The sequence below is a fragment of the Hippopotamus amphibius genome, chromosome X, assembly GCF_030028045.1.
Source record: "Hippopotamus amphibius kiboko isolate mHipAmp2 chromosome X, mHipAmp2.hap2, whole genome shotgun sequence".
NCBI classification, from domain to species: Eukaryota; Metazoa; Chordata; class Mammalia; order Artiodactyla; family Hippopotamidae; genus Hippopotamus; species Hippopotamus amphibius.
Genome location: NC_080203.1, coordinates 52,437,305 through 52,509,393, shown reverse-complemented (window position 1 = coordinate 52,509,393; position 72,089 = coordinate 52,437,305).

Below are 72,089 nucleotides of genomic sequence, written 5' to 3'. Positions count from 1 at the left end.
AGGATTTGTTTTAAGTTTTTTCTAACTCCAGAATGTATGCCCTCAAGTCTGATAATTCTGAAACCTTAGCACAAAAGAGAATCAATCACATGGTTACTTTTTAAATGTGGCATTCATTATCCCCAGAGATTCTGATCCAGTAGGTATCTGGTTAGTATTCCTAAATTTACTCATGGTCAAAATATTTTCCTAATAAATGAAGAAAAAAAAAAACTAGAGAGTATCATGTTTTTCATTTGTAATCACTGATGGCTCTTCACCTTTCTCTATTATTTGAGAATATATAATCAATTTCCAGATTCATTATCAGCATGGCCTCTTTTATGTGTGGTGTGGTTAAGTCCAAAATTTTCTTTGACCTCATGCTGGATGGCATTAATTTTAGCTGTATTTAACTAGCTGTTGTTTTTCACAGTGGTCTGCCTCTGAACTGTGACAAGTTGTTCATGTAACCTAGATACAGATCAGGCTATTTGATGATATATTTTTTGCCAATACATTTCTTGCTCACATGTCTTAGTGGATAGTTTCATGGCAGCAAATAATGAAATTTGTGTTCATTTCTATTTAACCACTTAATACCTTTTCTGAACAATTCATTTTATCAGTTAGTTAGTTTGAATCTGCCCAATATATTTGAGCTACTGTATCACAACTTTGATTTTTCCTCAAATTTCTTATGTCATAAATTTGCTCTATTTCCTAAAGCCAAAACTATCTGAGAACAACCACTACACCCAATATTTTTTTCTTCATTTATTAATGTCTTAACCTCACCTTCTATTGCCTGTTACACTAAGAGAATGGTTTGAATTTTGAGGTTAGAATTGCTTTAGATAGTCTTAAATAATTATCCAGTTTAATTATCAGGGCACAGAAATTGTGACTAAATGGGCTGTGACTAATGTGACTAATTCTAGGACAGTGACAGAGGTATCTGAGCTCCTGTACTCTCATTGTGCCCCCTGCCATAATCTATCATGAACAGGGTCACATCCACCATGGGTGATGTTCATTTGGCAAAACTGTTTTCCATAGAAGCACTGCCTACCATCTTGAATTTGTCCTTTATGACAGTTTATATTACAGAGGTTGGAATAGTTTCAGATAACTTTAACACAAACAAAAAGGTCTATATATGAAAGAGGTCTACGTACGAAAAAAATAAAGTTCATTCAGTCCCATTCATTCTAAACTACACTGACACAAACAAAATTCAAAGATCTTAAAATAATTTAGAAAAATTCCTAACAGGTTTTGATCCATGGCAGAATTCAATTTTAGTATCATATAATAAAAACTTTCTAAATGTAAGAAAATGTAAATCTCAAACTATATTTTTGTGGTAAAGTGTACACAATGTAATATTTTTAATTTAAATAATTTTAAGTGTACATTTCAGTAATATTAAGTATATTCATATTGCTGTGAAATCATCACACTATCCATCTCTGGAAAACTTTTTCATCATGCCAAATTGAAAGTCTATACCCATTAAACAGTAACTCCCCATCCCCTGTTCCCCTAGCCCATGGCAATCACTATTCTACTTTGTCTCTATGATTTGATTATTCTAGGTACTTCACAGAAGCAGAATCATACAATAATGGTCCTTTTATGTCCGGCTTATTTCACATAGCATAATGTATGCAAGATTCATCCATGTTGTAGCATGTGTCAGAATCTCATTCCTTTGTAAGGATGACTAATATTGGATTGTAGTTACATACCCATTTTATGTATCCATCCATCAAGAGGCATTTGGGTTGTTTCCACCTCAACTACTGTGAAAAATACTGCTATGAACATGGGTGTGCAAATATCTGTTTTAGTCCCTGCTTTCAATTCTTTGGGTTATACGCCCAGAAGTAGAATTGCTGAATCACATGATAATTTTATATTTCATTTTTTGAGGAATTGCTATACTGTGTTGACAGCGATTATATCATTTAAATTCCCACTCATAATGCACAAGGGTACTGTATTATTCGGGGTTCTCCAGAGAAAAAGAACCAACAGGATATCATATGTATCATATATACATTATAAACACACACACATACACATATACATATACATGAGAGAAAAAAAAAGACAGACAGAGACAAAGCAGGTGGAAAGGGGTAAAGAGAGAGAGAGAGATCAATTTTAAGGAAGTGGCTCATGTAATTGTAGAGTTACAAATATAAAGTCTGCAGAGTAGGCTGGCAGGCTGGAGACCCAAAGAAGAGTTGCAGTCCAAGTCCAAAGCAGACTGATGGTAAAATTCCTCTTTCCTGGAGGGAGATCAGTCTTTGTTTTATTAAGGCCTTCAACTAATTGGATAAAGCCCACCCACACTATAGATAGTAATCTCCTTTACTAAAAGTCCACTGATCTAAATGTTAATCTCACTCAAAAAACACCTTCACAGAAACATGAAATAAAGTTTGACCAAATAGGTGGGCACCACAGCCCAGCCAAATTGACACATAAAATTAACCATCAAAAGCCCACCCCTTGTCAACTTGGCACCCATATGCATCTCTTTAAGTAATATTTAATCTCCAAATAAAGACAATAACAAGGTCATATTTCCATCTAGCATGACACAACTATTCTGCGTACAACTAAAAATGTACCCTTTCTCCAGAAGAGGATGTAAAATCCTTGGGTGATGCTTAATCTTCTTCTCAATATCCCCTAATTAAATACTATGATATAAAGTTATCCATACTTAAATATGATATAAAGTCAATACATCTTATGTTTCATGATAGGGGCATAAGAGAAGAAAGAAAATGAAGATACTTGATACACAGACATTCATAACCAAATAAGGAAGAAATACTGATAATAATTACAGTCTTAGTTGCTTTAACTGGTCATGTGGTCATAACTGGTAATTATAATTACCTTCTTCTGCTACCCATTCTGTATGTCCTTTGCTCTCAGCAAGTACCTCAGCTAGTCATGGTTCTTTACCTGGTGGGGTGACCCAAACTTTAATTGCTGAAGGGTCTGGGCCATTAGTAATCCTGCCAAAATTGGGTTGTTGTAGTTTTCCATTGACCTTAATCACAGGGCACAAGAGGTAATACTAAGAGACGCCCTAAGGGATCTCTTGTATTCCATGTAGACATACTATTTCTTATCTCCATTGTGGAAGAGCAGTACAATTTCTCCTTGATGGTCAGGATCAATCAAAACCTGAATTAGTTTACTAGGGCTATGTGATAGTTAATTTTATGTGTCAACCTGACTGGGCCATGGGATGCCCAGATGTATGGTCAAACATAATTCTGGCTGTGTCAGTGATGGTGTTTTTGAATATGATTAACATTTGCATCTGCAGACTGAATAAAGCGACTGCCCTCCCCAATATGGGTGGGCCTCATCCTATCACTTGAAATACTAAATAGAAAAAAAAGGCTGATACTGCTCGGAGTAAAAGTAAATTCTTCCTGCCTGACTGTCTTCAAACTGGAACACTGGGTTTTTGCCAGCCTTTGGAATCAAATATTGACTCTTGCTGGGTCTCCAGCCTGGGGGACCTAGGACCAGAACTCCACTTTTAGCTTTCCTGGTTCTCAGGCTTTCATACTCCAACCAGAACTGAATCATCAGATCTCCTGGCTCCCCAGTCTATTCTCTCAGCAGATATTGGGACTTATTCCTTATAATAAATCATAGTTGTTATGATAAAAATATATTATATATATAACATTTTTTATTTATAAATATATATATTTATTATGACTATGATATGTTACTATGATTACTTTATTTATTTATTATAAGGATATGATTTATTATTAGTGTTCTCCAGAGAAACAGAACAAATAGGACACATATATTTATTGATTCTGTTTCTCTGGAGAACCCTAATACAATGGCACTATGTGTTCAACAAACATTTATGCTATAAACAACTGGCAAGGATATACCTAGGACTGAATTACTATCCTCAGGGAACTAACAAATAACTCTGATCCTGATATGCATGATGACCCTCCTCCCCTGCCTTGGCCCTTCCACCAACGTACAGCTTTAGAAGGATATAAGACGTACAAAGGAGTGCCCTGACTAAAGGTAAAGTATGAAAATGAAGCAGAAATGTACTTTTTTCATGACCTGAAATACTGATTGAAACTGAGCTATACAGGCTTAGGGAGAGAAGAAAGGAAAGAAAGAAAATGAAGAGAAGAAAATGGGATTTTAAACATCTGCAACTCAAGGCACTATACCTGGCGAATAAAAAAACAGAAAATAAAAATAAAACAGACAAAAAACAATGTACATGATACTTATTATTAAAGGGCATGATAAAAAGGAGTCTTCATGGGCAGAGCAATCAGACGTTTTCTGTAACCAGGACAGCCTTGGACAAAGCTTTGGAAGAAGGTGAATTTAATGGTATCTCAAAACTTGAGCAATTTCATGTAGTCCTTGTGCCTAATTATATAAACACTAAAATTAATAATTAGCATGTAACATATTCCCTCCTCTGTCAGTTTTCCAAAAACCAGAAAATACTTCACCCTTATATGAAAATCAAGATAAAAAATGAAAAACAAGTAGGAGCAAGAAAAAGTAAATAAAACAGCATATGGGTAAGGTATTATACACTGTTGCAAGACAGACTGTTTCTGCACCCTAGACATTTCCTGTTCATGTCAAGAAGATGGGCTACATCTGCTTTTTTACATTCCATAGCTGTTTTAACGGATTAGCCAAATTCCTTTTTTTAGTGTCTTTATTCAAAACCCCAGGCTGGAGAGAGATGGGATTTGGTCACACCCAGTGAGAAGTCAACAGGAATTTGATGTTTATTTTGTTTCAGCTTGGGTGATGTCTGGCAATTAAGTAATCAAGCAGCAATGCATGGGTTATATCATCATTTTTTTTTCCCCTAAAGATAGGGAATATTATAATTCCCCATGTTTTTCTTCATTAGTGTGTGTTTGTCAAAAGTAATTTAATAAAATTTATTTTAGGGGGAAATGGTAAATCTATAATTCAGTATGTCAGGATCTAGCAAATCACCCCATGAATGAAGATAAAAAGGAAAGACAGCCCCAAATTGGATCTTCTCGAATCAGTAAATCTCACTCTACATTTTCATTTACTAAGGTGTTAATTTTTAATTTCTACTGCATTTTAGCTATAATGGTTGCCCTTAAATATTATTTTTGGTCCCAATTTCCAGTGCTTCTTCCTGTTAAATGGTGGCAAGATATATGCAAATACTCCTTGAAATATAATGGAAATAAATATATAAGCTGCAATACAGATCATTACCAATAGGCATTCCATAGATTTTTGTTTTTATTTCCTCTGCAGTTTTATCTAACATACTCCTTTTTACTGAACCAGCTGGTAACCATAACAAAAATGGGTACTTCTTTAAAAAATCTAGTTCTCTGAGGCATTCAAAAGAAATAAAAGAAGAACTAGAAAAATTGGCACTTGCTTTTTTCCAGGCAAGTGAAACACACAAACATTCTGAGGTCTTAAAGTCTGTCACTATATGTAACTAAATCAGGCAGGCATAGCCCTAAGACCTCTGGGCTCTTGACTGACTAGTTTAGGGTAATTATCTTCACGGCATTATCAGGTATCTTGGTCTATATAAGCAAAAGTTTCCATTTCATTGATATCTCTAGAGATAACCAATGAACTTTGAATTTTAAGGTTGCAGAGGACAGGGACTTTATTTTTTTTTAATTAATTAATTTATTTATTTTATTGGCTGTGTTGGGTTTTCGTTGCTGCACACGGACCTTCTCTAGTTGTGGCGAGCAGGAGCTACTCTTCATTGTGGTGCGCAGGCTTCTCATTGTGGTGGCCTCTCTTGTCACAGAGCATGGGCTCTAGGTGGGTGGGCTTCAGTAGTTGCGGCACATGGGCTCAGTAGTTGTGGCTCACGGGCTTAGTTGCTCCGCAGCATGTGGTGTCTTCCTGGGGCAGGGATCAAACCTGTGTCCCCTACATTGGCAGGCAGATTCTTACCCACTGTGCCACCTAGGAAGTCCAGGGACCTTATTTTAACTTCTGTAATTTTCAAATGCTTCCCCACTTCAGCATGGAATACACTCAATATTGCTTTTTATTGGACAAATTGACTATTAAAATATTACTTTATAGTAAATACATATGCCATTAAAGAGATGCAGTAATTAAGGATAATTGAAAGTAAGAATGAAGAAATTTTCTTTTTAAACCCAGAACTACACTGACACTTTTCTGTTGCTACAACAGCTGGGTTAAAAACCTTTCTCTTTGTCAGAATCATAAACCCTTGTTTTCCACTTCCATGGCTCTGGTGTTGTAACAGTTTCTGCACTCAATAACAGCCTATAACAGCCATTTTTTTTTTGCTCCTTGAGACAGAGTAGTACCTTTACTTCCAGTTTCTCCTTTTTCATTTCAGGTTTTCCTCTCTGGAACAACTACACTCTTTATCCAACACTGTCCTTCTCTAATGCCAGCAAAGCCAAAGGCCAGAAATGAGCTTTCCTTCTTTCAAATCAGAAACTTAAAAAATAAGGACATAAAATGGATCCAAATTGGAAAAGAATAAGTAAAACTGTCACTGTTTGCAGATGACATGATACTATACATAGAAAATCCTAAAGATGCCACCAGAAAACTATTAGATCTCATTAATGACTTTGGTAAAGTTGCAGGATACAAAATTAATACATAGAAATCTGTTGCATTTCTATATCCTAACAACAAAATATCAGAAAGAGACTTAAGGAAACAATCCCATTTACCATGGCATCAAAAAGAATAAAATGCCTAGGAATAAACCTACCTAAGGAGGCAAAAGACCTATACTTTGAAAACTATAAGATATTGATGAAAGAAATTGAAGATGACACAAACAGATGGAAAGATGTACCATGTTTTTGGATTGGAGAAATCAATACTGTTAAAATGACCATACTACCCAAGGTAATCTACAGATTCAATGCAATACCTATCAAATTATCAAGGGCATTTTCCACAGTGCTAGAGTAACTTTAAAATTTGTATGGGAACACAAAAGACCTCGAATAGCCAAAACAGTCTTGAGAAGGAAGAACGGAGCCAGAGGAATCATGCTCCCTGACTTCAGACTATACCACAAGACTACAGTTATCAAAACAGTATGGTACTGGCACAAAAACAGACACATAGATCAATGAAACAGGATAGAAAGCCCAGAAATAAACCCACAGACTTATGGTCAATTAATCTATGACAAAGGAGGCAAGAATATACAATGGAGAAAAGACAGTCTTTTCAATAAGTACTGCTGGGAAAACAGAAGAGCTATAAGTAAAAAAAGAAAATGAAATTAGAACATTCTGTAACATCACATATAAAAATAAACTCAAAATGGATTAAATACCTAAATGTAAGACCAGATACTATAAAACTCCTAGACAAAAACATAGGCAGAACACTCCTTGACATAAATCACAGCAATATTTTGGATTCCATGTCCTAGAGTAATGGAAATAAAAGCAAAAAGAAACAAATGGAACCTAATTAAATTTAAAAGCATTTGCACAGCAAAGGAAACCATAAACAAAAAACCAACTTACGTAATAGGAGAAAATATTTGCAAATGATGCAACAAACAAGGGATTAATTTCCAAAATATACAAACAGCTCATATAGCTCAATATCAACACAAAAAAACAAAAAGAAAAAGTGAAAAACAAAAATAACAACCCAATCAAAAAATGGGCAGAAGACCTAAATAGACATTTCTCCAAAAAAGACATACAGATGGCCAAGAGGCACATGAAAAGATGCTCAACATCACTAATTATTAGAGAAATGCAAATCAAAACTACAATGAGGTACCACTTCACACCAGTCAGAATGGCCTTCATCAAAAAGTCTACAAATAATAAATGCTGTAGAGAGTGTAGAGAAAAGGGAACCCTCCTGCACTGTTGATGGGAATGTAAATTGGTATAGCCACTATGGAGAACAGTATGGAGGTTCCTTAAAAAACTAAAAATAGAATTACCATATGATCCAGCAATCCCACTCCTGAGCATATATCCAGAAAAGATGAAAACACTAATCTGAAAAGATATATGCACCCCAATGTTCATAGTGGCACTATTTACAGTAGCTAAGACATGGAAGCAACCTAAATATCCACTGATAGATGAATGAATAAAGAAGATGTGGTGTATATACACAATGGAATATTACTCAGCCATTAAAAAAGAATGAAATAATGTCACTTGCAGCAACATGGATGGACCTAGAGATCATCATACTAAGTGATGTAAGTCAGAGAAAGACAAATATTGTATGATATCACATATATGGAATCTTAAAAATATGATACTAATGAACTCATTTACAAAACAGAAACAGACTCATGGGCATAGGAAACAAAGTTATGATTACCAAAGAGGAAAGGGGGTTGGGGGAGGCATAAATTAGGAGTTTGTGATTAAGAGATGCACACTACTATATATAAAATAGATAAACAACAAGGACCTACCATATAGTACTGGGAAATATATTCAATATCTTGTTATAACTTATAATGGAAAATAATGTATACACACACACACACACACACACACACACACACACACGTATAGTTGAATCACTTTGCTGTATACCTGAAACTACACTGTAAATCAACTATACTTCAATTAATAAGGACAATACATATTCACAATTAAATAGCACTTCACAGTTTAGAAAATATAATGCAATGACTCTTTCAAGACAGTCTGATAAGAACCATCCAACTCCTCTGGTATGTCCCTCCCAATATGGCAAAGATTACCTAGGTGATCATGTCATTATCTTAGCCAGTTTTATTCTTTATTTTACACTGCTCCCTCTACAGTTTTTCACTGCCCCACACTTTTTGCATGAACAATTTATATGGATTTGAATTTCAACACTAGAACTGGTGACACTTTTGACACATTTTTAGTGTCAAAATGTGTCAACTCCCTACTAAGTAGGCTCGGTCTTTTATTTCTCTACATTAGAGACCACTAAATATTTTTGAACTAACTTAAAACAACTGTGGTAAAGAGTAGAATGGAGAATTCAGGTAATACATCCTCCTCCTCCTCATCATTACCATTCCTTGCCCAGACTACAAAAGGAGCCTCCTAAATGAACCATCTCCCTCTTCCTACTTGTGCCCTTCCTTAGACTATCCTTCACACAGCAACCAAAGTAAATGTTTTTTAAAAAAGCATTACTCAGATTACGTGATTGCCCTGCTCAAAATGGTGCAATGGCTGTGCCCTACCTTTGTTTCCAACATCATCTCCTACCACTCTCCCACTTGCTCACTTTACTCTAGTTACACTGGCCTTGACTAGGTCAAGCTCATTCTCACCTCTGGGATCACGGTACTTGTACTGTCCTCTGCCTAAAGGCATTTTTTGCTGATCTTTGCATGACTTGCTCTTTGACACAAATCCTGTCTGAAATAATGTATGAATCCATGCTTATATCTATTAAAATATCCACTTACTCTACATTTTTTTCTTCACAGCATTAGCATTACCTCACATCATATATTTATTATCTACCTATCCAACTAAAATATAAGCTCTTTGCAGCACTGGACTTTGCCTTTTCTTCACTGTATTTCTACCACCTGGTAAAGTGCCTAATGTATTAAAAAGTATTCAGTGAGAATTTACTGACTAAGGCAGTGAATGAATTAATGATCAAAAGAACATGGGTACTAGCTTTGACTCATAATTCTCAGTGATTTCAATATACACATTAATGATACTTCTAATATCATGGCTTCTCTATTTCTTAACAGCATTTCCTCCAATAATGTTGTCCTCCAACCTACCTCAGCTGCCTAGTCCCATGGATATAACCCTAGATCTTGTCATTACCACTAACCACAATGCCTCCATAATCTCAGATTCACATATCCACATCTCTAACCACAATCTTCTATATTTCCAGCTTATTCCTGCTAGTACCTCAACCATAACAAGCATTTTATCTTACTGGGGCCCAAAATGTATCTATCTTACCATCTTTTCACAGTCTCTTACCATCAAATCCTCATTCTCTCCTTATCCCATTTAAATACCATAGTCTATTGCTTTCCGACTCCATTGCACACACTCTCAAATCCCTTGTTTCTTTCTCCCTCTACCATTACGATGGAAAAAAAAAAAAACATAATTCTGTACCTACTCTGTGCTATACCAACAGTTGGACATGGCTGGAGAAAAAGAGAACCATGACAGCTCATCTTATTTTCAATGCATGATATAAAGCCTCAAATGGGCCATTAGAGCTGCTTTGCAATCTTGCTACATTTTGCTCACCAAGTTACTCTTCCACTCTCCATGAAGATTAAATCACACCTTCTGCTTTCTCTTTTAAACCTCGAATATCTCTTTTCCCATCCTTACTCTCAGCTGATGACCTTGTCTCTTATTTCCCTCTTTGGATCATTCCCATCAGCATACAAATATTCTGCAATATCTTGCTTTCTAACACATATTGCAGTATGGCCTTCAAGAAGTTATTTCACTGCTCTGTGCCTCTGTTTCCTCATTAATATCTACATCTGTGTGTGCGTGTGTGTGTGTGTGTATGAATTAAATGAGTTTGATAGGTAAAGCACTTAGAACTATACCTAGGGATTGGTAAGTGTTGTATCAGTATTATTGTTCTCTCAGTATTATTACTATCATTATTTTTAGAAGCCCCCCTAGATCTCACATTCCCCTTTAATAATTGCCCCCTTTTACTGCTCCTCCTCACAGCAAATTCTCAATTTGTCAATACTTGCTATCTTTACTTCCTCCCGTCCCATTGTAACTTTTTATGCTGATATAGTTTTTTAAGTTTTTATTGAAATATACTTGATTGACAAGGTTCTGTTAGTTCCAAGTATACAGCAAAGTGATTCAGTTATATATATGTTTACCTATATCTATTCTTTTCATAGATTATTTTCCATTATAGGTTGTTACAAGATATTGAGTAGAGTTCCCTGTGCTATACAGTAGGTCCTTGTTATTTATCTATTTTATATATAGCAGTGTGTATATTTTAAGCCCAAACTCCTAATTTATCCCTAAGTACCACTCTTGGCTAAGGTGCTATCTGACACATTTCTGATACATACCATTCCTTTTCCCTCCATAATCTGCTATTTGTAGTATTCTTTGTCTTCTCATTGAGATGAAAATGAGTTATGTGTGGCTTAATTTGTTCTTCTGTTTATCTGTAGAGTTATTTTGAGGATGTGTGGATACGTTTGAATTTATGCAGCCAACTATGAAGTCTCATTTTCTCTCAATTCTATTTCAATCAGGCTTTCACCACCCTATTCACCCTATTTTAGGGTCACCAATGAGCTGTATCTTGACAAATACAATGATTATTTCCTAGTTCTTCTATTTCTTGAACTATCAGCCTGGCAGTATAGTTTGACACCCCTTCCTTCTTTAGCAGTTTTTCACTTGGCTTCTGAGGCTCCCCTCTTAATTCTCCTTCTACTTTATCATATTTTCCTTCTTTGTTTTCCTGATGTCCAGACTTATATAGCCAAATGCCTATGAGATATTTTCACTTGGATGTCTTATATGCATCTCAATATAACACCTCATTACATGACTGTCTCTCCCTCTTCCCTATGATAGTAAATTGTATTTCATTTGTCCAACTGCTGAGATCTAAAAAAAACAACAACAACAAACTTGTAGTCATCCCTGACTCCTCTCTTTCCCTTACACCTCATAGTTAATCTATTACCAAATCCCACTGGTTCTATCTTCAAAATATATAGAGACCCTGACCACTTGTCATTGCTTTTAATACCAACACCATGGGCCAAACAATTAAGACCTAATAGCTGAATTTCTTCAACACTTCCTAAAAGGTTTTCTGCTTTCATTCTTGCTCCCCATGTAATCTTTCCTGCACAGAGTACTCAGAGTACTTATTTTAAATATCATAAATCATATCATGTCCCTTCACTTTTAACCCCCCCCTCAATGATTTCTTACCTCTGTAAAAACTAAAATCTTTAATATGGCTTTCCATGCTTTATGAGTGAACCGTAATGTCTACACCCCAAGAACTACCTCTGTGTGCTAATTTCTTCCCACAGTGCTTTAAGCTTACTATACACCATCCACAGTAGCCTCTTTGGTTTTGCTAGAACACACAAGCACTCTCTTGCTTCAGGGTGCTTACACTTAGTGCTACCCCACATATCTGAGAAGAAAAATAAAGAGTTTGGCAGAAACCAAGGGACAGCAAAATGTTGGAGGTCTTCGGCAGTAATGAGGAGAACTGAATAAGCTATCATTCAAGACAATGTCTATTCTACATAGAAAATAAATTTTGTGATATCAAATAAGAGGGCCTTTTAAGCACTCAACATGTATTAACCAATTTAATTTTCACAACAAGCCTATGAACAACTGGCACAATGTTAGCACTGAGTCAACGCCCAAAGGTCAAGGGTCATCCGTAGGAAGGATGGACTTCCACTTTGGCAAGAATGCTGCCTCCCTCCCACCACAGAGAAGCAGCACTTAACAAACATTTGGGTGCTGGAGAAACCATCATTACCCCATTGTAGAAAACTACACCAAGGCACAACATATCAAACTACTCAAAAGCAGTGACAAAAAGAAATTTAATTAGCCAACGAAAGAAAACAAACATCTTTCAACCTAGAAGCCTATACCTAGGAAAAATAACATTAAAAATGTTGCTGGATTTATAAATTAGTCTAGTTTGTATTCCTGTTTACCTATTCCTTACCTTAGAATAATGTGGTAAACCACGCATGGAATAAATGTGGTTTCTTTTGCCAGAAGCCTTGTTCAAGAGAATTGAGAGTACATAAGTGGGTAAAACTGAATTTTAATATATAGATAGAAAAGATAGAAAACAGGAGTTACAAGAGTCACAAAAATAAAAAATCGTCATGAAAATATTGAACAACATTCGAAGGGGGCCACTTTTTTCCCATAACTATATGTGACCTATTTCAATAATAATAACAAGATCCTTGAATCAAGTCAGCTATAAACAATGCTGCCATAGTACTCCACATATAGAAACTGAACACTACAACATGAGGCCATTATTGATCGAGTGTGGGGTAAAGAAAGAGTCCCAACAAACTCTCAAACACAACTGCAAAAACATGATCATCCAGTGCAGCAGGCCATCTTTGCTGACTTCAATCACAAGGGAAATTGCTATTTCCGAGCTTATAATGCACAGAAACAGCTTCAGTCAGTGACAGGTTCTATTGATGGTAATGAAAGCCATAGAGACAGTCATTGTCAGTGTACAGCATAGACAGCACTGCCTGTTCATGGAGGTGTCTTTATTCCTTTCAGCATCTGTTATGCTATTGTTGTAATCATTGTAGGAAAAAAATGATAAAATTGAGATAAGCCAATGGAGAAAGTAATTATGTGTAATCTCATAATTTAAGTTAATCACTGTAGGCATTTGGTATATTCCTTTGAGAATCTTTTCTATTATAGAGCACTTGTTAAATTCCAGGTGCTAATTAGATAATTTAATCTTCAAAATAATACTATGAGATAAGTACAATTATTAACCCATTTTCAAATAATGAGAAAGAGGAAAAGAGAGGTTAAATACCTGGCGAAAGTCAGGTAGATGGCAAATACATACTGTTTTACATCCTGCTTTGTGTCAATGTATCATGAAAAACTTGCAATGATATTTAATATTCTTTGTAAGCTTTGAAAACATTTCTCTATTAGAAAAGTCTCAGAATGGACCAATCTGTAAAGCAGATAAAAACAGGAGTGGTGTATTTGGACCGTTGCATAGGGATCTAAAGGACCTGACAACCTGTCTTCACCCCCTTTATTGGAGACCTTTTAAATCATACTGAGGGATTTCTAAGTCTTCACAGAGCAGACTGAAAACTCTTTTCTGCCACATCATATGTTAGGGCCACATAGTTTCTATTAAATAGACAGCCATTATTTATTGATATTTACTTTTAAACACCATATTATTGGACATTCAGATTGCTTTGAGCACAACAGCTTGAAATAGAGTCTTAATTTCTGAGATGATTTTGTCCTTTTTTATTTCTTCCATGAGTTCAATCAACCATCATTTCATTTCTTCCTGTTGCTTATCCATTTCTATTTGTAGCTTTTGGATTTCAGCTTCTAGGTGCATTTTCATTTCTCCAAGTGATTGAGGGTATTTAATTCAGCTTGAAGAATTTTTATATAATTTTCTTTTACTTTATGGTTGTTTACTTGGAGGAGGCAGGGTCAGCACCTGAAATGTTTTGACTCAGTTTCTGGTTTATTATTACAGTAAGTTTTTATAGATACAAACTGACTTCATATATTCATTTGATAGGAAGGGATGGATGTTTTGGGTGGTTTATAAGATTTCTAATTGAAAAGTATCCCTTTCTTTAAGTACAGCAAATACAAAATCTTTAGTGAGTTGTTTTGATTTTTTTTGTTGTTGGTGGTAGTGATAGTGATAAGGGAATAAGTTGTGTTCTCTAATTATTTGGTTGTTTTGTTTTTAGGAATCCAATGTTTCCCTTCTACTATTTTCTCCCTTTTAACTTTCTGTCTTTTAAAAGCACCTTCCCTTTCCCTTTAACCTCTTCATGCCCAGAGGTAAGGCCTGCTGAGATACGAGTCTTAAACAACTCCAAGGTCAGTTCTCTTGCTTACCTAATATCTTTTCAGTGTTTCCACACTTCTGGTGGACTTCCTTATTTTGGGAGTGAGTTTAGCTTTACTTTTCTCTTTTCTACATAATTTCTCCAAACTCTTCTCACTCTCTGAAAAGACTTTCAGTGGAAGCCTGAGAGATGTTTGCTGATTGAATGGTTATTTTTCTATTTTCAGGTAATTTGAAGTGCAAAGTATTCTCTGTCTTCTAGCTATTATAAAGGTCTAGCTTACATGTGATTTTATTTGCTCTTTTGGTTGACCTGTATATTTTATTGGAGGATGTATAGAATAACACAAACTTAGGTGGCAGCCATTTTCTTAGGATTACCCAGGATTCAGAGTATTTAAAAAAATCAATAATATACAATCATGTCAGAATGTAAAAGATACCAAATGGGAGCTGTTGGTCAGTCATTTTAGCAATTATATGATATATGATATGATAATTATATTTATTACAATTATATAAACAAAAATATCACCTGCAAAGTCAATGTCTTTACAACTTTGTTTTTATATACCACCTGCCCTACCACTCTCTAATCCTAAATTAACACTAAAATTTGCTTTTCTCCCTTGCTACAGAATTGTTAGAGTTACTAAGGAAAATTGCATAACTGCTCTCCACTGCTTGTGACCTAGTGTCTATTTTGCAGAAGAAAAATGAGACTGTAAGTGATCAACTTTCTCAACATGCTGCTTTTCTACTTCTAAATGCATGTGCTTATGCACCTGTATTTAACTCCTGCTTGCTTGCTGGAGAAAGAGGTCCCCTCCCTTGAAAAATCTGTCACTTTTATTGGTGCTCTTTATCTATATCTTCCTACTGTTTCTGGATTCTTCCTTTCTTACATCATTCATACGTCCCCCTTGTCGGTTCCTTTCGCTTATTGTAAGACCCAAATCTCCATCATTACCTAAGTGCTACATTCTCTTCAAATTACCGACCTCTTCTCATGGTTTTCTCAAAATTCTTAAAAAGAATTATATATACGTCCCTAACCTCCACCCTTTCCCCAGTCTACTGTAATCAGTGCTATTTAAACTGCTATTGCGAAGCTCACCGATGATATCATAATTGACAGACGCAGTGACCTCTTTTCCTCTTTCTAAAATTACCAGACTATTGAAAACGCCCTGCTAGATAATTCTATCCATTTATCACTCATTCATCCATTAAACTATTTACTTAATGAATATGTGCTAAAAGTCTACGACAAGATAGACACTGTGCTAGGCATGGGAGCACCAACTGTGAGCAAAAACAGGCACGGTCCTCAGCCTTAGAGGGCTTACCACCTAGTGAAAAAGAGACGTGCTAACTGCAAGATCACTTAAAGAAATGTGAATTCATACCTGTGAAAGTGCCATGAGAACAGAGAGCAGTAAGTTCTGACATAGCCACTAAGTGAGCCATGATCATCTGACCGCAGGAAAGAAGGCCAGCGTGCCTGGAGTGTGGGAAGTAAAGGAGGGAGTTGTGTGAGATGGGGCTGGCGAGGCAGGCAAGGTCAAGCTCAGGTAAACAGGGTCAAACTGCGGATTCTGACAGAAATTGTTCAAGGTTTTTGTCTTCATCTTAAGAATAATGGGAAATTATTGCAACTTTTTCAGTAAGGTGGAGGGATATGAACTGGTCTAGTTTCTTAGGGTTGCAGTAACAAAGTACCACAAATTGGGGGGCTTAAAACAGAAATTGTTTCCTCTCACAGTTCTGGAAATTTGAAATGCACAATCAAGGTGTTGGCAGGACCATCTTCTCTCTAGGGGAGGATCCTTCCTTGCCTCTTTCTAGCTTCTGGGGGTTGCCACTAATCCTTGGCAAACCTTGGCATTCCTGGTTTATGGAAGCATAACGCCAATCTCTGCCTTTGTCTTCCAATGGCAAATTCCCCTCTTCTTTTAAGTACACAAGTCATTGTTTAAGGCCCACCCTAGTCCAATATGACCTCATGTTAACTATACCTGCAAAAATTCTCTTTCTAAGTAAAATCACATTCACAGGTACTTGGGATTAGGACTTGAACATTTCTTTTGAGAGACACAATTCCAGCCACAACAGTCTGCGCTTTGGTCCCCCTAAATTCATATCCTTCCTATGTGCTAATTGCATGCACCTCAATGTTCACAGCACCACTGTTTACAATAGCCAAGATATGGAAGCAATCTAAGTGCTTATCAATAGATGAATGGATAAAGAAGATGTGGTATATGTACACAATGGAATATTACTCAGCCATAAAAAGGAATGAATTCTGCCATTTGCAACAATACAGATGGCCCTAGAGGGTATTATGCCTAGTGATAAGCCAGAGAGAGACAAATACTCTGTGTTATCACTTATATGCAGAACCTAAAAAAATAACATAAACAAACATATATAACAAAACAGAAACAGACTTGCAGATATAGAAAACAAACTAGTAGTTACCAGTGGGGAGAGGGAAAGAGAGAGGGTATGGGATTACAGAGATACAAACTACTACGTATAAAATAAATAAGCAACAAGGATATATTGTACAGCACAGGGAATTATAGCCATTATTTTGTAATAACTTTAAACGGAGTATAATCCATAAGATATTGAATCTCTATGCTGTATACCTGAATCTAATATAATTTTTGTAAATCAACTACACTTCAATAAAAAAAGATGGGACTTATAAAAAAATAAAATAGAGATAGTAATAGTACTTCACAAAGAAGGTGGTTGTGATTGGAATATGATATTTGGGATTTCCTGAGCTGATTATATTTAGATGAAATTTTTGGACTTAGAGTGGATGCTAGAGTGTGTTAAGACACTGGGAATGTTAAGATGAAGTAATCTGTATTAGAAAGCTCCCAGAAGATTTTTTCTTATAATCAGCAATGTTCGGGGTCCACTGATTATGAAAACTTTTCAATAGTTGCAACCAGAGATTTCCAACACTTCAGTCACATCTTTTTCATCCTTCATTCTTTATCTCATTTTTTTTTCAGGCTGCTGTGATTTTTTTTTTTAAGGTGATATTATCTTGCTTGGCCACTCCCTTCCCCTTTTCTCTCCAGGAAGAATTTCTCATTCATTATTTAAGCTCCAACTCAAATACCTTTTTTGTGAAACTTTTCCTAATTCTTCCAGAGAAAATAAGTTATTTCCTCTGTGTATCAGAAAAACTTGGTACAACATTCCATTGTAGCACCTACTCCACTTACAAACCTTCTCCTCCACTGTGGCCTACGAGCTCCAACTTTTAGGCATTGGAGCTTTTATCATCTTCATATCTCCCCTGGACCAGGACCTTGGACACAACAGATTCTCAGTAAATAACTGATAATGATATTTATTGAATAGATGAGAATGGACACTCTATCATATCATAATGTTACTAAGCAAAAACAGGATTAGTCTTAATACCAAAATTTCCAGTACTTAAAACAGAGCTATTTAATAGCATGAAAAAATATAATGCCATATATAAATTTCATTTTTGAGCAATAAAATGTTAGAACTCCCAGGCCAATTTCTTCTATTAACCTTTTCTTACAATTAAATGATCTGGTGTTTATATAAAAGCATATGCATTTGTCTTCCTTACCCCTGTCAAGTTTGATACACAGAGTATCCCGTGTGCTTACCAGGGGAGGCATTTAGCCAGAGGGACCTTCTCATTCCACTGTGTGGTATTTGGTATCCTCCATTGAAAACCACAGTGCAGAACTGTAGAAGTCACCCCAAACTTTCTGAAGCCGTTTGTCTCATATTGCCATTACAGGGAATTTTTAAGAACTGTCTTAAAACTGTCAAATGAACAGCTACCTCCTTCAATAGGATAGAATATTTAGGGGTGGGGTTATAAATGTGTAATGTGAAGCGTTGTCCCAGAGATACCTATCATTTACAAGATTTTAAATGGCCCTGTAAAACACTTACTTCAGCCTTTACCATTCTATTTCCCTAAACTCTTTGAGCGGCCAATTAATACTGCTTCTAAGTATTCCATCGAAAACAGTATGATAAGGTGACAGGCAAATTAAATGCAGGTTTTTTTTTTAAGCACATTTTTAAGCACTGAATTGTGTAAGCTAATTTGGTCACCACCCCTTTTTCTAGTAGTTTTAAAGTTCAGTTTGGTTCACTGGGGCATCAGAGTCCTTTTCATTACTTGACTCCCTCTTACTTGTTTCCAGGCAACTATCATGATATTGTCTCATATGCGTATTAATGATGAACTGTTCCTGTGCTTTTTAAACGAAGCTCTTGTCCTAGCCGTCTTCCTTCACAGCCCTCTACCTCACCTACACACACGTGCACGCGCGCGCGCACGCGCACACACACACACACACACACACACACACACACACACACTAGTTGCTTCCTAATTTTCCTTGAAATTTTTCTGGGAGACACATATTTCATATTAGCACTCCAACTTCTGGCATTTTCCAAGAGGTTTTACTTTTTAAAAAAATGAGAAAGGACAGGTTTGCTATACTAGACATCTGCAATCAGATCCTGTACCTAAGCTGTGCCAAAACGCATTCAAATTATAATTAGTCAATAAGGAAATCAAGGCAACACTTTCAAGGTGGTTTTGATAAACAATTTAGGATCATCAAAAATGAGTTCCTCACTCTCCCAAAAAAGAATAACATGTCTGCTTATTACAAATATGAATTATTCATTTGGCAGTTAGGGAAATATGAAGTTCTCTGAGACAGAGAAGTGTTAAGGTTGGGAGATTCTATGGCATGAAAGCATCACATTCTCTTTTAAAATTCAACAGAAAAAAATGCTATTTCTCTATTATTTTTTATTTAACAAAAAATCACGGATAAAAGTGGGAATTTCATTAATTATTAATCAGAGGCTTTGTCATGGATGGAACATCATACATGTAAATAATATTTCAGGGGAAAATAGATGTAATTTTAAGAACTGATATAAAATCAGAACACAGAGAAATGTTTAATTTTTGAGGAAAACAAAAAGTGGAGTTCTTTTTATTATGCTCACATTTGTGTTCAGAGATCAAGATACAGTCACTTAAAGCATTTTTATTTATGAAAACTTGTGTTTGTTTTACTAGAATTCTTCAAAGCTTTTTCTATGTTTTAGAGGATTCCAAGAAGTATAAGGTAGAATCCTTTCCTTCGGGGAGCTTACCATTTACTTCAGGAGATAAGGTACAAACAATCCAAGACATATGGGACTTGGTCCCGAATCAGTGGTACAAATGGGAAATGCTCAATTAGTCCAGAAGAGGTACTGATGTTATTGTAAAAGTCTTCTCAGCTATAGTGCTTGTTCTGAGTGTTGAAGAATGGGTCAATTTTAGATAGGGAAAGAGGTTAAGGGAAAGGAGGAAATGAGTAGGAAGAGAATGCTTAGATCACTCTGACAGGAGCAAAGGGATCCTATCAGGGGACAGCAGAATACAGGACTGAAAAAGTATACATGGGCTAAGAAATGGAAGTCCTTAAACGCCATCTGAAAGAACTTGGATGCTGTATCCATGAAGGTGCTTGAACAACAGACTGTTGAAAATGATGGGGGGGGGGGGGGTGTTTCATGAAGATGAAGCTGACCATAATATGAAGAATGACTTTGAATGGGGAGATGAGAGTTCTGTTCAAGAATTGTGGAAAGAATGCAAGAAAATTAATGAAGCAGGACTCAGTGATAGATTTAACATGGGGGCAAGGGAGACATAAATGTCATAGGTGATTTCAAGTTTTTAAGGCTGAATCCCTAGCAGAATGATGGTTTCATTGACTAAAAATAGAAATTGTGTTCCCTAATATTCCCCTGTCAATTTTACCAATTAGAAAGAATATACTTGGTGAATGTCACTGCAACTGGAATATTTCTAAATGACTTCCAAGTTGAAGAGCTGCAGAAGATTCACATAAATCCAAAGTCTACTAATCCGTCATCCACACTAGTTGCCTAATACCATGAAAATCATAGTTCCAAAAGGTGTAACTGATATTTTCCCATGTGCTTTCCAGTGCCCCTCTTCCCTTCTGGCCACTCAATCCAGGACAATTGTACAGACCTAAATCAGGCCCGATACTGCTGATCTGATTGTAGAGATCCTGATCTCTCTCCCACACTCTTATCCTCTGACCCATCTATCAAAACATAAACGTTTTGTGCTCCATTTAGCATCCTTATCTCAGAATTCTGTCAGTGAGAAATGATCTTAAACTGTAAAGAATTTCCAAAACTATATCAAGAAGAACACTGCGGCCTTGTAGTATAGTTTGAAGTCAAGAAGCCTAATTCCACCAACTCTGTCTTTCCTTCTCAAGATTGCTTTGGCTATTTGGGGTCTTTTGCATTTCCATACAAATCGTAAGATTTCCTGTCCTAGTTCTGTGAAAAATGCCATTGGTAATTTGATAAGGATTGTGTTGAATCTGTATAATAGATGATTTATTTTAAAAAGGTTTTATGGTCAAATAGGCTTTGGAAATACTACATACTTTACTTTCATCACGATGCACTTACTACAGGATCTAAGAAGTCTCCCCCAAAAGAAATTTGCTTAATTTTATTTATTTAAACTATAGTTTCCCAAAATTATTGATTATTTGCCATAGAAAAACAATTAACAGCTTTTGTTTTTGTTTGTTTTATTTTTTTGGCACATGGGCTTAGTTGCTCCGCGGCATGTGGGATCTTCCTGGAGCAGGGATCGAACCTGTGTCCCCTGCATTGGTAGGCGGACTCTTAACCACTGCGCCACCTAGGAAGCCCAACAGCTTTTGAATGTAGTGTTCCAAAGAACATACTTTGGGACATACAGGATTATATTGCCTGTGATACAGAATTCCACATTTTAACAAGGAATGATACCTAATCAAATGGAATAAATCCTAAGTGTATAATTTAAGATGTTATCATAAATCATAAGAAGAAATCATTTTGGCAGAAAATAATTCCATGTAGAGAGCTGGCCAACTATCTCACTTATACATAAGGTTAGACAGGCTAAATAGTCTTAGCATGAGTATAACTCCACAAAAGTTCCAGAAGTGATTCTTCTTACACTTGTTATTAATAGTTATGGATAGATCCCTAATTTTGGCCTTTTGCCAAGTCCTAAGTCATTATCTCTAGTTGTCTACTGAATATTGCAACTTGGTGTATAAGCTATTGCTCACAATTACAGTTAAATTGTAGAAAAAAGATTTGATAAGCTTCTTGCAAGGTTTATAAGAACCTGGTATCTTTGATCTCTGCTAAAAAAGAAAAGAAAGCTACTCTATATTATAAACGAGCAACAAGGTGTGGGTGGTAGAGAATTGGTGTTGTGATGACAAAAAATCAAGAGAGGATATTTTTAGTATGTTTATGGCAGTATAATAAAGTTTCCTCTTTTCCTCCTGAATATAAGAATGCAAAAAATGAAATGTATAAAACCACACAAATCATGTTTCATTGAAACCAAGCCTTAGCTATAAACTACAAATGAAAACATAATGCCTGCAAAACACAACTCAGATTGGTGCAGAGATTTTGCATGTGAAGTACAGCAAAAAGTTGCCAGAGCTAAGTAAACAGAGTCCAATAGCAGTGTGTCTTCAGAAACACTAGCAAAAAATTATAAAACTGTATATATATATTATATATGTAAATGTTAATATGTGCATATGTATATATGTAATCATTAATATGTGCATGTGTGTATATATACACATTAGTATATGCGTTTGTGTATATATGTATATGTTAATATGTACATATGTATATATGTATACATTAATATGTGTGATATGTATGTATATGTTAATGTGTGTATATGTATATATGTATACATATATATTCATAAACATGACATGCTCACCCTAAGGTCATAATTCTATAGCTCTTGCTTATAAAAATTGCTGTAGGTTTGAGATGAGGGGGAGTGGGGACAGGTCAGATATGGAAGAGAAGACACATGGAGTGAAGTATTAAAAAACAAAAACAGAACATAGAGTGAAAGAGCCTGGGGTGGTCACCCTCAGAAAACACCAAATAAAAATACATACACACACACACACACACACACACACGAGACAGGGTAAAAGTGGTACAACTGAAAAGCAATGCGCATGACTCAAAATGAATTAAAAACCTAAATATTAGAGTTAAAACTACAAAACTCTTAGAAGAAAATAAAGTTTCATGACCTTGGGTTAGGCAATTACTTTTTGGATATAAAACCAAAATTACAGATAACGAAAGAAACAATAGATATTTGGTCATGGAAGGAGGTGTTCAGCACTGAGGACTGGATCCCAAGTGCCAGCAACACCCCCCGTATTCTTCGATATATCGCCTCTCTGGGTTTCTAATTGCAGTTGTCTGCAGTGCTGGGCTCCAGTCTGGGTGCCCTCCTACTCAGTCTAAGGATGATAATACAACACTTGCTAGCCTCCCTGCTTTCAGTTTCTTCCCTTCCCACGATCTTACACATCACTATGTGATGCTCTTAAATCATGTTACCCTTCTCCTTAAAAACCCTCCAGGGATTTCAACCAGCTACAGGATTAAGCCCAAATTTGTCAGCCTTGCATTCAAGAATCTTTAAATCTAGCTTGACCTTTCTTTTCCAGCTTTCTCTTTGGTTTCATGGTGCATGTGTCTCTATTCCTGAAAAGAGAAGAGAGAAAGAAAGAAAGGAAGGAAGGAAGGAAGGAAGGAAGGAAGGAAGGAAGGAAGGAAGGAAGAAAGAAAGAAAGGAAGAAAGAAAGAAAGAAAGAAAGAAGGAAAAAAAGAAAGAAAGAAAAGAAAGGAAGAAAAAGAAAGAAAGAAAAAAAAGAATCCTGCTGAGGAATGAGAGGCTGGGGGCCTACAGAAATAGAGGGTCAAACTTTTTGCCATTAAAAAGTGTCAAATGTCCCCGGAAAAAAAAAAAAGGATTTTACTAATGGTCTTCCTAAACACAGTCCTGCCTTCCTACTTTTGGAACGTGCAAGGTTATTTTACTACTCTATATCTAGCTGACCCCTATGAATTGACCCAGATTTGGCCCAAATCCCACCTGAATAGTAAACCCTTCCTTGGAAAATAAGCCAAGCAAGATTCTTTCTCTTCTATGAGTCTTAAACTATTTATTGCATATGCATATTACTTATTTACTAAAGTATGTTCTATTTTCCGTCAGATTATACACTGCCTGAGGGCCAGGGCTGTGCCATGAAAACATACTTTGCACATAATAGGTAATTAATTAGTATTTGCTGATAACATATTTAAGGGGTAGTGTAGTTTAGCAGACAGTAACTATTTACAGTTCTCATGCATCCCAAGGGATTGAATCACCCTTCAGAAACATTTTTATCTCAGAGTAGTAACCTTTTCCTCTCACCACAGGTAACTAACCAGACTCCCAGGAGTTAAGATACCTATGAAATGCCTGTCTTCAATTTCTATTTGCAATTTTTAATCACTGATATTAGATAATTACAAATAAGGAAGATTGTATACAGAAATAAGCCAAGCAAACATTGTGCTATTATGAAAATGTCCAGTGAAAGAAGCCATGGGGAGCTGAATGGGCTGTTGTCGTAGTCCTAAACGTTTTTCTTTGTGAGTTCATTTTATTTTAATTGCATTTCTGAGCGGCATCTAAGTTTACAGTGGGAGATAAAAGTATGGAAGAAAATAGTGTAGTGTTATGACTATTTTTACAGCCATCCTTTATTGGTTATTCACAATAAAAAGCACAGCATATTCAGGGTGCATTAATAAAAAATAGAGACTATGAAAAGCTATTAAAATGGAATGTACATTATGTTCCCTGAGAACACTATAGGATTGAGGTGCCATCTTGCTCCCCGCCCCCAAATAAGCGGTAAAGCAAACTGTTTAGAACCCAGAGGCTCAAAACCAGACTTCAAGTTGTACTCCCTGTCATCAATATTGCATGATGACCACACACCTTAGAAAGAAATCCCACTTACTTGTACAATGCTAATTCATTTGGGCATTTGATAAACGTTTCGTTTATTTAATGAGACTTACTTTATGCTAGGTGTTAGGTGGCCAGAGGGGTTTAAAGATTTATCAAAGGTAGGTAGCTCCTTTTCCCAAATAAAATACAATAATAATCAGAACTGTGAAGCTCCTGATTTCCTTATCAAAAAGCCACACCCATGTGGTGAAAGCTTTAGACAGCTTTTGTATCCACTTCCCTTGGATGGACTTCCCACAGAGACTTCAAAAATTCCTGATGTTTTAAAAAATTGCATTATGTATTTCTGAAAGCAAATACCCAAACATTTTTTATAGCTTTTGTCCCTACAAACTATTTCCAAACAGGCAAAGGACAAGTCTGATTATCTCTCCCAGATGGAAATGATTCGACCAAGTGACTTATTCACAGAAATTGACAAAGACAGAGGTAACAGTCAGTTCTTTTTCTTGTAACCAAGTACTACATAACATTGCCTTTCTGGAGATATTCCAAAGGGCTTCATGTCTGGAATTTGACCTTCATGGCCAAGGATGATCCATTTTAAATTCAAAAGTAAAATCAAACCAACATAGTTCGCCTTGACATGTTTGTGAACCTTCACAGCCTTTACCTGATTTATTGAGGAAAGGGAATTTGGAAGCACATGAAAAGTTTACCCAAGGCTTTCTTTGCAATGTAAAGGCACTTTCATGGTTGTTTTAGATTTACTCTTGAAACTCTATAATAGATTAAAAAACTTTCCTAGGTAAAGAGTTCCAGGCTGGAAGAGAATTTATTTGAAAAGCATCAGTGTTTTTCTAGCTGACAGGGAGGCTGAGAAAAGGGCACTGCAATGATCAGTCTTTTTATTAGGAACCCTGGGTCAAACTAGGGGTGGGGTGGGGTAGGGAATTAACTAGAGAGCTTCTCAGGACAGAAAAGAGTCCCAGACTTCAAAAAGGCTACTCACCACAGAGAAAGTGCCAAGAGGAGGTCATTATCCTACCCTGAGTGCTGACTGCAAACTTACTTAAAATGAGAACAACATTAATGTTTGGATAATCCCTCACTCCCTCAGTGTTGGAGAAATGATCACAATAAGACAAATGTATTGACAAGCAAAAACCCAAGTACAATTTTTAAAAAATTTAAAAAAGCAAGTACAATAGAGGTGCTATACTCAAGACTATTTATAACCAAATGAATCACAAACTCTTAGGGTCACCATGGTTTCTGAGTTGTTGCCTGGTGGCAAACACACTATGGGAATTCAAAGACATTACATGTTTAGACATCTTTGCAACTTTTTAAAATTTTTGATTGAATTACAAACTTGCAGAAAAATTTCAAGAACAGTACAAAGAATTCCCATATACCCATCACCCAGAGTAACAAATGGTCAACATATGCTACATTTGTTTTATCCTGCCAGCCACCTTTGGAAACATCATTCCAGGTTTTACTAATTGCCTAAAGCCAGAATTTATTGTAACATATTACCCAATTATTAGTGACAGAGTAATCTGCACATCAAATAATTATAAAAACCTGACCCTACAACTAGTGTTCAAAAACATTCCTGAATACCTCCCCTTATCAAATGTAACAAGGAGATTCATTTCCTTAGTCTATTTGATCCCCATTGGGTTAGCCCTTTACTTGGGAATTTCATCCATATTCTTAAGTGCTGTCCAATCTGAGAACATAAATCAGTAGCAAAAAATGCAGCTGCCGCTGAGGAAAATTTCAGTGTTTTATCTTTAAGGATGATGTCCTTTTTAATCTGCAAAATTGAAACATTCATATTTGGGGTGGGAGGAGTAACGAGTATGTTGTGGGCCTTTTTTGATATTTAATTGCTTATTCCCAGATTAGGCTTATCTGAATGAGCAATGCATTGAGAATGGCTCCAATCCACCTACTACCACACCGTTTCCTGTGACAACAGTAGCTCAGAGTTTGCTACTGTACTGGACATCGCTGTGGAACAGCCAAAGTAACGAGGGTAACATAAAATAAACTTGTCAGTGATTCAACCTGTAAGTTCACCACTAAAACATTGGAATAGTCAAAGAAGTTCCTGCCAGATTGCTTAATGATTCCTGAAAGTATTAGAGAATTCCAGCAGGTGTCCACCTGGGTGTTCGTGTGTGTGTGAGTGTGTTTGCATGTACACTGTACATGTCTTTGAACGGATGTATATGTATATGTCGAGTATAATATGTTTGTTTCTAACAAGATCTCAGCCTCCTTTGATTCTAAACACTATTCTCCCAACAATACTTTATTTCTAAGAACTAAGAACACTTTTTGTAAAGTCAGGCAATTGATTTTTGATTTTTCCATTCTTAGCCTTTTTGCTTTGACCAAGTGTTTTATAACAGGTTACTAAAGAACCTTCCTTATTTCCAATGGACGATAGGAAAAGATCAAGAACTACAAATGCTCCTGAATACACACTAAGGCCATGGTAGGCCCACAGAATTTTGGCTGTTTTAGTTACTTTTCCTGGATAAGGAAGTTCAAAAATCATTTCCTGAAGTTTTAGAGAAATAATAGAATCTGTGACTAATTTCCTAAACTTTAAGCCAAGACTGTTCAATTTAATTGCTTAGCAGTAATAATTCTGAGGTTTCCATTTTCTGGAAAGTTAAAAGCATGAGCAAGTTTATACATTATCTTATCTGGTGAGCCTTGACTAATTAATTCAATAAAATATATTAAAAGGCTGCTATGTTAGGCATAAAGAATACAAAAATAAAAAGGGCATTGTTTTACTAATATTATTAACAATAATAGAGGATACTATTTATGGAATGCTTAATAGTGATAGTCAATGTGCTAACTGTTTTATATAAATTTATAAACATTATTGCATTTCTCTCTTACAATAATAAAGTAGGTATTGTTACTATCCTCATTTTAAAGATGAGGAGGGTTTAAAGAGGTTAATAAACTTGCCACATGGCAGATCTGGCATCAGAACCCAGGTCAGTTTGACTGAAAACCTTACACCTTTTTATATTGTGTCATATAGAAAAAGACATGTTTATGCAATAAATGCCCTGAAGTTTTGAGTGTTATAATAGATGTATGTCCAGTAAGGCATGAAAGAAAACATTTAAAAGATGGCTGTTGGGGGTTTAAAGAGACTCTAAAGAACTGGAATAGCATTTCTTTGTAGGGAGCCCTTACTGGGATCAAATCTGTAGACATTATTCAATTGAGCTAATAAGCTGAAACTGGCATCTCAGAAAAAGTTCATCATTGGAGGTCATCTAAAAGGCAAGTTTCAGAAAGAATACAATAGATTCAGATTCCCAGAGCAATTCAGGATCTATGGATTAGACTTGTACCCTCTAATATGGTAGCCACTAGCTATTTGTGCCTTGTAAGCACATGAAATATGGCTAGTTGAAATGAAAACATTCAGTAAGTATAAAATATACATAGGATTTTAAAGACTTAGTTGAAAAAAAAGAGAATGCAAAATATTTCATTATTAATGTTGATTTATGTTGAAATATTCTGTATATAGAGGATAAATAAAATATATTCAACTGAATTTAAGCATTTTTTTTATTTAATGTAGTTACTAAAAAAGTTAAAATTACACATGTGTAATCGCATTTGTGGCTTATGATTCTCTTGAACAATGCTGGATTAGAGTTTCTTTTCCTGACCTCTAAGGCCAAGGGCAGTTTAGATTTGTATCCCTAAGATTAATTCAGAAAGTAAACAAATTCTAGGCGTGCTTTTGCAGTATTCACTAGCTACTTTGTCCAGTAGCTAGTGAATCATCATACTTTAATCATCACTATACAGAATATAAACTCTTTTATTGTAGGTCTTATCAATCATCACAGATGCTGAACCTAATACCTTACATATAGTTATCACTCAATTAATGTTGAGTAGATGATTTAGTTCATTAAAAGACTAGCTAGGGGATATGTGTATAAAAACAGATGATTGAACTTGGTGTACCCCCCCCCAAAAAATAATAAATTAATTAATTAAATTTAAAAAAAAAAGACTAGCTAAAGTCTTGAGTCTGATTTCTTTTCAACCAACCTTGTTGAACAACAATTTTTGAAAAATGTTGCCCTCTTTAATCATCACATAAACCTCTACATTTACTGTAATAAACAATACTTCTATTCAAACCCATTTGGAATCTCCTTTTCTGGACATGCTCCCTCAATCTGTAGAACATTATCATGGTTATTCTCAATAGCGGCAAAACTCTGAACTTGAAGGTTAGATTAACAGAGTAACAAAGCTCCTAAAGATCAATTCTTCTTCATAAGGCTGAGCATCTTTCCCCAGAACGAGAATCATTTCTCTTATGTCGAAGTTTCTTCCGATTTTTTTTTCCTATCTGTAATCATTTATTTTGACAGGGAAGACTGAACCAAAAAAGGAGTTGATCAGGTCAGCTTTCTGCATTGAGGTACCCACATGGCTATTCAGCAAATCTTTTTGAACTTCTTGCTGTAAACGTCAATTAGAGTTGAAAAATTAACAACTAGTATGACACTGAATAGTCAGAATAGTTGCTGTAAATCAAATGACTATACCAGCACATGACTTAATATCAGCCCCACTCTCAGTACAACTGAAATACACAAAAAGTAGTGTTTTCCACACTTAGCATTATAAAAAGCTTTCTCCTTATAAATGAGCATCTCCTCTGATTTTAAAAAAAGGTATCTAAATTGAAGCTCATTGGAAGGTTTCTTGTGAAGCTATAGCACTTCTTCCTTTTTTCCCTTACTAGGATCAATAGCAAAATACTATATTTTATGGTGCTCTTGAAAATTATTTCTGGAGACCTGTTCTGGCATGCTTCCGCCCATCTTTAAGAAATGTAATTCTTTGTTTGAACTGGGTAAAAACTCTGACTTTTAGCAGGTAGTCGAAGAGGGAGATTTTATCCACAAATCCTGTAATATTAATCACCTTGGGCCATGATAGCAAGATGCCACAGGATGGGTGGCTTCAACAACAGAGATTTATTTTCTCACAGTTTTGGAAGCTGGAAATTCAAGATCAAGGTACCAACAGGTTTGGTTTCTGGTGAGGCCTCTCTTGCTGGCTTGCAGATGGCTGCCTTCTTACTGTATTTTCACATGGCCTTTCCTTCGTGCACGTGAGGAAAGTGAGAACAAGGGCAAGCACAAGCTTGAGTGAGGGCAAGCCAGGGAGCTCTGTTGTCTCTTCCTTTTCTCATGAGGACACCAATTTTATCATCACATTATGACCACATTTAGCCTTCATTATCTCCTTAAAGGCCCTATTTCCAAATAATGGCTAATGGGTGAATGGCTTCAATATATAAATCTTAAGGGGACATAATTCTGTTTATAACAACCTGGATGAGAGTATCATTACGGCTGAAATATGTGCTTTCTGGTGTTATGCTAAAATATTGGCATACTGCTTTCCTCACTGTGATATTCCTCTTTTAATAGCCATCCAAGTAATCCACCTATATTAAATGGTTTAAAACTTTGGTATGAAATGTTTTTTGCTTTGTAAGAAATACTTTTGTATTAAAGTATAAACATTGTGTAACATTTTCTCAAAAGCATAAGCTTTTAACAGACATTTGATATAAATATTGCATAAAAGTCTCATGATAACTTAAACAGAAATCTGTAGAGACTGTTACAAATGCTATCATGATATGAGTTTTAACAGAACTCCACTGGGACCAGGTTACAAAACTAACATGTGTCAAAACAGCATGTCTCCATGACAAAGAAAACAAACAAAGAAACAAAACAATAAAATACTGTGTTGAACTTCATTATACTTTCAGCTGGGGTTTCTGAAGATGTAAATTAAAGAGCTTAAAAAATGCCATGTATGCTCTTCCATTTTCAAAGCAGAATTGCTGATCATTAAGAAAAAAATGTTTTAATTGTCACTAAGTTTGCTTTTGCCATCATTATCACATTTATTTATTGAGTGTTCTAATGTTCATGGCACTATGTTAGATGCTTTACAGGACATTGCCTATGACCCAAGAATAATGTACCATGGCATAGTCAATCCAGTGTTTTTGTCCATTTTAACAATCCAGTTGGATCAAAGCACATTCAAACTGATGGACTGCTGTACAAGCAATCATTAAGATAGTCTAAACTACCCAATTGACTGTGCCACGGCCAATTGAGTAGCTCTGTATAGACTTGGACATAGAGAAGGCACAACCCCTGATCCTGAGGCAGTTACTTTCTAAAACATTACTGTTATAATACCAAATCAAATTGATGAAACATAATGGCACTCAATATTTCTGGCTCCAGTTAAATGCTCTGTTAATGCAAATAAAGTACAGTAATATCTTAAACAGAAAGTCCAGAAGTGGCCAAGTGTTGAAGGTATGAACCATGATAAGTTATTTTAGAACTCTGAGCAATAATAGAAAGAACCCTACAGATATGCTTACAGAATAATTTTGAGCTAAGTCATGCAACAGATATATATTGAGTACTTACGATGTACCAGGTACTACACAAGGGATAAAAGATCCTCACTTAGAAACTGTGAGACCTTAGATAAGTCAATTGACTTCTCAATTCCCTCTTGTACGTAAAATAAATATACTAATTCCAATACCCCACCCCACTGCTGCATTATTGGGAGGATCACATGAGGTAATGTATGTGAAGGGTAAATAACACTTTTCTTTCTGACTAGCTATAAATCCAACAACCAGTAAATCAATCAATAAAATGATACAAATCTCAACTCCAAGAAACAATTGTTGTTAACATTTTGGTGTACTTCCAATACTTTAATTTTTAAGATTTATGGATTTGTGACCCATTTAAAAAATTCTAGATCATAGATCTTGAAGAGCACTTTTCCCCACCCTTAAAATCTTTAAAAATATGTTTATAACTTGAAAATATGGATCTACTATATTTATTTACCCAAACCCTTGTTTTTCAAATATTTAATAGTTTTAATTTTTTGTGCAATTTAAATGTTATGAGTATCTCTGTATATAAATCACTGTCCACATCTCTAATTTATCTCCTTAGAATATATTCATAGAAGTAGAATGCTTGGTCAAGTAGCACAAACCCTTTTGAAATTCTTGACACATATTTTTATTTGATTCTCTAGAAACTATCAATTTACACTCCCCACTACCATCCTCAGTACCAATGAACACTAATACAAGAGACAAAAAAATCTAATATGCTGGTCAAGAAAATGACACGTTTCTGTTTTCATTTGTATTTTTTTTAGCTATTAGTGACATGGAATGTGTTTACCCATGTTTATTAGCCATTTGTACTCCTTCCCTACTTTTTCTATGGAAGTATTGCAGGTTTTTTTCTACCCTTAAACTGTATGTGCCTTGTTTAGGTTATGGATATTAGTTCTTCACCTGCCTCATTTATGTTCCTAATTTGTCCTCTGCCTTTTGAGTTGATTCATAGTGTTTTCAATGTTCAGAAACTTGCAATACTTTACATAGTTCACTTTATCAATCCTTCTGTATCTTTTTTCATGACTTAGGTGCTAAAAAGTTTCTATCCATTCTAAACTAACCTATATTTAAGTAATTTTTAAAATGTTATCTCTTTGGAACTTCTTTTGAGATGATACTTGGTAGAAGTGAAAATCTTACTGGATAATTTTTGGCCAATTATATGGACAAATTTCCACTCTCAACTAATCTTTACTATTGGTTTATGATGCTTCCCTTATCATATATTAAATTCTTATCTATTCTACTATTACAGGGCAATGTATTGTATTCCATGTATCTGACTGTGCTACGATTTTAATTATATTTTAAGAAAAGGTTATATTTTGTGTTATGGTAAGTACCTTTATCACTTATTTTTCAAAATTCGTTTAGGTATTCTTCAAGATTGACTTTAGAACAATTTCAGGGATTGGGTTAATTCTACACACCCTATAAATTGATTTGTTTATTGTATTGAACATTCCCACCCAAGAACATGGCATATTTCTTTTCTGCCAAAAAAATTTAAATGTATCTCAGTTACAAGTTATCATATTTTTCATTTATTTACCGTATTTGGGCTATTCCCAGGCATATTATATTGTTGTAAATATGACATTATCCCCACTAGAGTTACTATTGTTGGTATATAGGAAAGACTCTGATTTTCGTATACATATCTTGTAATGGGCCACTTCACTGCAATCTTTTATTCTCAGTTTTACACTTTATTACATGGGTTTCTGTGTGTATAATTATATTTTCTACAAATAATGCTACTTTTCTCCTTTCAACCAGTTACATTTCTTATCCTTGACATGATTCTCTTTTTAAGCAAACAAAACACACATATCACAAAAACCATGAGCACATACTTCCCCTGATCCTTTAACTTTGCCACCTAAAACTTAGTTCTGCTTTTTTCCTCAAGATAAAGCTTTACCATCAGATATTACTCACCCTTCCCCAGCCTTTTCCTGGCCCTATAGTTGTATATTCTGAGCACATGATTCAGTTACCTTTCCAATAGTAACTCCAATATCTCAGTACTTGAGCTTAGGAAATCTGTAGGGAATTCACCAAACTACTTTAGGTATAAAAACCCCCTCTCCTCACACTGTGCAACCTAGCACGCAGAGGAAAAGGTAAACTCTGTGTGTTTGTGTGTGTGTGGTGTGCGTGGGGTGTGTGTGTGTGTGTGTGTGTGTGTTGGGAGAACGCAGGTTGGGAGATTCAGGGAATGAATAAATGATGTTTTGTCCTTCTACCTCCCTTAGTAGCTCACTTTTTTCAGTTTCTCAAATATTACACCAACTTCTATTTGCTATAGCCCCACAAATCAACTCTCCCTTTCATGCCCCTGTACAGAACAGTGCTCTGCATAAAAAAGATCACCAAATGCTACTAAAAAGCTTCCAAGACTGTAGTTTCCATAAGGTCATAAATCTCATTTCTTGTATTTACCACTGAATGCACAGTCTTTAGCAAAATCCCTGGTACATACTAAATATCATTTATTCAATATTTATTAGACAAATTAAATCCCCCCATGCCTCCTACAGCTGCTATTCAGTAGCTATTAATGATGCCATAGATTATTTTTTGATCCCACAATCCTGAGATCTACCTAGGAAGTAATGCTGGAGCAACTGATACAGTCAATAATGCAAGCAGTCCATTTATTCATTCGTTCAATATATACTTACTGAGCATGTATTATGTGGGAAAAAAAACTGTGCTAGTATGCTAAGCACCAAGGATACAGCATTAAACCTGAGAGACACGGTGCCTTTTCTTATGGAGTTTTTATTATGGTGGAGGAAAGGAACAAAAACAAGAAAATGTTGTTATGATATATAATTAAAATAGTAAAGTTGTGAAAGAAAGAAAGAAGGCTAAAATGGGAAGTAAAGGGGGAAAGCTAGTTGAAAGTGGTGGTAATGGAAGCCATGTGAAGATTTAGGATAGAAGATTTGGGGCAGATGATAGCATGCAGCAAGAGTAGTTAGTACAAATGATCTAAGCCAGGCAAAAGCTTGATAGGTTTCAGGAACAGAAAGAAGGCTGCTGTGACCAAAACACAGCCAATAAGGGGGATCATGGTGGATAAGGCCAAAGAGGTAGCCAGGGGCCATATTCTGGAGGGTCCTTTTAGGTCACATTAAAGACCACAGCATCTATTAGAAGTTCAATGTGTAGCCACTGAAGAGTTGTAAAGCAGAGATGGGGTGTGATTTCATTCAAATTAAAAAATAATAATAATTCTGTGGCTTCTCTGCATAGAATAAACCATAGTTTTATAAAAAGTTGAAACAGAAGAACCAGTTAGATGGCTGTTGGAATAGTCCAGGTAAGAGATTCTTGATCTGAACTGGTGTGGTGAAGTATAAATGTAGGTAATTGTATGGATTTAAAATATATTCTGAAAGAAGACTACATCATACTTAGTGAAGAATTAGATATAAGTATGAGGGGAATGGAGCAATCAAGAACAGTCTAGTGTCTGCCTTGTGCAGCTGGGTACCATGGATTTACTGAGTGGGGAGATGAGCTTAAATGGGAAAAATAAGGTCCACTTTGGACACAGTAGATTTGAGATGTTTTCAAGACATGAAAGTGGCAACGTCAAGTATGCAGTTGCTCAAGGAAGAGATAGCGGTAGGGGATATATATCCAGTGTAGCATTTAAATAATAAATAAAAATCAATAACATCCAACTTATGGGGGAATATGGATTTAAAAAGTGCCTAGGAACATGTCCTAAGTTATTCTAACATTTAAAGGTTGTGTAGAGGAGTAAAATCCAGCAAAAAAGACTGAATATAAGATCCAGGATATGATCACTGCAAAAGGTGACTTTGATAAAGTACAGGAAAAGACAGCTGGAAGTGACTAGAGATCAAGAAATTGAGTTACCAACCCAGTGAATGATTCAGAAATGTATTTAAATCACTAGGAATAGTAGAAAGTTTAGGTATGTGGAGGAGGAAAGTGCGCAGGTTTCTACAGGTATGCATGAATCAGGGAGTTTGACAAGGATGTCAGTAGTTGACGACAAGAAGGATTAGTAGGTGACAGTGTTACAGCATGGAAGTCAAAGATACAGAGAGTATTAAACAGGAGAAAGGAGGAACAGTGATCTTTAAAGAACAATGGGTATCAAGGAATATACTTACTCCATGTCTTGTACCTAAGGTTTATGTGGTATAAGAACAGTTTCTTTGAATTTGAGAAAACTGTAAAGAAACTGGTTTTACTTAAGACAAAGAAGTGAAGAAAACAAACTGAGGAAAGAGGAATTTGTTGCACACAATGAAGGAATATCAGTTTTCACTGCTGTATAACAAAGCACCCCAAAATTTAGTAGCTTAATAAAACAACTATTTTATGTATTAATGATTCCATAGGATGGGCTCAGGCAATTCTTCTGATGCTATCAATTGTAGTCATTCATGTGACTGCAGTTGCTTATTGACTCAACTGAGGATGAATCATTCCATATGGCCCCACTCGCGTGTCTGGTAGTTGATATGAGCTATAAAACGGACCATGTGATTTCTTATCTTCAAAGAGACCATCCCAGGCTTTATTAACACGAAAGTCTTGGGGCAGCACTATGAGAGCAAAAGTTCATAGGCTTAAGCTTAGAACTCCAAAAATCACTTCCACCACATTTTATGGATCAAAGCAAGTCAAAAGTTCAGCCTAGATTCATAGGGAAATGGGTATAGAGTCTATTTCTTGATGGGAGGAGCAGCAGAGTCAAATTTCAAAAGTATATACATATGGGATTGCAACTAAACAATCTATCATAGTATACTTTGTGGCCAAAATAGTTCACCTCCATTTCTATATCAGTTTAGTAATGTTACATTCTAACCACATAGAATAAAGGTAAAGAGATAGAGAAATATATATCATGCTAACACTGGTCAAATGAAAGATGGTGTAGCTGTATTAATTTTACACAAAGCAGACTTCAGACTAAGAAAATCATCAAGAATAAATGGGAGTATTACATAATGATAAAGGGGTAGATTCTCCAAAAAGACTTAATCCTGGATGTGTACGTACCTAACTACAGAGCATTAGAATATGTGAGGTAAAAACTGACAGAACTGCAAGGGAAAATACACAAATATACTATTAGAGTTGGAGACTTCAACACGCTTCTATTAATAATTGACCAATTCAGCGGGCAGAAAATCAGTAAGGATAGAGTTGAACTGAAAGCATCATCAACCCACCATATCTAATTGACATTTATAGAATATTTCATCCAACAACAGCAGAATACACATTCTTCTCAAGCTCACTTGGAATATTCACCAAGAGAGACCACCTTCTGGGCCATAAAACACACACCTTAACAAATTTAAAAGGATAGACATCATGCAAAGGATGCTCTCAGGCCACAGTGGAATTAAACTAGAAATCAATAACAGAAAGATAGCTAAATATTAAATACCACACTTCTAAATAACACATGGGTCAAAGAAGAACTCTCAAGACAATATTAAAAACGTTTTGAACTAAATGAATATGGAAACACAGCTTATCAAAATGTATGGGATACAGTGAAACCGGTGTTTAGAGGGAAATTTATAGCATTAAATAGATATGTGTATATTAGGAAAAAGGAACTGAAATCAATAATCTGTGTCCACCTTATAAACTAGAGAAAGAAAAGCAAAATAAATTTAAAGTAAGAAGAAGAAAACAATAAAAATGACAAAAGGAATGAAATTGAAAAGAGGAAAGCAATAGAGAAAAATGAACAAAACCAAAAGTTGGTTCTCTGACAGATCAATAAAATAATTTATCTGACTTTAGCCTGGCTAGAGGATATTTTATTATAGCCAAGAAAAAAGAGAGATTGCACTAGTTACTAATTTCAGAAATGAAGCACTTCCCTGGTGGCACAGTGGTTAAGAATCTGCCTGCCAATGCAGGGGACACGGGTTCGAGCCCTGGTCCGGGAAGATCCCACATGCCGTGGAGCAACTAAGCTCGTGCGCCGCAACTACTGAGCCTGCGCTCTAGAGCCCGCAAACCACAATTACTGAGCCCATGTGCTGCAACTACTGGAGCCTGCATGCCTAGAGCCAGTGCTCCACAACAAGAGAAGCCACTGCAATGAGAAGCCTGTGCACCACAAAGAAGAGTAGTCACTGCTCACCACAACTAGAGAAAGCTCACACGCAGCAATGAAAACCCAATGCAGCCCGAAAAATAACAATAATAATAAATAAAACAAAGTGTGTCTTTAAAAAAAAAAGAAATGAAGAGGGACCATCACTACTGACCACATAGACATTAAGGAATATTATGTCCATACATTTAACAACTTAGATGAAATGGTCCAATATCAGTTGAAACTGGAAAGACAATGAAAGACACCGCCTCAATCCATTTGGCCTGCTATAACAAACTGCCGTAGACTGGGTGGCTTATAAACAAGAGAAATTCATTTCTCACAGTTTTGGGGCTAGAAAGTCCAAGATCAAGGTGCTGACAGATTTGGTGTCTAGTAAGGACCCACTTCATTGTTCATAGACAAATGGCTGTCTTCTTACTGTATCCTCACATGGCAGAAGAGGCAAGGGAGCTTTCTGGGGTCTCTTTATAAGGTCACTAATCCCACTTATCAGGGCTTTGTCCTCATGAACTAGTCACCTCCCAAAGGCCGTACCTCCAAAGAACACATTGGGGAATAAGTTTCAACATCTTAGTTTTGAGGGGACACAAACATCTTCAGTAGCAGACATAATCTACCAAATCTCAGTAGGAAATAATGGCTAATCTGTTTTGCCCATATCTATTAAAGAAATTCAGTCAATAATTAACAACCTTTCAACAGAAAGCAATAGGCCCAGATAGTTTTGTTAATGACTTCTACCAAATATTTAAGGGAAAAAAATATCAATTCTGTACACCTTTTCCAAAAACTAGAAGCAGAGTGCACACATCCTGATTCATTCTATGAAGTCTGGCTAATACTGAAAAACACATTACAAGAAAGGAAAACAACAGACCAATCTCTCTCATAAACATAGATGCAAAACTCAACAAAATATTAGCAACCCAACAATGCATAAAAAGAATTATACACCATGACAAAATGGGATTTATTCCAAGTGTGCAAGGCTGATTCAACACTTAAATTTCAATTACTATAATTTAATCCATCATATTACCACGCTATAGAAGAAAAATTATCCGATCCTATCACTAGATAAAAAAAGCATTTAGCAAAACCCAACACCCATTCATGATAAAAACTCTCAGCAAATTAGAAACAGAGAGGAACTTCCTCAAGTTGATGTTTAAAAATCTACAGAAAACCTAAAATTAACATTATATTAGTGGTGAAAAACTAAATGCTTTCTCATTAAGATCAGGAACAAGACAGGGAAGCACCCTCTCACCATACCTATTTTACATTGTTCTGGAACTCCTAGCTAGTGCAACAAAACAAGAAAAGGAAATAAAAGATTTACAGAGAGGGAAGGAAAAAATAAAACTGTTTGCAGGTGACATGATTGTGTAGAAAATCCCAAAGAATCAACCCCCAAAATTCCCAGAACTAATAAGCAATTATAGCAAGGTTGCAGGATAGATGACTGATATACAAAAGTCAGTGGCTTTCCTATATATTAGCAATGAACAATTGAAATTTGAAATTAAAAACACAATACCTTTTCATTAGCACTCAAAAATGATTTAATAATAAATCTAACAAAATATATGCAAGATCTATATGAGGAAAACTACAAATATGAGGAAAACTGCAAATCCTAGTGACAGAAATCATAGAAGACTTAAATGGGGAAATAGTCCATGTCCATGGACAGGAAGACTCAATATTATTAAAATGTTAATTCTTCCCAATATTCAATGTCAACTTAAACAAAAGCTCAGTCATTAATTTTGTGGATACTGATAAACTAGTTATTAAGTTTATATGCAAACATACAAAATGCAGATAGTGAACACAATACTGGAAAAGAACAAAGTCTAAAAATTCATACTATCCAATTTCAAGAGTTACCATAAAGCCACAATTATCAAGAGAGGGTGGTATTGGTGAAATAATAGACAAATTGATCAATGGAAAAAAACAGAAAGCCCAGAAACAGACTCACGCAAATATAGATAACTAATCTTTAACAAAAGAGCAAATGCAGTTCAATGATGGTCTTTTCAATAAATGATGCTGGAATAACAGATGCAAAAAATGAATCTAGACACAGATCTCTTACCAAAAAATTAACTCAAAATGAAGTGAAAACCTAAATGTAAAATGCAAAACTATAAAAATCCTAGGAGATAATTGCAATATTATGATTTATGATAAGGAATATATATTTGGCCTTCATCTCATTTCTGGCACACAACTCCTAAAACTTTTAGAATTTCATAAGTAATGAGAGTGCTAAAGATGTCTTTTGTTATGTTAATGAGGTGACTTGGACCCCCACTTAGGGATGGGGGCTGGTTGCTTGCCACCCTCTTCTACCAACCTCTGGGGAGAGGACAGTGGCTGGAGGTTGAATTAGCCTCCAATAGCCAGTTATTTAATTAATCATGCATATATAAGGAAACCTCCATAAAAACCCAAAAGGACAGAGAGCTTCTGGTTGATGAACACATGGAGGTGCTGAGACAGTGGAATGCCTGGAAAGGGCATAGAAGCTCCTTGCCCCTTCCCACATAACTTGCCCTACACATCTCTACTATCTGGCTGTTCCTGAATTATGTCCTTTTGTAATAAACTGGTGATCTAGTAAGTTAAATGTTTCTGAGTTCTGTGAACTGCTATAGCAAATCAATCAAATCTGAGGAAGAGGTCCTGGGAACCTCTGATGTACAGCCAACTGGACAGAAGCACAGGTGATAACCTGGACTTGCAATTGACATCTGAAGGGCAGGGGGTAGGGGGAGTCTTATAGGACTGAACCCTTACTGTCAGAATTGAGTTGAATTGTATTGGGTTGGCCAAAAAGTTCATTCAGTTTTTTCTGTGAGATGCTACAGAAAAACCCGATCGAACTTTTTGGCCAACCCAGTGGTATACCCAGATGGTGCTGGAGAATTGCTTGGTGGTGTAGGGGAAACCCCTATTCACTTAGTTTAGCTGTGGCTTTTTAGATTAAACAAAAGTATGACTCATGAAAGGAAAAACTGGTAAGTGGACTTCATTAAAATTAAAAACACAGTTCTGCAAAAGGCACCATTAAAAAAATGATTAAAAAAAAAAAAAACCGCACACAGACTAGGAAAAATGTTTGCAAAATACATATCTGATAAAAGACATATCCTAAATATGCAAAGAATACTTAAAACAACAATAAGAAAACAACCCACTTAAAAAGTGGGCAAAATATTTGAATAGGTATTTCTCCAAATGGGATGGCAAATAAACATATGAAAAGATGCTCAACATAATATGACATAGGGAATTGTAAATTAAAAGGATGAGATACCACTACACACCCATTAGAATGGCTAAAATCATAAAAAACTGACAATACCAAATGCTGACAAGAATGTGGGACAATAGGAACTCTCATTCATTGCTGGTGGGAATGCACAAAGATACAGCCACTTCAGAAGATAATTTGGCCATTTCCTACAAGATTAAGTATAGTCTTACCAAATGATCCAGTAATCACACTCCTAGTTATTTAGCCAAATGAGTTGAAAACGTTTGGTCACACAAAAGCCTACACATGAATGCTTACAGCAGTTTTATTCATAATTGCCAAAAACTGGAAGCAACTGAGATGTCTTCCAAAAGGTGAATGGACAAACTGTGGTATAACAAATTATATATACACACACACAAACACACACAATGGATACTATATGGATTATATAGTTAATAGTGAAATATAGAACACTTTTCTTATATAGTCAGGAAGGAACAAAGTAAGAATGACTGCTCTCAGCACTCAACATTTACTCAAGGTCCTAGCCATTGCAGTGATGTAAGAAAAAGTATAAATTCAAAAATATACAACAGTGAATCAAAAATTATCTGCACTCTGGTTGTAGAATTTACTTTAATTAACTTTTATAAAAGACAAATACATCATTTTTCTACACAGTCTCCTTGCTTTTCAATACACTTTGACCATCTGTCAAAAGCCTTCATATTCCCTCATTAAAACATGTTTTAGGCTGAGCTGCGAGCCACGAATGCACTGCTGTCTTCTCTTCTTCATCAGAAGTGAATGTTCGTCATAGGGCTGCTTTCAGGGGACCAAACAGGTGAAAGTCTGATGGAGCAAGATCAGGACTATAGGGAGGATGCTTTAACACCTCAAAACCAAGTCATCCACGACAGACTTAGGTTTCAAAAAGTTTATGAGAGATGGGTACTGAAACAACTCTCAGAAGAACATAAACAGAAACGTTTGGATATCTGCAAACAAAATTTGGATGGATACTCTAAGGATAGTGAAAGTTTCTTAAAGAGAATCATTACTGGTGACAAGACATGGATTCATCACTATGAGCCTGAGAGTAAATGGCAGAGTATGGAATGGCGACCAAGAAAAAGTTCAAAAGTCAACCAGCAGCTGGCAAATTGATGCTTACAGCTTTCTGGGATTCTCAAGGGCCAGTATTGGAACATTATCAGGAAAAAGGTTCAACAATCAACAGTGCTCATTACAGTGAGATGCTTATTGAATAGCTGAAGCCTAAACTTCAGATTAAACACAGAGGACTGCTATCTAAGGGTGCTGTGATCTTGCATGACAATGCACATCTGCACATTTCTACCCACATTGATGACACTCTGCAAAAACTTTGCTGTGAGATGTTAAAGCATCCTCCCTATAATCCTGATCTTGCTTCATTGGACTTTCACCTGTATGGTCCCCTGAAAGCAGCCCTATAAGGACGAAGATGCACTTCTGATGAAGATGTGAAGACAGCGGTGCATTTGTGTCCTGCAGCTCAGCCTAAAACATGTTTTAATGAGGGAACATGAAAGCTTGTTGACAGATGGACAAAGTGTATTGAAAAGCAAGGAGATTATGTCAAAAAATGATGTATTTGTCTTTTCTAAAAGTTCATTAAAATAAATTCTACAGCCAGAGTGCAGATAATTTTTGACTCACCCTCGTAGGAAAGGAAGAATTAAATTTGTTGCTATTTTCCAATGGTTTCATTGTTTATATTGAAAACCCTAAGGCATATACAAAATAACTGAATCTGGCAAGGACACAGGATACTTGGTTAATGTATACAAAAATTAATTGTATTTTATGTACGAAGAGACACAATTGGAAAGTGAAATAATTCCATTTAAACAGTATCCAATAAAAACTGCAAAGGGATAAATTAGCCATAAGCTATACAAGGCCTGTATACTGAAAGCTACAAAACATTGTTGAGAGAGATTAAAGACCTAAATAAACAGAGAGATCATCTACATATATTGAATTGTAAGACCCAATCTTGTTGAGATTTAAATTCTCCCCAAACCAACCTATAGAGTCAACACAATCAAAATCCCAGCAGGCTTCTATATAAACTGACAAGCTGATGCTAAAATTTATATGAAAAGATAAATAAGCTAGAATAGCAAAAATGATTTTTTTAAACTAGGAATAAGAGGGAAGTCTTACAGTATCTGATTTCAAGACTTACGTTAAAACCACAGTAAATGAAGACAATGTGGCATTGGTGAAAGCGTTGAAATACAGATCCACATAATACAGAATCCAGAAATTGATTCATAAATATGTGGTCAATTAATTTTCAATAAAGGTGCCAAACTAATTTAACAGAGAAGGGAAAGTCTTTTCAACAAATGGTGCTAGGAAAAATGGATATTCAAATGAAAAGTAATGACCATAGACCTTCACCTTATACAATATACCACAATTAACGTGTGGATCAGAGATCTAATAATAAAAGTTAAATCTATAAAACCTCTAGAATGACAGTGTATAATACAGCAGCCAGCCATATACCTCAATTAATATTTATTTAATATTAAAAATAAAATAAAATTAAAAATTCACTCTTCAGTCTCACTAGCCATATTTCAAGTGCTCAGTATGCAAAATTGGCTAGTGGCTTCTATCTTGGACAGTGCAGATATTGACTATTTCCATGATTCAGAAAGTTCTATTGAATAGTTTTGCTCTAGAAGAAAAAGGAGAAAATCTCTGACATTAGGTTAAAGACTTCTCAGATAAAAACCAAAAGCACAAATGGTAAAATAAAGAATTGATCAATTTTACTCTTTAAAAATTTTTAAATGTTGGTTTTTGAAAGATACCAAGAAAGACTAGATACAAAATGGGAGAAAATGTTTTTATTACATATTTCTGACAAATGATTTACATCGAGAATATAAAAATGGCTCTTACAATTAAATAATCATAAGGCAGAAATAAAAAAATTTAAACAAGCACATCACAAAATATATAAATAGCCAGTAAGCACATGAAGAGATGCATGACATCAGGGAAATGCAGATTAAGAGAACAAGACACCACTATAAACGCTTTAGAAGACTAAGTCTAAAAAAAAGAAAAAGAAAATACCACATGTTAGCAAGGATGTGGATTGAATGGAACTATTGTCAACTCCATGTGGGAATGTAAAATAGTACAGCCACTTTAGAAAACTGGTATTCAATTACTTTAAAAAATTGAATGTATACCTACCATATAACCTACTCATTCCATGAATGATATTTATCCCAGAGAAATCGAAATATGTGTCCACAAAAACACTTGTACATGAATGTCCACAGGAGTTTTATTTAGAGTGCCTAAAACTGGAAACAATCCAAATACCTATAATAAGTAGATGGATAATCAATGGCAGTATTTACTTATCAATAAAAATAATGAATAACTGGAACATGTAACAACAAGCATAAATCTCAAAATAATTATACTGACTGAAAAGAAGTCAGACAAAAAAGAGCACATAGGTATGATGCTATTAATATAAAACTCTAGAAGATGCAAACTAATCTATAATGACAGAAGGCAGATCAGTGTTGCCTGGGTAGGGGTGGAGTGCAAGGTGGTGTGAGGAGCCTTTTGGGGTGTTGATTGTGGTGATGGTTTCTCAGAGACAAACATCTGTCAAAATTCATCAAATTATACATTTTAAATAGATGCATCTGACTGCACATAAGCCACCCCAATAATATGGATACAAACGAAGACAGTGAAACTTAAAAGCAGCATATTTTCCAAACAGAATATAGACCTTTGATTTAAGGTTCAAAGCTAATCCACTGGGAAAACCTGAGTAGAATATGTTTTGAAGCTCACTGAGTACCTATTTTCCAACAAATGGCTCTCTTGCAGGCCTGCATCAGATTCCTAGCAAATCTATCCAAGGAGCTCCCAAAATATTAATGAGTAAAATCACATCTAAAATTCTCATCACTAATCAGAGTCACTGTTTTAGCTTATTGTGACATGACAAATCCCTTGTGGAAACTGGCAGAAGATAAATTATCAACAGGCAAATGGCTTAAGCCATTGTGCCTCTGTAAGATCCCTTCTGAAATTCAAATATATTACTTGAAAAAGTGACATTAATATGATTTTGTTACCTTGTAATTCTTACAGCATGATCCTAAGGACACATCACAGGTACATTTCAAAAGCAGGCTGAACAGATATGAGAATCTCTGTAAGTATGAAGACTCATTAGGAAAGACTGTTCAATAATTTAAAGGCACTGGAAAAGGTAAACAGAGAAGAACTGGAGGGACACCAGAATGAAATAAAATCATTTGCTTGGCTGCTAAAACTCTTGATTTAAGAAGTATCAAGGAATCTTATGTAAGATTTTACTTTGAGAAAATCATCGTCACTCATTTGAGATCTCAAGACTCTTGGCGAAAGAGAAATTTCCTTATTCTAATCTGCAATTCACTCTTGCTACCGTCCTTTCCCTCTTTTGTTTTGTAGCCAAATACTATACTTGCCTACCTAATTTCTCATTCAATATTCACAAAAGATAGTATCATTATCCTTGTTTCAGAGGTAAGAAAGCTAGACACCAAGAGGTTTACACAGCTTGTCAGGAGCAAAACCATGATTCAAATCTAGGTCTGGATGGCTCTAGACACCTGATACTCATCACAAAATTATTTAAATAGAGAGGTTCTATCTCTATGTTTTCATACCTACCCCGATCTTTGGCCTCTTGCAATCTGTTGTTTGCCCTCGACATTTCACTGACCCTGTTTTCTAAAGTAACCAAGGACCGATAACCAAATCTAATGGCCTCCTATCCAACCTTTAAGGTCCAGCTCAAGTGTCACCTCATTCCCAATGTCTTTCATGGTATTCCTTTCACTCTATTCTCCAAGCTAGAAATAATATTTCCTTCCTCTACGTCCCTGTACCCATTGCTACAAGGTTGATCATATTTTTCACTCATGTGCTTATGCCTTTATTTACATACTCACATATTCATCATTCAATTATTGAGCACCTAGGTGTCATTCACTGTGCTGAGTAAGGAGAGTATACAGATGATTAAGGCATAATCTCTTCTCTCCTAAAAAACATAGTCTAGACAGGGAAAAACACTGATAAACAATAATTATAATTCAGTGTGATGAGCTGTATAAAAGTGGCACATGTTAGACACAAAAAGTATTTGTGCATTGAATATATTATTCTTCTCTTTTCAAAAGAACTGGAGGAAAGCATGCATTTGAGGCTGAGGTATCCAGATAGCCATGCTAATTATTACTATTCTGTGGGCCCTGAAAGACTACGAGTAGATTATTTTTAGCCAAATACTATACAATAATTATCTTAAAACTCTTTGGGGGCAGGTATAGACACCCAGCTGGAAAGCTTAGATTTTGGCTCTGAACATAGAACATACCATATATCCACCCTCTCCTCCAAATCTACATAAAAATCCACTGCCCTTGCACATAAAAGCAAATCTCCTCTTCTAGTTAGAGTATACATAGATACAGGCATTAATAAAATATTTATATGGAAATCTTATTAGATTTGAGTGAAGTATAACCTTAATGTCATGAATTCTTAAGACAGCTCTGAATCAATCAAAATAATATAGGCTTTTGAGTATAGCCATTTTGTGAGATGAACCATTTAATGATGATACACACCTTGGCTGATTTTGTGTACAGAGTATATACCAGTAAACATCTCATCTGTGCCCCATTTGTCATTTGCTATACTCATAAACCTTGAGAAAATTTAAGATGTGCTTGCTATTTAATAACATCTAAAATTTTCCACGATATTAAACCTGTAATCTGGTTCCCAGGCCCTGACTTCTGAAACTTAAGTGCTTAGATATTTGGAGTTATATGGATACAGTGAAAAATTAAATGCAGCTTCTTGAAAGATCTATCAAAACAGGAGTCATCTGGAAATAAACAGTTATGGCTTGGCAGTAGGTATAGCATCAAGTTTTGCCTCTTTAATCTTGGCATGAAATAACACACTTATAGTGATGAACCACCAAATGCACTTCTCTTGCTCTCTTTAAAAGTAGTATTTTTGTTGAAGACAACACAAAACAAATGTTTATAAGATAATTATGTGTTCATCAAATGCCCATATGTTCATTAAATATCTGCCTCTGTGGAATAAAAACATGTGTCGTTCTCATGGATAACTTCCCATTTTAAACATCACTTGACAGATTACAAGGTATTTCATGCTTAGCAGGCAAAAAAAGGACAACAAGCTACACAGGCCTACAATGGACTTATCCCTTCAGTTTAAATAGCTTTAAGCTTTCCTCTTTCGAGAAACAAAGGTTTGAGCAAGAGGAAAAAGTGACAGATACTATAGCATCTTAAGTTCAGTTTCCATGCATTGATGTTCTTCTCCCCAAAGACTTTATTCCAGGAATTTTTTCCTCCAAATTGGAACAAACATTCCATTAAGACAAACCACAGTCTTGTAGAAACGGTCTTTACTACTTGACTTCGTGGACCAAAAATATTTAGGTCATGTATAAAAGAGGTTTACTTTGCTTCACTTGAATTTAACCATAAACAAAAACTAAAAGACTGAGATCTGGACTGCAGCTTAAATAGTTCACTTATTTTAATACATGAATTTTTAAAAAGGGAACATTCCTTGCAGCGACAATACAGTTGAATCTAACAGAGTAAAGCCAGAATATGAAAATAAATGCGTGATTGTATGTGTACGACCATTTTTTTTTGCATTTTTCGCATTTTTGAATCTGAATGTCCCAAAAGGCATGGCTAACTAATGATGCTATCAATCTCATTTCAGCCATCTCATTTGACACTATGTATTACAGACATCTTTTGAAATTCATCTCTCTCTCTTTTGTGGGTCTTTCTCCTTCCAAATTCATTCCACATTCAAGGACAACCATATACAGCTGTTTGCCTCCCACATATAATCACCACCCTCCATGAGGCGACACTGACAGAGCCAAGAAAATCAGAGGGCCTTGCACTTATTTAGTTACATTAATGACATCCCTAGTGTCAATCAAGGCAATTCAGGCAGGGGCAACATGTTGGGATTTTCCAAAGCCAACAAATAAGTGTGCAACCTGTTAGCTCTGTAAACAAGGCTGGGCAGAGTTCATAAGTTGAATGGCACTGGAAATGATTACTGTAATCACAAGGCAATCCTCAGCAATGGTCATAGAAACAAACCATCACAGTCACTGCATCCAAGGTCTCTGGCCACCATCTAGATAAGATGTCCACTTGCTGTAGTTGTTAAAGCACAGAACTCTTCTAGTCCAAGCAGCTGAGTCACTAACTTTCATTTTCTCTATATTTTTAAACCACACGCTCCAAAGGCTTCCTGAGTGGTGACAGAGTTAGACACCTATTTGTTGGGTATCTTCTCTAACACTAAGTATAAGTTCTTGATAGCTTATTATTCAAGGGGTACTGATTGTAAGAGTTTTCAACTGTTTTCTATTGACCAGAGTTGGGCACTCACTTCAGAAAGAGCTACAGGCAGGTTCTCATTTTAATGCAGCATCATTTAAAGGTGCCAAATGTGTTCCTCTATCAGAGCAATTAAGCCAAATGAATTTTATTCACTGATTTATCACTTAGCAGTCAGTCCCCATTCCACAAAAAAAAAATGCATTCTTACCATCACACAAGTGTAATGTCGAAGGGAAAGGATGTATACTGTAGTGATTAATGACTTTGACTTTAGTCCTAGTGCCTTCCCTATATAATTTTGGGAAGCTATTTAACATTCTGAGGGTCATATCTGTCACCTTTAAAATAGGTACAATGGTGTTAACCTCATAGATATTCGGTGGGAATTAAATGATATAATGCAGTATTGTATCTGGCATGTGTTAAATACTCAAAAATTGCCAACTGGTAGTGTGGTGGTGGTGGTGATGGTAATATCTGTGGTGATCTACATATTATTTGACATTCCTCCCACCAAGACATGGAAAACAAATCCTCCTTTCCTGAATATGAGTGAGCAAATACAGCTTCTTCCTCATGTGCCCTGTCTCTCCCTTTTTCTCCCTCTCTGTCAATGCACATGTAAGTGATCCAGTTCATGGACCCACCCAAAGTTCTGACCTACAGCCAGCAGCAACGGCCTGACATGTGAGCGAACCTTCAGATGACTCTAGCCTTCAGCCTTCAAACCTCCCCAGGCTGATATCCAGCAAAACAGAGATGAGCTCTCCTCACCAAGCCCCACCCAAATCACAGATTCATGAGCAAAATAATTATTGTCATTGCTGTTTAGGCCACAAAGTTTGGGGGCGGTTTGTTACATAGCAACAGAGAGGTGGTACAACATCGAAACAACATGGGGCCTAGTCACCAAAATCTGACAGAAATGTCACTTCCATTGCAGGCTAAGGCCTGAAGTACCCTCACCACCACAGCAAATGTCTGTCTGGAAATGTGTAGTTTACAAACTGTCATCTCCCTTGATGCCATCTCACTTGATGCCTATAACAACTCTAAAAGGACCATCAACCCTTTTAATAGAATAGACAAAGTTCAGAGAGGTTAGCTAATTTGTACAAAATCACTCAACTAATAAGTGATGGATTCAAATTTAGACTCTACGTATTGATCTTTTTTCCTTCCCTAGGACCACTTGGTCTCATGTTTGGTGGTCACTACTATGAACCTCCCTTACTTTCATTCACCAAATATTTATTGACACTCTGGAGTCTGTCTGATATACAGAAAAAGGTATTTTCCATCAGATAGCTAATAATCTAATGAGAGGAGGCGAGAAACAAGTGACACTATATGAAAGCCACAGTTAGCCAAAAAATGGCAGTGACACAACACCAACAGGGAATATCACTCTTAACAAATCACTCAACAACTAGCAATAATAGCATAATCATATGGTCAAAATGTCTGTCAGGTACAGGCAGAGTTGCTTGGAGCAGATTATAGGCCAAAGGATGAGATGCTAGAAAAAGTTTTCATTACTTCCATCGATGGGCAACGGGAACAGTGTGAAATGGGCCATTCTGACCTCTACAATGGGCAATAAGTGACCATATGTGTCAAAAAACTGACATTTTAAGATTGGGACTGGTAAATAAAATAATAATTTGAGAAGCTACAGGTAATGGGAAAGACAGAGGACAAAGATCAGAAACTTTTCCAAAATCCTATTAGTATTTTGAATACATATATAGCTGTTTCATATTTTTGAAATATGAAGTACTGTTTTTTTTTTCTTTGCCTCCCTCTCAGAGCTCTCAGTTTTTCAAACTTGGGCAATTTTGAGCCAATGAAACAACAGTTAATAAAAGTAGCTAAAATGTGTTGAACACAAACTGTAGACCAGGCACTTCCCTAAGAACTTTGCATGCATTATTTAACCCAGATAACAATATTCTGATGTAGGTACTGCTACTGTCTTCCTTTTGCAGCTGAGGGAACTGGGGCATGAAGAGGTTGAAAATGTTGCCCAATGTCTAACTGTCCTCGGTACTTGGTGGAGGTGGGATTGGAACCCAGCAATCTGTCTCCAAAGGGCATCCTCTTAATCTCTCCCCTGTACCACATTGCTTCGTTTAAAGTACACAGCCTAGTGTTAGTATCATTAAAGGGCATTATGAAAGAGAGTCTTTAATTTTCCTTTCTAGATGACACTGCAAGCAAACCATGCCAGAAATTCTTTAGATTCTTTCTCAGTGTGGGCACAGATTAAGTCCATGTCATTTTCTCTGTCCTCTGCATAGCATATAATCTCAGACACCTGGTGTTTGAAAAGTACAATTTTATAATGCTAAATAGATGTCAGCTATAATCAGTATTATTAACCTAGGGTAGTTTTCATTGTACAATTAGCAATCTCTTTACATGTAAAATAGTTTCTTTATGTCTCCACTGTTAGGATACATAGACTTATAAATGATAAGCAAGAGGCAATTTTAAGTCACGGTACAATCAAACCCAGAAATACAAGATCATATTTTCCTTAGGGAAATGTTGCATCTTGCCCAGTGAAAGCTGAATGACTTTGTGCTGTCCGTGCAATACAAAGAGTTACTCTTATATTGTCTTTTTTCTCAATATGTTATCCAGGATAGGGGTGTTTATAAAGCAGAGATTTACAGAGCTCACTATCAGATGGATATCAGCTTGCATATCAACTGACGCATTTTTAATCACTCTAGTGTCTACACAGGTGATTGCTGCACTCAGATAACAATAGAAAAATAATAGAGCTGGCAGGCATATGATCAAGCTAAGCTAATGGGAAAGAACTGTCCACTGTAAGAATTTAAAACATGAGACCCCAAACAAGCAGTTTCATTAGTTTGGAAATCCAGCCAGTACTATAATAGAGTGGCTTCACAAAAACAACCCAGAAGAGCCTTGAACTTTGACCTGCCTAGGAACCACCCCCTCCATACCCTCCACCATTATGGGGCTAGCTAGGGTGATGGAAGGCAGGAAGGACGGTCCCCTGGCATGCCACTACCACTTGGCTCCACCTCAACCACAATGACCATGAATAGATGAGGTAGGTGCGGCAGTATTGTGTGACACCCCTATTCTTCCGGACTTGAGAACCAGGCTTCTTGATCAAGAGGGTAAGGCAGGGCAGGGACTACAGTGAGGAAGGCAGACACAGCAAACTTCTGATTTTTCTCTCCATTACCTTGGCCTGACTAGAAAAAGCTCCTTTGCTGAGGAATAAAAAAGATCACTTTGAAGAGAATGGAGTTCAAGCCCCACTCCTCACTCAGCCATCTCCTTCATAAACCCTCCGGGAGCTTTCTGGCTGTTATTAGTACCTCCAATATTTTTTTTTCTCCCTTAAAATATGAGCCTGGGATATCTTTTCTTTTTTCCAAACCCACGCAGTTAGGAAGTTCACTCCTCCCTGAGAGGATAGATTAGAGCTCAGCAAGCAAATGGTCGCTTATTCTTTGCCAAAGATAGTAAGAATAAAAAAGAAGCTTCCTGTAGCACTGGGAAGAGAATGAAGGCAGTTTAGGAAGAGGAGTATAAATAGCAAACAATCATCTGCAATATAATAAAATCATTAATATGCTTCTTAGCAATACTACTGTTGGATTATATACATGTCACTTATTTTCTGCATTTCTTAACAGGAATTAAACATTAATCCCCAATGCATGATTTTCCCCCAGTCTGTCTTCTTTTCTAGCTACAAATAACAAAGCCTATAGCATATGGATAGCTCCTACTCTGCTGTATTTTTTTAATCTCCTTTACACTCACGTCAAAATCATTATATCCCAAAAAAAGCTTTTTCTTTTAATAAAATAAACCCTATGCTACGTTTTTCTTCCGGTCCCAACCAAGATTCAGCTTTTACATTCCCAAACATTGTCTATATCATTGCATCTGGTGCTTACATTCTAGTAATTAGATTTTTTTTCATTTTTACATTTCTGTCCTACCAGGTCAGCTCAAGTTATTAGAGATGGAAGGTTTTAGCATTGCAGGCACCAGTGACATCATGGTTACCATAGAAATAAAAATCTAGCAACAATAATAGTAGGTTTCTTTCTTTATTAGCCGTGCTGCATTGCTGGTGTTCAAATCTTCCACCCGCAGGTGAAAGCTCAGAAGCTCCCTGTCATTACATAACCTATACTATTCCAAACACATTTTCAGAATTTAAAAATGAGGAGGAAAAAAAAGAGTGAGTTATTTATATCCAATCTGTCAACTTACATAATTAGTCACAGGTACTTCAGAGCCCTAAATGAAGATAAGGTAAATAAAACATACACTTCAAACCTGGAGATAAATAAGATATCTATTACATGGCATTCATGGTCAAAAATCAAATACTGTATCGTAAACTAAATAACAAATTATGAAATTCCTAGGTGTGAAGTCTGCCTTCCTTTTACAAACTAGTTCTAGATTCTTATTTATACCATCTTAATTAATGTCTGAAAACAAGACTGTACCTTTAGAATATTTCCATTTTGAAAGCAAAGAAAGAGCTTACTCTGGGCTGTTTTTCACCTGGTACTTGAATTCTTACGGCAAGCCATCTGCTTTTAGACTGAATAGCTACGTATTTTCTGTCAGTTACATTCCTGAGAGAATAAAGATTACTGTCAGAAACCAATTACTCAAACTGATTGTGGCCTGGTAACATCAGGTTGCTATTGACCTTGATATAACTACCTACATACACTTCACCCTACTCTTTTTAACAATATGAAACATAGAATCATTTTGCAATTTTAAAATTTTAATTTATATTCTCTTTTTCTCTCTCCTTTCTCACCTCCCTTGCCCTCTACCTCTCCCTCCTCCTCCCTCCCATCCTCACTCCATCTCTGAGAAAAGCTGTGGCTGGAATTGGGAATGATTTTGAAATAAGTTCTAAACTTGCCAGGCTCTCCAACCAGCTTCCATAAATTAATGACTCTTTTAGTAATCAATAACAAGACATGATTTCTCACTGAATTCCAACACTGCAGATCAATCTTTGGTTGCCACTATCTCCACGACTTAGTATTCCAAAGATTTATGATGGTGGCAAAAATGCTTTATTGAAATACAACATGAATCTAATTGAGTACAATCCTGTACAAATTGCTAAGGTATGTAATGCCATAATTAATGTAATTAGAGAGGAAAACTGATGGGCATTACAAATGCAATCAGAGACTTTTACATTATCATATTTACCACACCAATGGGCTTACTGTCATTTAGAAAATACATGCCCATTTTAACTGTAAAATTGGCTAAAAATAATAATAAAGTAAAAAACAATAAATGGGATGTTCTTTGAATGATTAGCAGTAGTTTTAGGTAGCAGCAAACTCGTACTATAGCACTGTCAATCCATTAATTTCAGCCATTTTCTTGATTAATTCTGATCACCACAGCCAGATCAATCAAGTAGTGATCTTCATTGATCACCGAGGCAATATAAAACGAATGAATTTTTATTTCCATACACCATTTATTTTGTGCATAGTGGCAGAGTCATACTCCCTCTGATCCTCTGGATAAACAAGGCTAGCAAACAAATGGTTTTGCCATTCAAAATGTTATTTTACTTTGTCAATGCCAGACAGAGCAGTTGCCACACAAGTATAACCATCCTCAAATGTCTCAGACAATTTCTATAAAACAGCAAGCCTAGCTGAAAAAAATAATGGAAATGTTACTTACGATTCTAATCTGACATCACGTGGATAGAATCAAGGCATTTTTCTTAATTCAGGTGAAAGCAGTTTGAGTTTAGAAGGTGTCTATCTGGAAGTCAGGGAATGTATATACTTGAATGGAGGGTTAGAAAAGACAGCTCATAGATAGATGGACACTAGCACAGGCTCTGCATACAAGAAAAATCTGATTGGTTTCAGGCCACGGATGTCGAAAATGAATGAATCATCAAATAGCCTACTCAATTTTCTCATTGAAATGAAAATAACTGAAGACTAAAATAGTTTGAAGTATGCTATGAGTAGCTGCACCAGCATCACGGTGAAGAGGCCTCAAAGGAATACCACAGGAGCCCAAGAAGGGGCCCAAACCCTGCTGGAACTGTGGGTTTAGACAGGCAACATCACGGTCACTGCAGCCAACAAGGGGTGTGTGTGTGTGTGTGTGTATGTGTGTGTGTTGGGGGGCAGGAGGAAGGAGAGTCCTATTTCTGCTTCAGGCAGGCTCATGAAGTTGGACAATTCCTGGGGTTCTGAAGTACTCCCAGATATTGAAATTTACCCAGATTCTTGTTTGTGTTCAAAATGGAGTCTTTCTAGAAAGATGATTTGAAACATTAACGTATATTCAATATATAACTCATGATTAAGTTAATCTAAGATTTATCTAAATTAATTATCGATATTTTTCAGCACCAAAAGAAAATGTATAATTCATTTTAACACATTAATACTAGTGTTTTTTCAATCCTCTCAACTCAGGAGAAATCACATCATCTTTTATTCTGACAAGATCGTAAAAGGCGAACAAAGGCCCTTATCTCTAAATCAGAGGACTCAAACATTTTTACCTTAACACAGATTGTTTTACATTGTGACCTAGTACACATACATGTGTGTCTGCATATCTTTGCGTGTACACATGAAACCAGGTTTTATAAATCAATACTTTATATGTGATACATACTGATGTTTTCTATCCTATCCTACTTTTTAAATATGCTAGCTGTGACCTACTAAATTGATTTTATAACCCATGAATAGTTCTCAACTTGTAGTTTGAAAAGCATTGTTCTAAATCATAGTAGTTGGTAAGTTTCTAAAAGCCATAGCTGCCACGGCCACTGTCACTCAGTTGTAATATCCATGGTTTCTTTTCTCTCCCCCAAGAAGAACTACAGCCTTACTCAAAAAGCAAAGCCCAACCCCACACATGCACGCACACACACACACAGCCCTGACATTTAGAGATGATAAACAGAACCCCAATCACTTCAGCTAAATATTCATGAGTTAAAATACGGTAACTGACTTGCTTTTGCTGTGTCATCACTCTAATTTTTCAAGTGGCTTTATTCCAAGGCCAGAAAAAGTAGCGTCCTCTCAGACCTCAAATTATTATTGACGTGCTACTAAATCTCAGATGAGGCAGGCAAATAATTTCTATTTCCTCCATTTATTTTCTTTCTTAATTTAATTAAAACATGTTATCATTTCAGCTTTTTGTCCCTATAATATACTTATAGATTTGAGAGAGCTATTTAGCTTATGAGTTCACACCTGGGCAGCGTGAAATACTGGCAGATAGAAAACCTGATGGTAGCCAGGAAAATATACTACAAATGGCTCCCAGCCAGTCCACCAAAACTTCGAGAAGAAATTTAGCAGTTGCAAAGATTAGAATGGTTCTGTGGTTATCTTTGCTGGCAAGGAATGCAATGGATTGCCCTGTAACATGATGTTCACCCAAGGATTACATAGTATAGGAGTGAGACCAGATTTGGAGCCATGATCCAAAATTGCTAATGTCTACATCCAACTGACAAGTAGGTAATGGGAAAGTTCATTAAACACAAGAGAACCAATGTCATTCACGTGCATAAAGGAAGTTATAGCAATAAGTGAAGCTCTTTCTCTTTATGGAACAGATGTGTTTCCGAAAATGTGGCTGTAAAACTAATTTATGTAAAACAAATCTTGTGTTTCTATTGGTTTCCATGATAAAATCTGAGATGAGTCCCCAGAAAAGATATTCCACTAGACTGAATTGAAAAGTTTTGGTGACTAGCTGAGTTGGTGCTATGTTTACAGACTAAATAAGCTGTTACCAAAACAGTATGATTTAGAGCATAAAAAAAACAAATAAACAACAACAACAACAAAAAAAGAAAAAAAACTGTCTGCTCCAAAGAACCTACCACATTGCCTTCCAGTCATCATCAACTCTTTGGTTTTAGTAGCATTAGAAAACATAAAGGAAATATATACAAAATAATGACAGGTCACTAAGGAGTAGAAGGCCTTTAATTTGAATAACAAATGCAACATTTACTGAGCACCTAATATGTTCTAAACCATCAGCTAGGAACTGAAAATAGAGATTTAAAAGGTCTCCTGCCCTTAAATATATAAGATTGTGGAGTAGATAAGAAATGCCCATATGTAACTGTGGAAAGTAACTGGCATAAGTAGGAAAATGTAACCTCTTCATCATGCTTCCTCAAAGGGTATTTAAGGAACAATCCACTACTAGGAAGACAGGGAATTCCAGAACTGTGGTCAAGGGAACACTGGACTGGCTACCTGTGGGATAAAATCAGAGTATAACTATGAAAAGTAGGCATGGGAAAGAGAGCTAGAGGTAATGTTTTATGATTAATGGAAGTTAAGGAGGCCTAACATATGTTTATTGGGTTACAGTTTTCTAAACTCTTTTAAATACATCTTTTTTTAATTAGTCCTATTAGAGAAGGATATAGTAGGTTAAGAGTATGGACTTTTGAACAAGACTGCCTAGATTTGAATTCTGGATCAGGATGAAATGGGTTAATTATTTAACATTTGTGTGCCTAGCTTTCCTCATTTGTTACATGAAAATAACATTCTTACCTATTATTTACCTAACAGGTTTTTTGTGGGAATGAAATTGACACAAAGTGTGAGTATACTTCTTCCTCTTCTCATCATCATCACCATCCACATCAACATACAGGTAAGGATATTGTGGCCTTCAGAGGAATTAAGAAATGTGACCAGACTCATAAAACTAGCAAGTGGTAGGGCTGGAATTTAAATTTAGATCATTCCAAATTGTTCTTTTTAATTCTTTATTGTTATTTATTGAAATATAATACACTTATAGGAAAATGGAAAGATAAAAAGTATACAGATTGATGCTTTTTCACAAGTCTGGTTGAGAAATTTAAGTATCAGAAACTGAAAACCCATCCTTCTCATGTTCCGTCCAGTCACTTCCTCTCCTTAGCATAACCATAGTATTAACTCTAAAACAGAGGCTACTTCTTGCTTATTCTTGAACTCAGTATAGATAAAGCCATACAGTATGTACTCTTTTGTGTCTTGCTGTTTTCATGGTTCTGAGGTTCATCCATATTATTCAGTATGGTTGTAAATCCTTTATTCTTATTGCTGTAGACAATTGCATTTTATGGCTGTAGCACAACTAACTGATCCATTCTACATTCAAGGGACGTTGAGATACTTTCCAGTTTTTGTCTCTTACAAATAGTGCTGCTTTGAAAATTCTAGCACATATCTTTTGGTAAACATAGGTATGAATTTGTTTTGGGTATATGCCTAAGAGTAGAATTTCTAGGTCTTATCTATGCCTATGTTTAGTTTTATTATATAATGACAAAAGAGCTTATAATAATTTACACTTCCACCCCAGTAGTATGTGAGTTCTAGTTGTTCCACATGCTGTCCAATACTTGGTATTTTCCATCTTTTTATTTTAGCCATTCTGGTGGGTATATACTGAACAGCACTGTGGTTTTAATCTATATTTCATCAGTGTAGGTATCCTTTCCACTTAAAGTCTCTGTTTTAGATATATCAGTATACCACTTCAAGGCCCTTCTCCAAATAGATAAGCCATTGGGGGTGGGGGGGTGGGAGGAGTCAAAAGACGGGTCAAAAGAGGGAGGTCAAAAGAGTTTCAGAAAACAATCTTAAGGTAAGTCTTCCATGTGAGGTCAGCAAAATGGTGGAATAGGAAGCTCTAGGTGCCCATTCTCTATGGATATTTATTTTATATATATATATATATATATATATATATATATATATATATGAGAAAGGAGAGAAAGAAGACTGGCTTTATAAGAGCTCTCAAAGATAGTTAAAAGTCTTATAGTAATCAAGCAAATGCCCAATAAAGAAAAAGCCACATTCAAATTGATAGAGTAGTCTGTGGCATTTTGACTTGCCTTGGTCCCATCCCCTCCCTGATATGGCACAATCTTCTCTGGAAAAGGTGGAAATCTGGTTCTAAATTAGTCTCAACCCAGAGGAGGCAGAACATACATTATCTGCAATCTTCTAACCTGTCTGAGGGTTGCCTGATGAATTAGTCTCTGTTTTACCTAACACATAGCTCAGACAGGGTAAATCAATATAACTTGGATCTCAGAGTGGGAAAGGAGACAAAGTCCTAGGCAAAGTTCACAAAAGCTGCAAGAGAACAACAGACTCACAGAAGTCTAGGGCAAGAGAACACAGGTGGAGGTATACAATAGACCATCTTAGCTCATCGGGAGAAGATGGAGAGGGGAACTCTTTGGGAAATTTAGACTTTCAAAAGCAGATATGTATAGATATGTATATATACATATGTATATACATGTGTGTATATATATATATATGTATGTGTATATATATAGAAATGGGGAAATTTAGACTTCCAAAAGCAGATATGTATGTGGGTATACACACACACACGCACACACACACACACACATATATATATGAATCAAAAACCCATATACAGGCTCAGGCAAGATATACACTAAGAAAAGACTTGAGAATACTTTAAGCCTTCACCTGGGGCTTTTCCTAAGACTCAAAGCACATTCAGCTAATAAGTACAGGACTGCTCTAGCACAGAGCCAATCCACATAAACTGCGAGAGGTGACTGGTGTTCCAAATATCCAATTTTCAACAAAAATATCATCATGTGTATGTGATCCTTAATAGCATATCAGTGGATTCTATAAACCTTAGAGTCCAGAGGCAGCAGAATAATATTTTTAGGAATAGAGTACCAAAAGAAAAAACTCTTTCAAGTAAAAATTCTATACCCAGCAAAACTGTTTTTTCAAAGATGAGTTTGAAAATAAGACATCCCCAGATAAACAAAAGCTTAGGGAGTTCATTACCACTAGCCCTACCCTATAAGAAATGCTTAACGGAGTTCTTCAGGTTAAAATGAAGTGACACTACACAGAAACTCACTATACATAGAGATATAATGATCTATGACAAAGGTAAATACATGGGTAAAGTAAAAAACACTCCTTAACTGATTCTATGAGGCCAGCATTACCCTGAAACCAAAGCCAGACAAAGATCCTACAGAAAAGAAAACTACAGACCATTATTCATGATGAATATTGATGTAAAAATCCAACAAAATACTAGCAAACTGAATTCAGAAGCATATTAAAAGGATTATACACCATGACCAAGTGATATTTATTTCTGGAATTCAGGGACATTTGAACATATGTAAATCAATCAATGTAAAACACTACATTAACAAAATGGAGAAAAAAACCATATGGTGCTCTAAATAATGTAGAAAAAACTTCTGACAAAATTCAACACCCTTTCATGATAAAACTATTCAACAAACTAGGAATAAGGGCAATTGCCTCAACATAATAAAGGCCATATACGAGTATTAAAAAAAACCTATAGCTAACACATCATAATCCATGGTGACAAGACTGAAAGCTTTTCCTCTAAGTTCAGGAATAAGACAAGGATGTCTGCTTTTACCACCTCTATGTAGAAAACCCTAAATATCACACACACATACACACACACACCTGTTAGAACAAATTCAGCAAAGTTGCAAGATGCAAAATCAATTGCACTTCTTTAGACTAATAAACTATATGAAAAGGAAATTTAAACAATTCCATTTACAATAGCATCAAAAAATACTTAGGAATAAACATAACCAAGGAGTTGAAAGACTTGTACACTAAAATCTACTTACCACTGCTAACAGAAATTTTAAGAGACATAAATAAATGGAAAGACATTCCATGGTCATGGTTTGGTAGACTTAACATTGTTAAGATGTCAATACTACTCAAACCAATCTACAGATTCAAAACAGCACCTATCAAAATCTCAATGACATTTTTTGCAGAAATAAAAAATCCATACTAAAATGTATATGGAATCTCAAAGGATTCCAATCGCCAAAATATCTTTAAAAAGAAGAACAAAGTTGGAAGACTCACAACTGCCAATTTCAAAACTTGCTACAAATCTACAATAATCAACACAGTGTGGCACTGGCATAAAGACAGAGATGCAAACCGTTGGAATAGAATAGAGAATCCAGAAATAAACCCACACATATGGTGAAATGATTTTTTTGTAAGAGTACCAAGACAATTCAATGGGGAAAGGACAGTCTTTTCGAGAAATGTTACTAGGAAAACTGGATATCCACACAAAAGAATGAAGTAGGATCCTTATACCACATAGAAAAATTAACTCAAAGTAGGTCAAAGATCTAAACATAAGACCTAAAACGATAAAAATTTCAGAAGAAAGCATAGGGGGAAAGCTTCATGACATCAGATTTGGCAGTATTTCTTGGTATGATACTAAAAGCACAGACAAATTATACTTCACCAAAATTAGAAACTTTTTTGCATCAAAAGGACACTGTCCACAGAGTAAAAGGGCAACCCACAGAATGGGTAAAAGTATTTTGAAATCATACATCTGATCAGGGATTATTATCTAGAATATGTAAATAATTCCCACAATTCAAGAACAAGGGGAAAAAAAACCCAAACAACCCCAATGAAAAATGGGCAAAGGCCTTGAATGGATATTTCTCCGAAGGAGATACACAAATGGCCAATAAGCACTTGAGCAGATGCTCTCAACATCACTAATCATTAGGTAAATTCAAATCAAAACTACAAGGAGACACCATTTCAACTCCATTAGGATGGCTATCATCATACCAAAAATTTAAAAATTGAAAAAATTAGAAATAACAAGCATAAGAGAAGATGTAGAAAAACTGAAAGCCTTGTGTATTGCTGGTGGGAATGTAAAATGGTGAAGCCTTAGTAGAAAACAGTATGGTAGTTCTCCAAAAACTTAAACAGCATTACCATATGACCCCAAAATTCCACTTTTGGTTATATACCCAGGAGAATTTAAATCAGGGACTCAAACAGATATATGTACACCCATGTTCATAGCATCATTATTCACAGTATCCAAAAGGTGGTAGCACTTTTTGGATATTGTGGGTTGCTTCCATATCCTGGCTATGGTAAATGGTGCTGCTATGAACATTGGGGTGCATGTATCTTTTCAAATTAGTGTTTTCGTTTTCTTCAGATAAATATCAGGAATGGAACTGCTGGATCATATGGTAGTTCTATTCTTAGTTTTTTTTGAGGAATTTCCATATGTTTTCCATAGTGGCTGCACCAATTTACATACCCACCAACAGTGCACAAGGGTTCCCTTTTCTCCACATCCTTGCCAACATTTGTAGACTTTTTGATGATAGCCATTCTGACAGATGTGACTTTCTGTCTTCTTTTGATTTGCATTTCTTTAATAATTAGCAATCCGAGCTATAGAAGCAAAACAAGTGTCTATCAACAGACAAATGGATAGAGAATAGAATATTACTCAGCCATAAAAAGAATGAAATTCTGCCATTTGCAGGAACATGGATGGACCTGAGAATATTATGCTTAGTAAAATAAGTAGAACAGAGAAAGACAAATACTGTATGATACCACTTGTATGTGGAATCTAAAAAAATAATACAAACGAATGTATAGCAAAACTGAATGTAGTAAAACTGAAATAGACTCACAGATATAGAAAACAAATTAGTGGTTACCAGTGGGGAGAGGGAAGGAGGGAAGGGCAAGATAGGGGTATGGGATTAAGAGATATAAACTACTATGTATAAAATAGATAAGCAAAAAGGTTATATTGCATACCACAGGGAATTATAGCCATTATCTTGTAATAACTTTTAATAAAGTATAATCTGTAAAAATACTGAATCACTATGCTGTACACCTGAAATTAATAAAACATTATAAATCAACTATACTTCAATAAAAATGGTGGTAACAATCCAAATACCCATTTATGGATGAATGGATAAACAAAATGTGGCACTTACTTAGAATATTATTCAGCCTTAAAAAGGAATAAAATTCTGATACATACTACAACATTGTTGAACTTTGAAGACATCATGTTAAGTGAAATAAGCCAGTCACAAGAGTAAAATATTACGATTCCACTTCTATAAGGTACTAAGGAATAATCAAATTCATGGAGACAGAAGGTAGAATAGTGATTACCAGAGGCCCAGGGAGAGGAGCAATGGAAAGTTATTGTTTAGAGGGTACAGTTTCAGTTTGGGATTCTGGAGAAGGACAGTGGTGACGGCTGAACAACAATATAAATGTACTTAATGCCACTGAATTGCACACTTACAAGTGGTTAAAATTGTAAATTTTATGTTATGCATATTTTACCAGAAAAAAAAAATCTTCCATAGCAAAATGGTGAAAGGCTCTAGGTTTACACATGCTTGGACCTGGTGATGGTATAAAGACCAGTAAGTTCTGAGGCAGGGGAAATTCTCTCTCTGAATTATCTTGCCTTAAAAGGTTAACTGAGTGGGCTAATGGGTAGAGAATTTTAATTATGCTTCAAATAATTATTATTGATATGAAAATGCCAAGCACTATAGTTTTGGGTGTTGGGTCAAGTCAAGGTAGGACTCCAACCAAAAGTTAAGGATGTGGGCAACTGAGTCTATTTTTCACGATACTTAGTAGCAGGCAAAATTTCAATAGAGTATTAAGGTACCAGATGATTGGACTGTGACTTAGAATGGGCTTAAATTCTAACAGACAACCTGAATGCTAGACAGGAAAACTGAGGTTGAAACTCAACTCTATATATTGAGCCAACTGAGAAGTTAGGCATTGGTGGCAGCAAGTATTGGTGATAAAGAGGATTGAAGGCTACACTGGACCCCAGATCACAGCAGATACTCAATTCAGGGCAACAAGATTTTAAGCCCCAAGCTAAGGCCTTTGTTATATTTTCTGCCTTGGTCAAGTTTGGGTTCAGGTCTGGAGTGGGCCTGGGGCCTCTGGCCCCATATCAATATATACAGCTGGCCTGATATCCTTAAAGAAGTGGTTGGGGATGATAAGAATATGAAATTAGAAGGAATTTAAAGACTGACTGGACAGGATGCTTTTAACCAGGAACCTACCAGTTAGAAGAAGGTGCCAGTACACAGCTCATAGAGGCTAGAGAGCTATCTAGAGAGTGATCCTAAACAATGGGGGTAGTCATTCATTTGTTCCAGAAATCCAGATGGTTGCCCCAATGGGGCAGACTGAGCACAAAGTATCTAATTGACTAGAATAACACATACTGAAATTTGGTGATTTCTCAAACATCAAAAGGAAAAAATATTTAATGCTTATATTACATATATTATATACACATATATATAAAATCACCCAACTTTGTTGAAATATCCACATACTTTACAGATTCATTCCATTTTTACATTTTCGAAACAGAAGGTTTAAAACAAGTACATAAAATTGATAAAGCATATATATGCTTAATAAAATATTTAATGAAAGTTTTCATAACATTCTGCTGATGAAATTCTTTTTATCAAAAAGATTTCCAAACATTAAATAAACTTTGAATTTGTAAAGAAAAGGACATATATCTAATGAAGCCAACAATCTAAATTTTGATACGTGTGACTTTCCCACCTTCAGATTTTCAAAGATGTGTGTTAAGGTTATTTCTAACAGGAAAAACAAATGTTATATCCTCTAACACACTCTGCTAATCAGATGTAGAGCCTGTGCGGTAGTTAAAATGGACATCATCTCAAATCTCCTGCTTTCTCTTTCATGGAATCTGGGCTCAGATCCTAATTTGTGCATTACAGCAGACCAGCTGGAGCTGGGCTGACTGGAAGTATTGGCAATTCCTATTTACATGCCCAAATATCAGCTTTGTAGGATTGCTTTCAAGTTATTAGTAAGGAGCAAATATTCTTTTCTATCTCATACCTTACTCTTCAAAGATAACTCTGAGTGCACTCCTTGTCTGAGGATTATCAAGCCTTAAATAATTAAAATCAAAGAGGTCAGTAAAAGACTGAGCTACTGCATGTGGGATATTGGTAATTTAAGGGTATTGCCTTTGGGGAAACAGCTCACAAAGTGATTCTTTAATCATGGACTCTGCAGTCAAACTGCCTGGATCTCAATTCTGCCCCTGTGAGCTTTGTGACCTTGAGCTAGTCACATACCTCTCACTTCATAGTTGTGAGGATTAAATGATTTATTGTGAAGAATTAATGAGTTAATACACTTAAAGCATTTAGAGCAGTGTCCAGAAGATAATTAGTACTATAAACATTACCAATTATTATTTTGACTTTTAAAAAGTAATATAATCAAAGCAAGAAGCCAAATGGCTTTTGCCATCCTGAATAAACGCAGTTCAAACTTAAGCTCACACAATGCAGAGTAAAAATTATAAAGCACATAAGATCACTCCATATCCAGTTTAAGATATGTTGGTAAATTTCAGTATTGTACATAGGGCTTACCTTTTGTTAGTTTCGAAAACTGAGGTTAACAACTATTCCTGTCCAAATTGTATTAAACAAAAACTTTGCATTACTGCAGAGCCCTAAACTATTTTATATGATGAAATTGAAGAGTTGAATATTACCTTTTCTTGGATAAAGTCACAGTTGTCACCAATTTATCTTGCAACAGCACACGGGTTGGACCTTGAGGGCTTATCACCAAGAAAACATCAATTCAAAATATAAACAGCTGCTTCTGACCAAGCCAAAAGTAGGCCACAGCAGTGGTTCCCCCCACCCCCGACCCTTTCTTTTGGCTATGCAATCACAGAAGATAAATTTCTTAATCAGAAAGCAGACTAGCTTGTGGCTTGCTCTTTTGCATGTTGATTTCATTTAAATTAGCCCCCTTGAAAACAATCTTTAATGCAGCACAGTCAACAAATATTTGAACACCTTATATACTGAAATCAGAAGATTTCCACAGCAAACACAATGGCAACTTTCTGGTATTGAAAAATTTTAATGTTAAAAAATAAAAGGCGGGAATACCCCCTCTAACATCTAAGTCTCAAAAGAAAATTTATAGCAAGAAAGAACACTTCTCTGAGAATCCAAAGATCGGATTTCAAGTTTCATCTCTCCTGGTAACACATTTAGATCAGGATTTTCCAAAATTTGATTCTTCAGTTCTACAGAAAAGTAAAATTCATTGGCTCTAAACTAGTCTTTCTACAGGTGAAAGTTCTGAGGTCCAGGGAAATGAAGGTCCTAAGGCTAGTTAGCAACACAACAGGGAATAAAGCTCTCCTGCGGCCAACATACTGAGCTTTCCTTTAGAACAGTCTGCTTGTCAACAGATTCAATCAGTATTTGTGGAGCATTTCTGGTGAACTAAGCACTGTAGTAGATATTCACATGTGTTATCTCTCATGGGTTCCTTTTAAAAATGAAGCAACCTCTGTGGTTGTATTACTTTGTTATGGCTGCCATAGCAAAATACCAGACTGGGTGACTTAAAGAATAGAAATCAATTTCCTTACATTTCTGAAGCTGAAAGTCCAAGGTCCAGGTGTAGGCAAGATTAGTTTCATTCTGAGGCCCCTCTCCTTGGCTTGCAGATGGCCACCTTCTCTCTGTGTCCTCGTATGATCACCCCTCTGTCTGTGTTTGTATCCTAATCTCTTCTTATAGGGACACCAATGCTATTGGATTAGGGCCCATCCATATGACATCATTTTACCTTAACTCATTAAAAGCCTCATCTCCAAATACAGTCACATTCTGAGATACTGGAGGCTAAGGCTTCTATATATGAATTTTGGAGGTAAACACAATTCAGCCCATAACAATGGTTTCTATAAACTTACTCTAGCATAACCTGTTATAGCTGAACTTGTAAAACCTTAACCTGTTGTCTCCTCCCACTTCAGTATAACTGCTTACTCACCTCTTCAAGTCAGCCCTGCTCCAAACCAAATGCACCATTTTCTTTCATCTTTTCCTTTTGTCAAATCTCTCCAATTTTTTTCCTTCTCCTCTAACTTACCTCATTTGTAATGAGTTACTATTATATAAAATGGAGACTCCCTAATCTTTCATATAATCGCTTATGCTTTTCACAATGAGTAGGCAAAGCAAATTTTAGTAAGCCCATTTTACCAATGTAAAACACGGAGGTTTAGAAAAGTTGAGTAACTTTCCCAAAGTCACACAAAGTAATGGAGGAGCTGTAGTTTGAATTCAGATCTGACTCCCAAATCTTACAAGTTTCATTTCTTGTAACTTACTACTACTATTTTTCTTACTACCTGCTAATACCTTAGGCTTGGCAGTCCTCAACGGCTTAATTAGTGCTACAGAATCATGAGAGAGGAACACCCAGTGATAAGTGCCATTAAAAAAAAAAAAATCACGTGTCTCCCACTTCCTGTTGTTACCAATTCAATTAAAATAATGAGCAAATGAATTATATTAGATGAGAACTGAGCTTGAGCTAAATGGAATCAAAAGGACTTAAATGTGTTAAACGCCTTCATAAAATTGGTTCTGTTATAAATTAAATATATTATTCATCCTTTCTACTTACTTGCATCTGTCCCCATCATTTAAGTGTTAAATTAGGACTTTTCCATATGGGCATAGAGAGTGACAGAAAATCTCTCATTAAGGTGGTACCCTTAATGTAAGTTATATTAATGCCTTTGAAAACAGCAGATGACCTGAGTATAAATCCAAGAACAGTGGAACAGATTGCAATTCTTCCAAGACCTCACTCATTCATACAACAAATGTTTACTGAAAACCTCTGTAATGCCAGGCTCCGTGGGAGGTGCCAGGGATAGCACCATGACCAAGATAGGGAGAGTCTCTGCCTTCCTGAAATTCGGAGCCTAATGAGGGAGAGAGACATTAGACAATGATTTGCACAAACAGCAGAAGAGTTACTATTTGAGTTAAGTCTGTGAGGGAAAGTAAAACAATCTGGCTGAGCAGATAACTGGGGAAGTTTTTTCTATTCTGAGAGATCAAGAAAGGCCTCCTGAAGAAAGCGACATTTCAAGAAAGCAACATTTAAGTTGAAACAAAAAGGAAAATAAGATGTGGAATCTAAAAACTTGACACAAATGAAATTATTTACAAAACAGAAATAGACTCACAGACATAGAAAACAAAGTTATGGTTACCAAAGGGGATAGCAGGGGTTGGGGGAGATAAATGAGGAGTTTGAGATTGATATATACAGACTACTATATATAAAATAGATGAACAAGGACCTATTGTACAGCATAGGGAATTATACTCAATATCTTGTAATAACCTATAATGGAAAAGAATCAGAAAAAGAATACACACACACACAACTGAATTACTTTGCACCTGAAACCAACACATTGTAAATTAACTATACTTCAATTTAAAAATATGATTACTTAGAAACTAACAATTACACAATTTTAACGTCTGGGAACAGATGGTTCCTTTGGGTTGAAAAAAAAAAGATGTTAGCTAGATAAAGAAGGACAGAGCACTGCAGGGAGGGGGAACAGCATCTACAAAGGCCTTAAGGAGGTAAGGTGCTCAGTGCACTGGAGGGAGAAAAGTATGGCTAGAGAGGCTCTCAGGAAGGGGTAAGGAGATAAATGTGAGGAGAGTGGCACAGGACAGACGTACAGGACCTCGTAGGTGAGAAAGAGGAATCAGAAAGACAGATATAACCCAGCTTACTTTTGAGGGAAATGCTATTGGGATATTTTCATAGCTAAATACAAATTTAGTTCACTGTATCTTCTTACAAAAATGAAAAAGAAACTGTATCATTACCATAGCAATGCAGCCCCTCCTAACACATCAGTGGGAGGTACATTTTGTTGGCCCCCATGAGTACTGTTCGTGTATTACCTAGAAAAGTAGAAACGGATGGTAACCAGGACGGTAACAACCACCACAATGAAACCTTGCTATCATCATGCAAGCCTCAAAAGAAAGCCGAGAAATTTGCTAAAAGAGTAGATATCGGTACAGATGGCCAATAGGCACATAAAAAGCTGCTCAACATCACTAAATAGTAGAGAAATGGAAATCAATACTACAATGAGGTATCACCTCACACCAGTCAGAATGGCCATCATTAAAAAAATCTACAAATAATAAATGCTGGAGAGGGTGTGGAGAAAAGGGAACCCTCCTGAACTGTTGGTAGGAATATAAATTGGCACAGCCACTATAGAAAACAGTATGGAGATTCCCCAAAAAACTAAAAATAGTACTACCATATGACCCAGCAATGCCACTACTGGGCATACATCCAGAGAAAAACATGGTTCGAAAGGATACATGTACCACAATGTTCACTGAAGTGCTGTTTACAATAGCCAAGACAGGGAAGCAACCTAAATGTCATTGACAGATGAATGGCTAAAGAAGACATGGCACATATATACAATGGAAATATTACTCAGCCATTAAAAATAATGAAATAATGTCATTTGCAGCAACATTGATAGACCTAGAGATTATCATACTAAGTGAAGTAAGTCAGAAAGAGAAAGACAAATACCATATGGTATGATTTATATGTGGAATCTAAAATATGACAAAAATGAACATACCTACGAAACAGAAACAGAATCACAGACATGGAGAATAGACTTGTGGTTGCCAAGGGGCTGGCAGGTGGGAGAGGGTTGGATTGGGAGTTTGGGATTAGCGGATTCAAACTGGTATATATAGAATGGATAAACAACAAGGTCCTACTGTATAGCACAGGGAACTGTATTCAGTATCCTGTGATAAACCATAGTGGAAAAGAATATGAAGAAGAATGTATATATATGTATAACTGAGTCACTGTGCTGTACAGCAGTAATTAATACAACATTGTAAATCAACTACACTTCAATAAAATTTGAAAAAAAAAGAGTAGATGTCAGTTGTTCTCACCAGACACACACACACACACACACACGCACACACACAAGCACACACAAAATGGTAACTATGAGGAGATGGATATACTAATTAGCTTTACTGTAGTAATCATTTCACTTTGTATATTTATATCAAAATTGCATCATGTTTACGCATTAATATACACAATTTTTATTTTTTAAAAAAAGGTTGATAAAAGCAAAATGGCACTCAGGTTTCACAAAGCAGCCTGGCTAAAGAAGGTGGCTAATTTTAAAAGTAGCACTACTCAACTTAAAAATTCAGGGAGCTCTTCTAGGATTATAGCAAGTCTTGAAAATTCTGACTTTGCTCCACAGCTCCTTTCCCATTCCCTTCAGTCATTTCTTCTTAAATGTCTGCTGTCACAATGACAAGAGTAAATAGAAGTCAACATTAAAGGAGAGCTTATAAGATTTCTGATTTAAGTACCAAAGAATAAGGCAATAAAATATATTTGCTATTTCTGCTAAAAAGTAAAAGCATCTGCATATAGAAGTGGCATCCTTCATCATCTGTAGTCCTTCCCTCACTGGGACAAAATCTTCATAAAACACATGTAAATGTAAGTGATTTTGATCTTTATGTTAAACTACAAAGACTGCATATGAAAAAAAAAGACAAAATGTGCAAAGTCCAGTCTTCCATAACACTGATACCAAGAGCTAACCTTTGTTGAGTGTTTGCTATGTGCAAGGCACTATCCTAAGGTCTTTATGTCTATTCTCTTATTCAAGTTTCACATTGTACAGATGAAGACCTGAGGCACAGAACAGTTAAATCACTTTCCCTCAGCTAATAACTGGTGGAGCAGGCCCCCAAATAAATTTTCAACTAGCCTGAGTGAGAACGAACCCTTATTAGAAATGTACTTGTTTTGTAACTCTGCTAAGTGGTTTATGTATATTATCTAGTTTATTCTCCACAGAAACGTTCTACAATTGGTATTATTGTCCCCATTTTTTTTTCACATGAAAAGACAGCGATTCAGAGATAAAAAGTGATAACTAGTATATGATAATGTGGGGATTCAAATAAAATCTACCTATATATAACACACTATCAGACGTTACAAATTATCATCAATAAAGATGTATCCTTTTAGGCCATTCCTTTCCCACATAACAAAGTTGATGTATTATTAAACATAATAATGATAATACACTAATTTGAAAAGATATCTGTACCCCCATGTTCGTTGCAGTATTATTTACAATAGCCAAGACATTAAAACAACTTAGCATCCATCGAAAGATGAACGAATAAATACGTGCCACACACACACACACACACACACACACACACACACACACACACACACACTGGAATATTACTCAGCAATAAAAAGAAGGAACTCCTGCCATTTGTGACAACATGGACCTTCGGGAAATTATGCTAAGTGAAATGTCACACAGAGAAAGACAAATACTATATGATCTTACTTATATGTGAAATCTAAAAAACAAACAAACCTAACAGATATAGAGAACAAACTGGTGGTTGCCAGAGGTGGGGGATGAGGGTGGGCAAATGTGTGAAATGGGTCAAAAGGTATAAACTTCCAGTTATAAAATAAATAAGTCCTGGGGATGTAAGGTACAGCCTGGTGACTCTAGTTAATAATACCATACTGTGTATTTGAAAGTTGCTGGGCTTCGCCAGTAGTGCAGTGGTTAAGAATCTGCCTGCCAATGCAGGGGACACGGGTTTGAGCCCTGGTCTGGGAAGATTCCACATGCTGCGGAGCAACTAAGCCCGTGCGCCACAACTACTGAGCCTGCGCTCTGGAGCCTGCAAGCCACAACTATTGAGCCCATGTGCCACAACGACTGAAGCCCGCATGCCTAGAGCCTGTGCTCTGCAACAAGAGAAGCCACCGCAATGAGAAGCCCACGCACTGCAAAGAGTAGTCCCTGCTCTCCACAATTAGAGAAAGCCCGATAGCAGCAACGAAGACCCTATGCAGCCAATAAATAAATAAGTAAATAAATAAATAAATTTATTTAAAACAAAGAAAAGCAAAGAAAGTTGCTAAGAGAATAGATCTTAAAGTTCTCATCACAAGAAAAAAAAATTGAAACTGTGTGGTGATGTGTGCTAACTAGACTAATTTTGGTGATCATTTCATAATATATACAAATATCAAATTATTATGTTGTATACCTGAAAGTAATATAATGTTATATGTCAATTATATCTCAATACATTTTTTTAAAAATAGGAATTAGGTGTCAGAGATACACAAGCTTGTAATCTCACAGATCCTTTCGGCAATAAAACATAGCTAAGGTTAATTTTAATAAGAAAGGAAAGATAAACCCAGAGCAGTAATTTTTAACCATTTTGGTCATGGTCACACACACAATACACACAATTTTAAATATAGTTTAATGTGTTCATGGCTACTCCCAGAAATCTATCAATTGGCACACACTAATGATGATCCTGAGAAGCCAGGACAAGGCCCATGAACTGTGGCACTGAAAGATGAGAATGGAAGTTTTCAAAAACACCTCTCTCCTAATTCAGTTTTCCCTGATGCCTATCTATTATATGTGATTTATCCAGGCATAGGTGATAATAGGCCACCATTCATTTTTCTTATCTTTCTATCACATATTTTAGACACTTATTATGTGTAGGGTACTGTGTTGGGCTCTGGAAACACAAACACACGTGATACAGTCCCTCCCTTAATGTGCAGTGAAGAAATTACACAGAGAGAGAGACAGACAGACAGACAGGGACAGAGAGACAAAGGCAGAGAGATACAGAGAGACAAAGAGAAAAAGAGACAGAGAGAGACACAGAGACAAAGGGAGATAGAAACAAAATGGCATTGCAAAACACAGTGAGTACAGCTTGCTATGGGAGCCTCTAGAAGGGTCACTTGTTATCTATGAGGGTTTCAGCATTCACCTATAAATGGGCAGCAAATAGCACTTTCACAGAAAAGCATGGTCATGCATGACCAAGCACTATACATTTCACCCACAATAATATGGAGTTGAGAAGTGATGTGATCAGAGCTGTGTAATTACAGAAATTTAATTGGCAGTATAAGATAAATCACAGAAGTCATGGTGGGGACAAAGAAAATTAGAAGGCTATCATAATAGTTGAAAAGAGAAGTTAGGAGGGTGCAAAACGCTGTGGTAGCCAAAGG